At 39.0% G+C, this 72,089-nt stretch overlaps 3 protein-coding genes across 8 annotated transcripts; 1 reads left to right on the top strand and 2 right to left on the bottom strand.

Annotated features, from left to right (window-relative positions):
- The first annotated feature begins 13,982 nt into the window (after positions 1–13,982).
- LOC110918054 (laccase-14) lies at positions 13,983–16,350 on the top strand. The gene is made up of 5 exons (XM_022162445.2): positions 13,983–14,152; positions 14,253–14,404; positions 14,502–14,746; positions 14,834–15,916; positions 16,015–16,350. The coding sequence occupies exons 1-5, from the start codon at positions 14,051–14,053 to the stop codon at positions 16,143–16,145; spliced, it is 1,713 nt and encodes a 570-aa protein (XP_022018137.1). The 5' UTR covers positions 13,983–14,050; the 3' UTR covers positions 16,146–16,350.
- A 12,956-nt stretch (positions 16,351–29,306) lies between these two features.
- Positions 29,307–30,272, bottom strand: LOC110893071. Its single transcript, XM_022140194.1, has one exon. It carries the CDS (start codon positions 30,270–30,272, stop codon positions 29,307–29,309), a length of 966 nt encoding a protein of 321 aa, XP_021995886.1.
- Positions 30,273–33,821: 3,549 nt separating this feature from the next.
- On the bottom strand, positions 33,822–37,186 carry LOC110918066 (protein WHAT'S THIS FACTOR 1 homolog, chloroplastic). Of its 6 annotated transcripts, none has more exons than XR_002581063.2 (3): positions 36,222–37,130; positions 35,331–36,143; positions 33,822–34,783 (listed from the first exon to the last, which is right to left on the bottom strand). XR_002581063.2 is itself a non-coding variant. In XM_022162465.2 (3 exons), exons 2-3 carry the CDS (start codon positions 36,767–36,769, stop codon positions 35,531–35,533), a joined length of 1,161 nt encoding a protein of 386 aa, XP_022018157.1. In that variant the 5' UTR covers positions 36,770–36,817; positions 37,053–37,186; the 3' UTR covers positions 35,150–35,530. The 6 variants fall into 6 exon arrangements, 5 of the variants coding, with proteins under 5 accessions (XP_022018157.1, XP_022018164.1, XP_022018172.1 ...); XM_022162465.2 differs by lacking the exon at positions 33,822–34,783 and having other exon boundaries at positions 35,150–36,143; positions 36,222–36,817; positions 37,053–37,186; XM_022162472.2 differs by lacking the exon at positions 33,822–34,783 and having other exon boundaries at positions 35,150–36,143; positions 36,222–36,817; positions 37,035–37,181.
- Between the last annotated feature and the right edge of the window lie 34,903 nt (positions 37,187–72,089).

Consider the following 72,089-nt stretch of genomic DNA (forward strand, 5'->3'; position numbering starts at 1 on the left):
TACCTAAGGCATATAAACTACCTATCATACAACTACTTAAACGAAGTGACCATAAGGTATAACCTCGGAAGATTATTCCCTATGCAACTATGGTCAAATAATATGCTTGGTCGGATCCTAAAGATCGACCAGACGGGTCTAGTTCGAAAGTCTAAGCGGTTGTTTAGACCGCTTGACTTACGACTCTATACAAGCACTAAACTAAAAGTGACGAGCTAAACATGTTAAAATATGCTTAACTAAGTTAGAAAACAGGTTTGATATCAAAACAAAGGGTCTTGATACCCAAGAATAGTTTGGTTGCAAAATACCCAAGAATACGCATTTTGACCGAAACTACGACTCGTCACTACGCCTAAATAACGTGGTAATCAGTAGGTATAGTCACAAGGGACTATGACCATCATGATTACGCTCACGTTGCGAAGTTCAAACGAACTTCGTGTTGACCATAGACTGGTCAAAGCAGAAAGTCAAACACTGTTTGACTTTCATGCTTAAAAACGCATAAAAGAACGAAAGAAGCTTACAAAGGGTCCATGCTGGGAAGATATGATCTATAAATTCTCAGGTATGAAGCATTTGAGCTTCAACTTAGAGAATTCAATCAGATCAAGTGAGTTGCAAACGAATGGGGTTGGGTATATATAGGATTCGGACAACTGTTAAGATCGTTTATCGAAAACCGTGCTTCGATCTAAGCCCTCCATGTGGGCACATGGTTTTCAAAACCATGGGAATGTTAAAAACCATCAAATAACAGCCCATAGCATCCAAAATCAGCCATTAAAACCCATCAAAACTACAAAAATGGACCAGATTCAATGAATCTGAACTGAGTTTCCAGAAATGTCAAAAATGGTCCCTGCATGTTAAAAAGTCAGTTTTCGGCACGTTTAAGCCCCGTTAACCCCATTTCAAGGCTCTAAAATGAAGTTATGGTATAGGGAACATGAAATGTGCTAAAAAATATCTCGGATGCCGGCGTATGGTCGTACGGTTGCGTTGTTCGGTTAATTACGACGAAACACGAATGGACGCGAAAAAACGATCCAAATTACGCGACGAATGGAATTTTATCATGCCAATCACTAAAATAAAATATTTTAATGATTACATAAATTTTTGGGTGTCCGGATATATTCAGAACGTAAGATATGAGCGAAAATGCAAACTTATGCACTTTTTGACGCTTTTAGTCCCTATTGATCAAGAAAGTTTATTTTTGCGCACCAAACACCTCAAAGCCTATTTCTAAGATATGTAAAGGATATTTAGGGCATATTTAACTTATGATCAAGTTCCGGAATGTTCTTCACAGTACAAGTCGGCATACTTTCGCAGTTTGTCGAAATTAGTCTCTGTGATCGAATAAACCTGATTTCGGCATACCAAACCATCCAAAACTTATTTCTAAGTTATGTAAAGGTTATTTAAGGTATGTTAAGCTGTCACTTTTCCGGAGTGTTTGTTGCATTAAACTGGTTATATTTACGCATCAGATCGCGTATAACCTTCAAGAAAGCGATTTAAAGCTCGAAACCGAACAAGAATTGATATGTGCACATGATACACATATTTATACAAATCCCAAGTATGAAACACAATATTTCATCAATTTGGTGTTTGATGGTCGCAGAGGCACAGGTGTCACATAGCTGATATGTGAAAGTTAGCTAATCTCCTATTGAGTATATCTTGAGTTTGGGCATTCATTTCTCTATTTGCTGCTACTAAGGCCCGTTGCTGCTGCAACTTCCTCATTCTTTTCCTACGCTCGTGTGCTCCCCGACTGAACCATCCTCTCTTTTTGGTAGGGAATGGTTCTTTGGATTGTGCCTTAAATATGAAAATCTCCTATTCTGTGTCAGCTGAATACCCCGAGGGGGTAGGCTGGGAAGAAGTTCCTTCATTCTTAGGAGAACTAGACAGTTGACGATAGGCGTCCGATGGTCCTTGATCACTCATACTGTAAACTAACAAATTGTCAAATAATAGATATGCACGTAATCCCATAGATTATTTCATAACATAATGGATAAGATTTTGGTGTCAGCAGAACACTTCTGTGTCTGAAATTAGTCCCTATTGATCAAACATGTTTATAGGGTTAAACCCTAATTTATTGAAATAAAACTTCTTCTTTATTTAGGTAACTTTTATAAGCCTTCAGTGTTGTCCAGTTGGCTTCTAATTGGCTTTCACATTTTGTTACCTGAAACGCGTTTAAAAACATTTTATCAGCAAGAAATACTGGCGAGTGAATTCCAGTTTAATCAAAACAGGTTTTATCATTTTACAGCATTGAGGGCAATCCAGCAATTACATTTGTTTACATCTACTTTAATTACAACCCACGGTACTGTCAATCCTGACTGGTGGTAATGTTACTACTCATAGTGTAGTAACAAATTTTGTATACAAAACCCCAACATACCGACGATAATTGTAGAATTACAAATACTCGATCACTGTTAAATATAAATTAAAACAATTGAGGTTTTGTAAAAGCACTTTGTGAAAAGAGGAATCACTCACTGTGCTATTTTAGGTATTTCCCTTGTGACTTCCTGGTTATAATCTAATAAATTAAACAATGCACACGCGTTAGTATAATAACCCAAATTTTACATTAGTTATACTGTAACAACCCGCATTTTCGTGCGTTGTTACTATCGATACACTCGTTACGCCTAGCACCAGAGATTCAGATCATAATGTAACTATATCAGATATGTCGCTAAATCGAAGTATAATCGAATAATTACGCATATTCTATCGCTATTACAAGCCTATTTTCATAAATTATAACACTCACGATGATGTTGAGCGAGGGCTTAATCTACCCTCCTCGATAACCGTGAGGTGTCAAAAACGTAAACAAACAACGCTAACAAAGACTATCGGGTGAGTACCATGTCTCCAGCCATCATGTCGATGACGGCAACACGAGCAAGTAGTGCCCCGATAATCATTGTGGCACATCACATCGAAGAACGCACTCGAAGGCACGCGTAACTCGATCATCACACTGAATATTGGATATATAGATATGTATATACGACCCTTTTGTGATTAATTATAATAAATAATTAAATAATTATGTAAATATATGAAATTATGGCTCAAACTGTCGAAATCGCACCAAAAACGAGGATCAAGGGCTTCCGTACGGACGGGCCAGCCAAACGGCTGGGCCAGTCGATCGGACGGGCCAGCCGATCGGCTGGGCCGCCCGATCGAACGGGCCAGCCGATCGGCTGGGCCGGCCGATCGGACAGAACAGCCATCCGGCTGGACCATCCAATTGAACGGGCCAGCCGATCGGCTGGGCCGTCCGATCGGACAGGCCAGCCGATCGGTTGGGCCATCCGATCCAGGCCACCTTTTTCCCCTTTTTCCTCCTTCCTTGCCTATAAATACCCCTCTTCACCCTCCAAGCACTTGTTGTTGCTGCTGCCACTCGACCAAGACATTCCAGCCCCTTAATCTTCCGATTTCTCGCGACTCTTGTAAGTTTTTAACTCAAATCTTGTACTACTTCGATCTATATGCAATCCTTCATCTTTCTATCTTTCAGAATCCGACTTTTAACCGTGAAATCAACGGATTCGGAGTGTTCTAGGGTGATGTCACCATGGAGTTCTTCAAAGGTGATGTCATCCCATGAAGAACAACTCAGATCCGAATGGTTTCCATGCGATTCTTCATGAATCTCGTCCAAATCCATGTTTTCTAATCAAGAAGCCATGGATTTGAGATGTTTAGAGTGATGTCATCACAAAGTTCTTATGAACATCAAATGTTGGCCTCATTCCACTAAGAACAACTCAGATCTAAGAAATTCCATAAGGATAATCAAGGTTTTCATATCTGATCTATACACAAAAATGGTAGAAACAGAGCTTAGACCGACCTTCTACTCATTCTTAGTGTCGTGTTGGTCAGGGATCTGATTCCTACCGAAGAGGCGACCAATTTCGGGTTAAACACGGAAAAACCGCCAAGAACGGCCAGTTCTTATGGAACGGGGTGATTCCCGGCCGATGGAACAGGTCGGAATTGATGGAATTTCAGTTGTTCAACGTGTCACAACAACGTCTCGACCAAAAACACCGAAGAACACTCGAAAATCATCGAAAACAGCTGGACAGGCTGGCCGATCGAGCGGCCCAGTCGATCGAGCGGCCCAGTCGATCGAGCGGCCCAGTCGATCGAGCGGCCCAGCCGATCGGCTGGACCAGCCGATCGAACGGCCCACTCGATCGAGCAGCCCGGCCGATCGAGCGGTCCATCCGAATGGGCCAGCTCAATCCAACTTTTCGTCCAATTTCACGTAATTCGATACCGTTTAACGCGTAATCCAATACTTATGCAATTAGTCTGAAATCAGGACATTCTCAGGCACCATCCCCTTTTATCGAATTTTGGGTGTAACATACGTTCCTTATAAATCGAACTTATCAAACGAATGATTCAAATTGTTAATCTATCACTTGCGAATAACTGTTTGAATAGATATACGTGATGCTAGTTGCATGTATGCTAGGACTTATACTCGTGACGTCCCACCCAAACTAGTATAGTACTATTGCGCCCGACGGGGTCTAGTTATACCATCGAAGAGTCGAGCATCGAGGACTTAGCTGGTAGTATCAGTTTTGTGAGTATATATGTCGTGTATTACGTTTATGCATATGGAAATTCGCAGAACTTTTAACCTATTATTCTATTACATATCAAACCTGTATACTCGCCAATACTTTTGTATTGACATTATTTTAACATATGTTGCAGGATTAGTCGAAGTCTACATCAAATCAAGCTAGGAAGTCTAGAAACCCACCTAAATTCTAGGTTGACGGATTTGAATTGTTCGAGAGGACAAGAAATCTGTAATAACTTATGTGAATGTACTGTTTGTTAGTATGGGATGACAAATGTAATGAATAATTATCGCAAAATAGTTGTTATAGATTCTCTTGAGCAATCTGATTCGCCTAGTGCCGCGCCCCGATGATTCCGCCATCGGTTGGGGTGTGACAGATTGGTATCAGAGCCATAACTATAGGGAATTAGGCAAGACTCGACCTAGTTCGGGTCGACGTCTTAGAGAATGACCTAGTCTATAGTCTAAGCACCCACAGGCTGCCTCGTACGAACCCAGTAGGGTTTGTATTGCGCCTACCTGACGGTTCTGATCGAAATTGCAAAAACTATGACTTTGTGTGAACCCCGCATACTACAACTTCACACGGAGAAGCCTTTCCTAAGGCTGGAATACTACTAGCCTTTCCTAAGGCAGACATAATACACATGTTTTCGAAAATACTCGCATCTCACAACCGAGCAATCCAGTCGAGACCAGGTGTGAAAACCAGTAACTCTCGACAGGATTGCTCACTCAGCGCATTTTTCTAGCACGAGAATCTTTCGTTGAGTCAGGAGTGACATCCATACCTCGACGAAAGCCTCCCTTTCGAACTTCTAGTGGAGCTCTCGGATTCATTCGATGAGTGTAACCACAAATTGGGAACGAAACCGTTAAGTCAGGGGTGAAACCCGTACCTTAATAAACCGTTCCACTCCCTAAAAGATTTCTAAAAAAACTCGCACCAAGGACTCGACCATCACAATGACTCGAGCCTCGCGATGACTTGGAGGATGAATGCCATGAGCTGCATCCCAGTGGAAGCATAAACCCCCAGAGTCAACGCGTGTGCACGAACTTGTTGGGTGTGATTGGGTTACCTTGGGTAGTCGACGCCTAAACACACGAGGCACTCCGAGTAACTTAATAAGCCTACAACTCACCGGATTTTACGATTTGATGAACTCAGTTACGTTTTATGTGTTTAATTGCGATTATCAATTTTCGCTCCCTGTTTTACAAAGCGCACAACTCGCACAGCCATCGCAATCCAAAATAAAGACCGAATGATCGCAACAAAACTAATGTCCAATTGTCCGATTTCTCTCGCAATCCCTCTCTTAACGCGTCCTCGCGCATTCTAAACCGTAATATATGAGTGTGTAAGTATGAACTACAACTATCTATACCTAAGTACAATCAAGGCATTGTGTGAAAATCTAGGAAGTTGGTGTCTCCTATGTGGCTCCTATATGAAGTCTATTTATATTGCACATTACAAGTTTCGACCGCGCTCAATCGCATCGTAAACTCGAAATCATTATGATCGAATCTCATTCCAAATCTCTCTCTGTCTAGATGCCTTCCAACAACTCTACCTCGAAACGAATAGCTAGGAGAAGAGCCAGACGAAGCGCCGATAAGAGGATTGCCTCGACTGTGACCAAGGAAGTGGTCAAGCTCATTCCTCAAATTGTCGCTCAAGTGCACTCTCTCAGCAACGCTCGAGCCGCGAAGGACTCTAAAACGGAAGAGCCGCAAACTACCTTCCTCTACAAACACTTCAAAGCCTGTGACCCGATGGAATTCACGGGTGAAGGAGGTGTGACCCAACTGTTCCAGTGGTTCGATTCTATCGAAGTCACCCTTCGACAAAGTGGGTGTCCCGATAGTTTCCGTACTACTTGTGCTACCGGGGTATTTCAATCACGAGCACTCGACTGGTGGACCGTCAAACGCAACAAACGTGGGATCTCCGCAGCTTACGCCCTTTCTTGGGACGAGCTGAAGGAACTCATGAAGGAAGAATATTGTCCCCCTCACGAAGTCCAGAAGCTAGAAAACGAATTTTGGGAAATTAAGCAAACCGAAGGTGACAATGCTGGCTATACAGCAAGGTTCAAGCAGCTTAGTGCTATCTGCCCAAGTCAAGTTGACACTCCAAGGAAAGCCATCGCGAAGTACCTCCGCGGCTTACCTGAGAGTGTGGGCGATTTTGTAGAAGCTGCAAGACCTGCTACCATTGAAGAAGCCTACCGTTTAGCCGCAGAGATCAACAACAAACGAGTCTTGGACGGGTTCTTCTCCAAGAAGCCTATCAAACAAGCTTATCAAGCAATCATCATCAACTCATCCGACGATTCCTCTGGCGAATCGGACGAGGAATCATCCGACTACTCTTCTGAAGATTCCTCTAAGGATCGCTCCAACAATGTCTCTGTCAAATCATCAGGCGAATCCGACAACGACACTGCATCATCTCAGGAAGCGCAACCTAGCCGCAAACGAAAGACCGTGAGCCCAGACTCTTCAACAACTGGACTGCCGCAACCCGAACCTCTCCAATCAGTCCCAGTTCAACCGAGACGTGCTTACAATGGGCCCCATCCCCTGTGTTTCACGTGCACGTATCATCACCCGCCAGAAGCAAATTGTCGCTATTGCACAAATTGCAACTGGTATGGTCATCGTACACAGCACTGCCGCGCAGGACCACAACTCTGAAGGAAGTCAACAACAACCGCAGTCTCCGCTAGTGTTCTCCACAGCAACGTTATTTTGCTTCTAATGATTGTTGTAATAATACGACTTATCGCTATCGTTTTCTTTTATGTGTGGAGCTTATTTCATCTATCGTCGCATGTGGACTCTGTTTCTCTTATACTCGAGCACCGTCTAAACGCTAGCACTATGTACTATGTAACGTATCTTACCCTTACAACACTCTTAGAATGAAGTACGATAGACGTGCAAGGAACAACTAATCGCGGGTGCACACGGGATTACCTTGGTCAGTGCACGGAGATCGTAGTGAAGTTCTAATGGTGTCATAACGTTTAAAAGCATGATCAAGGGTCTTGGCCATGTCAACAAAGCGTGACACCAAGGCACGGGGCATAAGTAGTAGGGGTAACGCAAGGTGTGCTTTACCATACTACCGGAGCTTCGTGAACAAAGTGCCATGTGGAGTTGGACGTTATTAGACCTATTATATTATAATAGTTATTTTCGACACAATACAAATCAATCCCAAGGCGTAACAAAACTAAAATCGCATCACTGCGAGACTTCTCGTAAGTCTGCGTACGCAACACAATTGCCACATCGATGGACTTGGGTAAGTTCATCCCGAAGAGCAATTGGAGCAACGCAAGACTGGTCGTAAGTCTACATCGTAACTCAATCGCAGTTTTGCTAGATCTATCTCGCAATCAAAATCACTCGATATGTGGCTCGAAATCGCAAACGCATCGTGTGTTATCTCGCAATCTCTAACGCTGGTTATTAAGCTATTGTGCGAACTTCTACCGCCGGGTGTGGATCGCTTATTACGGATCGCTAGACGAGTACCGAAAATCACTCATCGCTTTTCGCTTTAACGCATTTCGCGCCTATTTCATCGACTCGATACTCTCATCGCGTGTCGCTATCACTCATCGATACTCGTGTTATTTGTGTTATCTTAGCAGGCATGACCTCGCCTCACGAGACAAAACTAATAAGGTCGAAACATGGTGGTGTTTTAACCATATTAGCAGGCTTTCGTGGGAAGAGGCGATGCGGGCTAGCAATGGTTACTGTTTGTGGTGTATTCAACTCTATCGAATCGCACATCGTTCACAACACAACGATCATCGCTTATCATCTATCAGGGTCTATTGCCTATCGATATTCGGTTATCGCTTGAAATTCATCGCAGTTGTGTAGAATTAGGGTACATGACATCGCTTCACGGGACAAAACTAACATGGGAAACGTGGTGTTTTCTATATTAGCAACTCTCGTGGAAACATGCCATGTAGGTTTGTGTGGAACAAATCGAAATCGCAACTAGTCGAATCAAAATCGCGTCATTCGCTATCGCTTATCAATCGTTGACCAACCCAGTGTGCCACTCGATCGAACGGCCCACTCGATCGAGCAGCCCGGCCGATCGAGCGGTCCATCCGAATGGGCCAGCTCAATCCAACTTTTCGTCCAATTTCACGTAATTCGATACCGTTTAACGCGTAATCCAATACTTATGTAATTAGTCTGAAATCAGGACATTCTCAGGCACCATCCCGTCAATCCAACCGAATACGCACTGTGAGTATACTTGACCCCCTTTTATCGAATTTTGGGTGTAACATACGTTCCTTATAAATCGAACTTATCAAACGAATGATTCAAATTGTTAATCTATCACTTGCGAATAACTGTTTGCATAGATATATGTGATGCTAGTTGCATGTATGCTAGGACTTATACTCGTGACGTCCCACCCAAACTAGTATAGTACTATTGCGCCCGACGGGGTCTAGTTATGCCATCGAAGAGTCGAGTATCGAGGACTTAGCTGGTAGTATCAGTTTTGTGAGTATATATATCGTGTATTACGTTTATGCATATGGAAATTCGCAGCACTTTTAACCTATTATTCTATTACATATCAAACCTGTATACTCGCCAATACTTTTGTATTGACATTATTTTAACGTATGTTGCAGGATTAGTCGAAGTCTACATCAAATCAAGCTAGGAAGTCTAGAAACCCACCTAAATTCTAGGTTGACGGATTTGAATTGTTCGAAAGGACAAGAAATCTGTAACAACTTATGTGAATGTATTGTTTGTTAGTATGGGATGACAAATGTAATGAATAATTATCGCAAAGTAGTTGTTATGGATTCTCTTGAGCAATCTGATTCGCCTAGTGCCGCGCCCCGATAATTCCGCCATCGGTTGGGGTGTGACATATACCATCCCCGAGACAGAACTCCAACGACTGAGTCAGGCAGAGCCTCGACATGCGTTACGGAGCACTAGATCAATCGGGCAGCGTATCTAATACGTAACCAGGGGTTATATTACTTACAACGAGGAAGAGCTTCGCTAATTAGGGAGGGTACAATACCCGATATTAATTCTAATATTCAGAATTTTGAGAAAGAGAATCGATTGTGAGCGAATTCGAGTTGAATGCCGATGCCCTCTATTTATAGGGTCTGATCGACCCTTTCTCGCGCCCCGCGAAAGAGACACAAGGGGCTTTCGCGCCCCGCGAGCTAGGTGTAGTAGGGTTTAGGTTTGATCAGTCGTGGGGGTAGGTTCGACGAATGTTATGCCACGTGGCGGGCTAGGGTTTCGCCACCCGTCACTCGCTCGCGCCCCGCGACGGACCAAAGGGGGTCTGTCGCGCCCCGCCAGAGATCCTTAAATCTTATTTTTATTTAAGTTTTATTAAAATAAAGTATTTGGTGTCCACTTTTCGTATACTGGATGTATTTTAGGGCGTATATGGATTTTATAAATATTTTAGGAGGGTTGTTATATTTTTCAAGGGACAAATGTGGTTTAAGGGATAGATCATCCCATTCATTTGCATCGATAAAGGTCTCTGTTGTCGGGTGTGGATTTCAAATCTTCGATTGCCAACCAACCAGATCCATGAGTTAAAATCTTGTCCGCCTACCATTTCAAATAAACATTGTTGTTCCTTAAAGCGATCAGACAACCATCATATTCAGAGCAAATAACCCTAGTAAGTCCATTTCCTTGCATATAATCAGGGGCGGCTTTGATGGTTTGCGGGGAGGACCTCGGCACAAGGCCCGTAATTTCGAGGGGCACGCGATTTTAAAAAAAATCCAATATATATATGTTATTTTTTTTAAATAGTAAACACATACCAATTCCAATATAGACCCATTTACAAATCATTTTTTATGGTTTATAATTTAGCTCACTTGCATTAGATTTATTAGCTCAATACTAATTTTATTTTTTTAAATAATAATAGAACATTACGGAAAGACACATTTTTCAAACTCGAACAGGGTACATGAATTCTTAGAGACGTCTCTCGATATAATCTCTACTTTTATTACTATTTATTAATATATTTATCACCTTACTAAATATATGGTTCATGCATGTCTAAGTTTGGTACTTCATTTTTTGGAATAACGATGTTGCACTGTCATTTTGAGTGTCATGTGAAATGAGGGAGTTAGAAACCATTAGCTTTACCTTGGTAATTCGTTGTCTTTGTCTTTTGGGAACGCATAAGAGTACGTCATAAGACCGTCATGCTGAAAAAGTAAAACTAAACAAAGAAAAGACTAACTAATGTTCAAACTTAGGGGCGAGGGAAACCGAAACATAACTGAAACCAAACCATTAACTGAAAAAATTAGTCAAAATTAACTATAACCGTCAAAATCGGTCGGTTATGTTTAAGTGAATCTAATTAACCGAGCATTCGGTTATTGTTACAGTAAATGTGTCTTCGTTAACCACTTTAACCGAAATTGAACCGAACCGAACTGTATTATTGTGATTTTCTAGCTAGGAACTTGCATAACGTGCTTGGAGCACCATAACAGAACCATTTTCAGCTTAAACAAAGCAAAATAAAAAAAAATACATTCGATAACTAACCGAACTTAACTGAAACCGATCCATAACCTACGGTTAACCCACCCAAGTTTAATCAACTATCAGTTATAGTTATGGTTAATTAAGCAATCTTCCATAATTGAAGCTTAGTTATTGATCATGGTTAAGCTAAGCTTCCATAAGTAAATCGAACCGACGTTACGCACCTCCAACCAAACTCGCCACATAATTTATGTCGTTGCTAGCCTTGCGCCAATGAGAGGCGTTCAAGTGTGTCACAACATTTTCGTAATATTTTTATTTATGTTTGGTAGTTATTGGTGGTAAACAAAAGAAAATTTTTAATTTTGGTTTCATTTGGGTTTCTTATATATGTTGATCACTTTCGTACTTATTATAATACTTTAAGTCCAAAACGTTAAAATACAGAAAAATTAATTTGTAACCCTAATAACCCAAGGAAGACTATATAACCTTTTAGCCCAATAAAGAAACCGTTTATTTGATTGTAATACTTAAACATTAATAGTGTACGTTAAGCCCAAGTTAGTTTTTTTTTTGTTTGAGTGTACTAAATTATGTTACACAACATGACTCGAAATGTTAATGTCGGGTTGTTAGAAATTATATGGCCATTGAAAAATAGCGAGCCAACTTGACTGACGGTCTATCCGTTAGTATGGTGGTTCATTTCATAATGTTTTAAAGGATCCTTTCATGAGTTATCATTCCCTGTATATAATAAAAAGCAATAATGATCTATTTGCATATACCTATGTTGTAACTAGGAATGGATTTATCTGTTGACAAATGATAGACTAGGTGCTTAGACTATCTCCAATCCTAAACGCATCCTTAGACGTCTTTAGCTGCCACATCATCTACCACATAATATCCTTACAAATTCTTAAAATCTCAATTTCATTTCCAACCATACAAATATCCTTACCCTTCTTAATTTCCACATCATCACCTATCCATTACACACAATATTTAAATAAAATATTTCTTCTTTTACTTTGGGCCCACCTCATCGCATGAACCGAGGCAAACCCATGCCCTTGTGCAAGGACATCTAACCTAAGAGAATGTTAGAACATCCCTCCAATGGATGCATTAGAGATAGTCTTATACTCATCAAACTAACACATGTTCCCGTCCTACAAAATAACCATTAAGTAGTTTTACAAAGATTTTACTAGGGATGTGTTTACCGTAAAAATATAAAGTATGAAATAACTTAATATTATTAATTCATAAGCATGCATGATATTTTTAATTTTTTAATAGAGTTAAATGTAATTTTAGTTCCTATTGTTTGACCTATTTTAATAGTTTAATCCAAATGTTTTATTTTTTGTTTGTGTGTCTAAAAAGGTTTCACCGTTGTCATTTTACTCTACTGGGTTAACTTCATCCATTTTTCTGTTAATGAGAAGGATAATTCGGTCATTTTATATGGCTGGATTGTCATTCTAGTTAACAAAGTTACATATAAAATGACCGAATTGCCCTTCTCGTTAACAGAAAAAATGGATGAATTTAACCCAGTAGACTAAAATGACAACGGTGAAATCTTTTTGAGCCCACAGAAATAAAATGAAACCTTTGAACTAAACTGACAAAATAGCTCAAACCATAGGGACTAAAATGACATTTAACTCTTTTTAATAAATAACTAGTAGTTAGGACCCGCGTGTTGCGGTGAGAGAATAAAAAATAAATGTAAAAACGTTGAACAGTAAAATTTATACCAAAACATAAAATGAAAAAGAATTTACACGTGTTATAGCAAAGACGTTAACAATACTTGAAATCTTATGTAAAAAAGTGAAGCCCGTTGCGCCGTTACCGACAAACCGAAAAAAAATTAGATGTAAAAACGTTGAACAATGCATGTGCGTTGAGGCATGTTAACTCGCAAGTCAATCAGATTTGAATTTATAAAATAATAATACTACTAATAAATTTATAAAGTATAGGATTTATTAAAACTAAAAATAAACTACAAGGGTTATGTAGTACTTATAGTAATACTCTAAGGGAACATTTTGATCTTTAGAAATAGTCCAAAGAAAGGAAACATAAATATTTATATAGAATAGACGCTTGTACACATGACTTTAAGAATTATATATAGACAAAAAAAACAAAAACAAAAACAAAATAATGGTTGCTAAATGGCATCAACCCAATAACCTACAAATTTCACCAACTAATCAAAACGGTTAAATAATAAAACCTCCTCAAATTTTTGATAAACAATAGAGAGAAAATATAGAAGGATATATCCTAATAAAGTAACACCATTTGAATATATTATTATAATCTAGGAATTATGCTTTCCATATATTGACCGAATAAGATACATGTATAAGAAACTATAGAACGAAACAAGTGTACGTAGCGAATGTTCCCTGGATTGAAAAGAGGAAAATGACAATCTAAAGAAAGCTACAAGAGTATAGTGGTGGAATTTTGAAAAGCTTGAATATATGTAATTTAACTTGAGAAATGTCAAACGGTGTAGAGTCAAAAGAATAAAATGTTGGAATATTCAATAATGGGGTACTGGGTCCAAATCGATTTGCATGCAGGTACAGTAAACAAAACGAGTTATTTTTGGTATGTTTTTGATGACCAGCCACCATAAGCCAGGTTTTTAACCAGCTGCTATATATATTATGTTGCACCCATCCATTCAAGAACACATTAATTAAAATACAACTAAACAACATTGAGGCATATATAGTACCAGAAGATAGATATATCTTATTAAGTTTCATCGATCATATATATATGAAGACTGACATGAACACACATGTTCTTGTTTTAGGGCTCTTGGTGCTTCTTCTAGGTTTGCTGCAATCAGAAGCAGCTGTGGTTAGATATAAGTTCGTGGTACGTATTATTTATATGGTTTTTTATATTAAGGAGTTGCATTCTAATTAATTATGGAATGGAGGGTTGAAAAAACGTATGTTTTTGTTTTAATTTGCAGGTTCAAGAAAGTAACTACACAAGGCTATGCAGCAGCAAGAACATCTTGACAGTTAATGGACAATACCCTGGTCCAACTATTTCTGCTCACAGAGGAGACACCCTTATTGTTGATGTTATCAACCAAGCAACCCAAAATATCACAATTCATTGGTACGTAAATATATATATTTACTCAAAAAGTTAGATGGTTAATTGCTATATTGTATTGAAATGAAAAACTTGTGTATATCTAATTGATTACCTGCAGGCATGGAGTGAAACTACCAAGATATCCATGGTCCGACGGGCCTGAGTTTATCACTCAGTGCCCGATTCAACCTGGAACTCGTTTTAGCCAGAAGGTTATCCTCTCCGATGAGGAAGGCACATTATGGTGGCATGCACACAGCGACTGGTCTCGAGCCACTGTGCATGGTTTACTAGTCGTCTCACCCAAGATTGGAACTACTTTCCCATTTCCTAAGCCCCATGCGGAGGTTCCAGTCATCTTAGGTGCTTAATCTATTTTGCCCTTGCTAACTACTTTCCACATCATGAATAAATTGTGTGTTCTAAGTTTCCATTTATGTTCTTTATTAGGTGACTGGTGGAAAAATGATATACAGGCAGTGATGGAAGACTTCATGCGTAGAGGAGGTGATCCGGTTCCCTCTGATGCTCTAACAATCAATGGTCAACCAGGCGATTGCTACAACTGCTCTCGTCCATACACAACCAAAGTATATGTAGATAAGGGAAAGACTTACATGCTCCGAATGGTGAATGCGGCCATGAACAACATCATGTTCTTTGCAATTGCGGACCATGAGCTTGTCGTCGTAGGAACTGATGGTGCCTACACAAAGCCACTGAAAACCAACTATCTGGCAATATCTCCCGGGCAAACCATAGACGTCTTGTTAGTGGCGAACCAACCTCGCAATCGCTACTATATGGCAGCAAAGTTCTATAGCAGCAATCCTCGCAGCCTATTCGATAACTCCACCACCACGGCCATCATCGAATACAATGGAAAATACACCCCATCTCCTAACTCACCTGTTCTCCCTCCTCTTCCTGCTTTCAATGACCGAAACGCATCTGCTAACTTCACAAGCAGCTTACGAAGTTTGGCAAGCAATGATCATCCTATTGACGTGCCGATGACCATTACAAGGAAGTTGTTATACACCCTCTCTATTAACTCGATACCTTGCGCTAGTAACACTACATGTGCGGGACCAAGAGGTACCAGCAGGTTCGCTGCAAGCATAAACAATATCACCTTTGATGCTCCCAGGACTTCCATTCTTGGAGCTTACTACCGCGGAGTGAACGGTGTTTATGGTGACGACTTTCCTGACAATCCCCCATTCGTCTTCGACTACACAGCAGCGAATTTGAGTACTTCGCTACAGACTCCGAAGAATGGGACAGAGGTTAAAATCCTAAAGTATAATGACACGGTGGAGCTTGTTTTCCAAGGAACAAACGTGGTCTCAGGGATAGATCACCCCATGCATTTGCATGGATACAGTTTCTATGTTGTTGGGTCTGGATTTGGAAACTTCGATCGACAACGAGATCCTTTGAACTATAATCTTGTTGACCCTCCGCTTCAACAGACCATTGCTGTTCCTCAAAACGGCTGGACAGCCATCAGATTCAGAGCAAATAATCCTGGTAAGCAAGCAGCCTGTTTCCATGCCATGCATGTAATCTCGATTCTTATTGATAAAATCATACATTTTAATCTGGTATACTTCACTTTATGTTTTCAGGAGTATGGTTCATGCATTGTCATTTCGAGCGTCACGTAAGTTGGGGGATGGAGATGGTATTCATTGTAAGAAACGGGAAAGGTGCTAACGAGAAAATCTTGCCTCCACCAAAAGATATGCCAAAGTGTTAGAAGATTTGTTCATTTAATTTAATTTAATTTGTTCGTCAAAAGTTAATTTGTTTGCCAAAAGTAACTTATGTCCTTATACTTGTTTTTATTTTCTTCTAATTCCTTGTATTGTTTCTTCCGCTTACACATCATTGCTTTTATTATTTGATTGATTTTCAAATGTAATAAGTTGATTGTTTAAATGCATTATGTAATTGTGACGAACATGAATAAAGAAAGTTGTTGATTGGTATTGCTATGATATGTACCCTGTAAAATTCATTATTGTATACATCGCAATGCTTCTACATCAAAAATTACGGATTCAACGTTGTACAAGTACTTGAAGAAGTTGCATTTGGTGCGAGTATCTATTCTTTATTTACCTTTACTAGTGTAAGAACAATATGATAAAAAAGCAACTTATATATGACCCATCATTTCATATCGTTAGTAATTAAGAAAAAAACATCAAAAATAATAACAATATTGTTCTAATATAATTACAAGGAGTATGGCTCTTTTTAGAAAGGAACAAGACTTCATGCATTTCTAAGAAAAAAAACAAACAAAACTAAAATGATCAAAGTATAAAAATCAAAAGCAAGGATCAAACTTGTAAATGCCACCGACATTCAACTTTAATATATAGATATACCATTTATTTATATATACTATAATCATCAATATGTTTAGGCATCTTGGTGTTGTACATTGTGTTTACTTGGTGTATTTTGTTTCTTTTTGCCGTACGTTTTGTTTTGGTGGTTGTACATGTTCGTTTGATAAGTTGAGTGATTTGCCATGCACCCTTCCTTTAACCTGGCAATTCTCCTCTCCCACCTAGCGACCACCGCCAGCATCATCATCATCATCATGGATCTCTAGGATGCTCAAACGAGAAACATTTCACCCCCATTTTCCCAGTGTGTGTGTTTGGGATTTTGTTTTATTTTGTATAAACTCTTTCAATTTGTACAACTTTAGTCCCTCTATTATGGAAATTGTGTTTTAAGGTTAAAAATATATCCTTACTTGTTTAACTAAGTAAATAACTAGGTTAAATAGCCTAGTTATTTTTATTTTATGCTATAATATGAAAACATACTAGCGAATATGAAAATTCGGATTTTGGGGTGTTACATGCATTTCATAAATAACGTTTCAATAAATTTACGTTCAACGGAAGCAATTGTGACTGTTATAATCATACAAAACCAGATTGTTTAAAAAGTATAACATTAATTATTCATCAAGCAACACGCCCCATGACACTCTTCGCTCCTCAGACTGCAAGTTCCAAAGCATAATGTATCTAACGACCTGCAAGCATGCAGAAAAAGTGTGTCAATATAAAGTTGGCGAGTTCACAGTTTTGTTTAACGAAAATCATGTAAGTGTTTAGTTTAAAGACATGTTACGAATAATAAACTCGGTACCGATTGACTGTTCTGTTTTTGGTGCCCTCGTCAATGTCTATCATCATTGATCAACATGTTTAAGGTCATTAGTTCACGCCCGGCTCCTAGCACGGTGTGAGGTTTGTCAGCCCTAATAGCACAATCAACTAATACCTCGTTGCCTCCCAGGCAACTAGCTCGGTATGTAAGTAGAGACTTTCGTGATAAAGTTTGAGCATATTAACCAACATCGAATTTAAACTACAATATAGAAAAAGTATTCCTCCCAGGAATAGTAGTTTGTTTGTCCCCCTGGGACGCATGCTTGTAAAAGAGTAGTAAACTCACCTTAGTTTGCTCGGTATATGTTACATACTTCTATGTGTTAATTAAGTGTTAGGTCCGTTGCACGCGACCTAAGGTACAATATCATGTATTATGTAAGTAAGTATACAAGTAGGGTTTTACAATACACTGAGCCCAAACAACCCGGTGTTTAATGTGGTCAATTTATCATACAGTAACACACAATAATTCGGATATCCTGCTTATTAAATGTCTAGTTCGGAATTGCATAAGTAAATTCGGAGTTGTTGATAACATATATTTATCACATAAATCTCTTATCACATAACAAACTTTGCATGTTTTCTATTTACATACGGAACATGATGCGCATTATATAAACATCGGACTCCTTTATTTTTTACAAGTTCGGACATATCATATGTATATATATATATATATATATATATATATATATATATATATATATATATATATATATATATATATATATATATATATATATATATAGGGTCAGGATTTATAGAAAACGGTAGAAAGTGTGAGAACGGTGAGAACGCTTATGGATCGTCAGATCAAAACAATCTATGGACTAGATTGACGCGGTGGCGTTTTCGTAAATAACATCAATTTTATTACATGGACGTGTTTCATTAAGGGTAAAAGGGTCTTTTGACTTCTCCACACAAAACGCCATCTCATAAAAATAAAACGCCAAACAAAAATCACACACCATTCTAACTAAAATCGCCATTAGATATAAAACGCCAAACTTAATTATAATAAAATCCCGCCTAAAAATACCGCCAAAAAAATCCTATATATACAACATCTCAGACCTTCAATTAAAAACACACACAAAACCCCAAACGCCATATTTAATATATACCGTTCCTCTTAGAAACGCAAAAAAAAAACCCAAACATCAAATATCTTCTAAACCAAAACGTTTTTTGAAATTCAGTTTGTTTGTCTGTAAGCTTTCGCTCAATGTAATGGACAAAATCCTTAAGTGAGGATATTGTCCATTTCATTGAGTAAAATCTTATTGACTTATCCCCAACTTCCATCCAATTTATAACGCTAAAACATACAAAAACATTGTTGAGGTTTGTTGTCAATGAAGTTTAGCTATATGGGGTGGACAACATTGTCAGTTAACTTTCTTAACCGAGGATTAACAATGTTGTCCATCACCATACAGCAAAACGTTATTGATTTTAGCATGATCAAATTTAGAGTTTTAAGATGGTTTATTTACTGGCGTTCTTTTTCTCGGTAAAACGCCAAAAAAGTTAAAAAAATCAAACATCATTCAATGGAAATTCAAGGATCGTTGGCTAAAAAGGGTGCAAACTCAATAACATTTTGCTGCATGGGATGGACACATATTATAGAAAAAAAGGCTGATTTCAGACTTTGTGCTTCCACACGGCGACAAAAAAAAACTACTTTGAAAAACAAAAATAAAAAAAAATCGTACGAAAGTCGAAACAGCCAGTGAAGATGCTTCAAAACAAGAAAGAAACTGGTGACAGTGAAGATTTGGAAGATCAATATATATTTTTTTAATTTTCTTTTTTAGTATATTGTTATATAATAACAACGTCATATGTAATAAAAACGCCACAAAGCCAAATGCTTGTCAAAACGCCAACATGCCATAAAACGCCCCAAAAACTACCAAACAATAATAAAATTACTTTGGACAAGAATTATAAAAAACCAAAAAAAATAAAATAAAATAAATAAAAAACAAACTTGAAAATGTAACTAGAAACAGTAACTACAAATCAGTAATACTGAAGATAGGGAAAATTTATTATATTAGAATCTAAAACGTCAAACTTGAAAGATGGGACGTGTTACAGACTTCAGAGATAAAGCTTATTAAAAACAATAATTACAAACAGTAATTGAAAAGACGAATAGTTTATTATAATAATGCACCGCCTAACTTACGCGCCAAAAAGAAATCCTGTAAAATGATACGCCTCAGAAACTTCCATTTGATCAAACCAAAAAAACAAATGTCAATACTACTAAATACCACTCACTGTAAAACACCAAAAAAATAAAAAATCAAAGATGGCTAGTATGCTTTTTTGGATATTCAGTATTGTTCTTCGTGAAGTTTCACTGAATGAATTGTTAGCAGGGGGAGTAACTCAGTAAGATTTTGCTGCATGAGATGGTCAAAAATTCAAGAAAAAGATATTGTTGACAGTTATATGGCATTTTGTATTTTTTTGTTCTTGAAGAAGGCTTGGATGAGGAGAAGAGATCAATGACACTGAAGAGTGGGATGATTATAAAGATGAAGATCAAGATGAAGAAAAAGCGAAAAACTCGCCCACACGTCATAGATCTATGTCCTCAAACATCCACAAAAAACCACTTCAACAGACGAGCAGGCAAAAATAATCAAACCGATGGTTTTGTTAAGTTTTACATAAAACGCCATATATTTGGTGACAGTTCTTGTACTATTAAAGAAGAGAGAGACTGATGACAGTGAAGATTGTGAAGAGAGATCCAATTAGGATTTTTAATTTGTTTTCTTCGCATGTATTTTTTTCCTGTGGTTGAAATATAATCTAACAATTATAAAAACCCAAGATACCACAAACGCCAAAATGTATATAAAAAATAATAGAACAATGGGCCATCTTGTTTAAAACGCTATTCAGATAGATTTCCTGAGCCCCTGGGTTCCAATGGCATACGATTTGAATAAACGCCATAAACGCCAAAATGTTAATACAATGAAACCATTAAACTCCAATAATTATTGAATTTGGTTAACGCCAAAAATCTTAAACCTCGAAAATTAAAACAATATTGGAAAAAATGGAACTGGAAAAGCAGAAGATGAAAGGACAAAAAAGCCCCTCTGCCCTTCTCTAAGCCGCGTGACACGTGTTGGGCCAGGATGCGTTCTCACCGTTCTCACACTTTTGAGTGTTTTCTCCTGATCCCGTTTCTATATATATATATATATATATATATATATATATATATATATATATATATATATATATATAGGGGGCTGCTAGAATGAGAACCACCTCGAGTTGTAAGAACCGCGAGAACTACTTGATCCGGGGCGATGTGGACCAATTTTTTTTTCAAACGTAGATGCATGTATTATAAACACATTCGTAAAAAAAAATTTAAAAAATGCCGTGCGTGTAGTTTTTTACACCACAAGTTTGTGGTTTACGAGTTCCGTAAATTTACGGGACTCGTAAACCACAAACTTATGGTGTAAAAAACTACACGCACGACATTTAAAAAAAAAATTTACGAATGTGTTTATAATACATGCATCTACGTTTTTGAAAAAAAATTTGGTCCACCTCGCCCCGTACGGTGTGGTTCTCGCGGTTCTTACAACTCGAGATGATTCTCATTCTAGCGGTCCCCTATATATATATAAATCCTCGGAATATAATTCACGTATTTACAAAGTCTGACCATTACTTTGGTTAAATAAGTTTGGGGCAGTGTTAGTTGATTTTGTCGGCCCATGCTTAAAATACTGTCGGCCCACATGTAAGAAGGACATCGGCCTACTTATGAAATTCGTACAAATTCGGAACAATATCAAGCATACATTCAATAAGTTTTGAATCATTATCATTCAGAATTTAGATTATATAGATGTGAAACTCGGACACCTGCCAATTGATTAATATTATAGCTCTACAACTAATACATCATCGGCCCACATATACACATAAACCCCAGGCCCAATAATTTTATTAGTTCGGACATTGAAGAACCAAAAAACCAAGTCTAGGCCGGAGCCTGTAAATGAGGATTTGGATCTTGTTAAGGATTGAGAAAGGTTCCTGTAAAACAGAAAACCGTTAGGCTCGCCACAGAGATGGGAGGGCCCCTCTGCGACCACCCTCCGGCGTGAGGATAAGTATTGGTAGAGAGAGAAAGTAGAGAGAGAAAATAGGGACGAAGGTTCAGAGAAATCGTACTTGGATTTGTACTTGAAGGGGTATTTATAATAGTCAACTGAGATGACGTCATCCGTCTGGACGCACTTGAACGGGGGCTCGTCTTCGGAGCTTTTTGATACGGGGCGGACATGCTTTGGATGTCCGCCCAAGTGGAGTCCGGTTCGTCTCAGGGATTACGTCCGGCTTCGGACATGTGTCTTCAAGTCCCCTAGTTTGGGGAGTCTTTTGTAAAGACTTGGCAAACTATTACTTCAAGCTTTTTTGTCTTGCTCAGATGACGTGTCACTGCGGGAGTGGTTTTGAACTGATTACGTGGCGTGTACTGAATGGTGTGGGTGACCTTCATTATTTGGACCGTTAGTCACCTACGAGTGACGGTAACGAAACCCCTGTTGGGAATCGTGGGAAGCGACGGTTGATGTGACTGGTCCCCACCGACTTACAATTTCTATAAATTCGATTTTCACCATTTCATTTTTACCTTTTCTCTTCTCTTTTTCCATCTTCTCTGCTGTTATCTTCTCTAGTGTTTTCTTCTTCTTCAAAGAAAAAGGTGCGTCTTTGTTCCTTTTTACTTTTTATAGTTATGGCTCCGGGTAAGGAAAACCTTTCGGAGAGTGTGAGCGTGCTTACCCAACGTCAGTTGGATAAGTTTATTAGAGAATATAGGATTCCCCTAGATCTCCATCCGGTCCTCCCTTCCAGTACGGAAGCCATATATCCATTCCGTCAAGGGAAGTTCCCTTTTTACACTCGCGTCTGCAACTTCGCCAACTATAGGGTTCCTTTTTCTCGTTTCTTTATTAGGGTTTTACAATTTTTTAGGGTTCACGTTTGTCAGGTTAATCCATTTGGCCTTAGCCGTATTAACCATTTTGAAATTTCTTGCCGAGCCCTTGATCAGAAACCGGATTTAAATGTTTTTCGATACTTTTATGAGTTCATCTCGGCCGGAGACTGGTACACTTTTGCGCACCGGAAGAACGTCCCTTATCCGTCCTCCAACGAACGGTCTAGCTTAAAAAACTGGAAAGATAATTTCTTTTGGTTAGATGACCGTTGTCTTCCGGAGGACATGAGGTGGCGCTTCAAGGACCAGTCTATGTCTTTTGATCTTGACGAAAACTTTGTTTTTAACGAGAGTTTAGGCCGCACTTTGATTGAGCATCAGTCCCCTATTCGTCCTCTTCCCGAGCATTTCCTTTGGCTAGGTCGAGTTAGTTTTTCATGGGCCCGGGGGGATAAGGATTGGCCGATTATACGCCGGAAGAGTGACCGTAAGTTTCGGTTCTTTATGCCCCCTTCGGCTCCTTTACTTAATTGCTTTGCTAACTCTTTATTTGTTTTGGAAATGCAGGTGCTGCAATGTCGCTTCTTGATGCTTTGAAGGTTCCGAGCATGGACGCCTTTGACTTTGATTTCGAGCAGCAGGAGGATGTTCCGTTCATGAAACAGGTGGCACCCTCTGCTCATCCCGTCCGTGGTCAGGCTGATCCGAACATACCCGCATCATCTGCTGCTGAGACGACTTCTTCTGTTCCGAAGGATTCATCTGAACAAGCCGCTGCTGAAACGGTTTCCCATATTCCGGCATCTTCTAAGGAGGCTGGGGGTTCGTCTGAATCTCATGCTGGGCGGAAGTCTGTTCTCGATGATGTGGATGATGATCCAGAGATCCGTAGTCTGGATGAGGCCCTCCTGCATCGGCCTTCATCTTTGAAGAGCAAGAGCGTCGGGGCGGATACTGACCTGGTAATCCGATCCCGCAAGAGGAAGGGTGAGTCGGTTCAGATACGTTCTTTCGATTCTCTCCCAATGCCAAAATTGAAGAAAACGAAAGGGAGTTCTTATTCCGAAGGCACTGTGATGGAGGAGCTTGACGAACATCTTTCTGGGGGTAAGAGTTCAAGGGAGGAGGCAGCCTTAGCTCGTAGTAAACCGACTCCAGTTTATTCAGGCGGCTTTGTCCCTGATAGCGAAGTGGAGAGCATGGAGATGGAGAATCCGGTGGGTGTGGATAAGGGCAAAGCCCATAGTGAGCCGAAGGTGGTCACTTTTTCAGGTACGCACTTGGGCTCATCTTTGGGTCCGGACTATTTTATGGATGATGAGGAAGATCAAGTGTCTTCGCTTCCCTCATCTTGGTTCGGACCTGAGTTGATGTCCTTTTTTCGATATGCAGATCTGTTCTCGGATGACATGGAGATTGACCCATCGACTGCTGAGGAGAAATTTACTCCTGAATGGGACATCCGGAACAAAGATACAGTGATGGACGTTCTGACCGCTAGGACGATGCTCTTTAATATAAACACTCCGATGGATCATGTTCGAAGCCGAAAGATGAAGAATCCGGATCTGGGGGCCGCAGTTTTGACTAACCAGGCTCAATCTAACATCTTCGTGACAGAACTTTACCGTAGGTGGGTTGAAGCGGAATCCGTGCGGGAGAATTTGGAGAAGGAGGTTCGTTCGCTGAAACGTAAAATTCTCAAGAGCCCGGAGGTGGAAAAGAAAGTAGCTCAGCTCACCCAAGACCTTCGTACTCAGCAAGAAAAGGTCACTTCTTTGATGGCTCTGAATCAATCGTCGCAGGCGGCTGCTGCGGCCGCTGCTGAGGATAGGGATAAAATTTCTTCGGAGTTCAAAGTATTTTCTGAATCCATGAAACAAAAGGACGAAGAGCATAAGGCGGTTTTGGCGAAAATGGAGGAATCTCTCAACGGTGCTCGTCTCGCGTACGAGAGTATGATGGCTGGTACGTTCGTCTTTCCGTTTTACTAAATTCTCATTTCTTCTGTTTTTTTTTTCTAACTTTTTCCCCAGAGCGTGATGCGCTTAAAATAGGGGAAGCTGATTTGAAAGATCGTCTGGGGGAGATGGAGGCCGAGAATGCTTCTCTGAGAACAGAAGTGGATGATCTCCGCGAGACAAAAGTTTGGATGCTTACGGAAGGAACCCAGCTTCTAGCAAAGAATATTCACAAGGGCAAGGAGATGACTGCTGTCGTGGCTGGAGTAAATAATGCAATGAGCGCGGTGGGCATTAATTCGGGCTTGCATTCCGGCTACGTCCATGCTTTGCAGAAAAAGACTCCTTTCAAGGAGGTTCCCTTGTTGAATCGTAATGCTACGGAGGAGCTTAAGGTGGCGGTCGCTTGCTTTGATACTCTCAAGTTTCCGGTGATAGAAGACCTTCCGAAGCTTAGCGACGCACCCCTTCCTGAAATTAAGAAGGCCCTTCGTTTCGCTAGTGATGATTCTGCGAATGAATGAGGTGGACATGCCCGGCTTCTTGGGGTATGCACCTTGGGTGTTTTTAGTTAGTCCGGATGAACGAAAAGTACGTTCGGTACCTTGACAGATGTCCTGTTTTTTTTGGACTTGTAATGATGTTTTTACTTTTGTTTATTATCCTTTTGTGAATGATATTAATACTTATTCCGGTTGTTTATGTCCGGTTTATATTTGATGTAACTACTCTACACATGCGTCCATGTTAGTGGTGTACATTTTGAATTTTCTAGAACGTTCTTTTGTTAAATGCGGATCCGTTTTGTTTTATTAAGGATAATTTGAAGGAAATACGAACGATGCCAGTTCGTCTTTTCCTTTTAGGGTTGGATCCCTGGATTCGGCCGATGAGTATTCATAAGTTGCAACTTTTATTAGAGAAATCTAATATTTTATTTACTAGGTTCGGAGTTTAAATTTCTCCGACAGATGCAAAGTAAAAAACATTTTTAATCAATCCGCAGGTACGACCCTCTGCGGTTCTTGTAATTTAACTTGTGCGGGAAAAAACATCCGCTTTACAGGAAAACTAAAGAGATGACGGAGCTCATAGCTTCCGTTTTACAATTATTTGTTTCAAAATAACCCTCTAAAGATAACACTTTTTTAGGTGCACTCCGTTCCAAGTACGTGGAACGGAGGTTCCATCCATCTTGCTTAAAGTGTACGCGCCGTCTTTTCCTGCTGTTTTGATCTGGTAAGGTCCTTCCCATTTGGGAGCTAACTTCCCCGTTCCTTCAGTTAAGCTCGCTTCATTGTTCCGCATAACATATTCTCCGACTTTGAACCGGGCTTCTTTAATTTTGGAGTTGTAGTGTTTTTCCAACTCTTTTTTATACTTGGCTTCCCGGATTGCCGCAAGTTCTCTCCTCTCTTCAATTAAATCGAGGTTTAGACGGAGTTCACGTTCATTCTCTTGCTAGCTCAATTGTATGCGGGGCGTGGGGATCCCTACTTCTGCGGGTATGACAGCTTCGGTGCCGTATGTCAAGCTGAAAGGAGTTTCTTTGTTGCTTGTTTTAGGCATGGTTCGGTGTGCCCATAGGACATGCGGAAGCTCGTCTGCCCATGAGACGCCTTCCTTCCCCAACCGCTTTTTAATGCCTTCCACAATACTCCGGTTGGCTCTTTCCACTTGTCCGTTGGCTTGGGGATGGGCCACCGAAGCGAAGCTCTGTTCGATGTTCATTCTTTGGCACCATGTTTTAAACGGCTTCTCCGCAAATTGTTTTCCGTTGTCGCTCACTATGCAAAGAGGCATTCCGAACCTGCACACTATGTTTTCCCACGCGAACCTCAGCACTTGGTCTCCTGTGATCGTCCGGAGGGGTTTAGCTTCGACCCATTTAGTGAAATAGTCGATGGCAACCAGCAGGAATCTTACCCCTCCGGTGGAGACAGGGAAAGGACCTACGATGTCAATTCCCCATTTCTGAAACGGCCAGGCCGAGGTTACGGGAACGAGATTGTTTTTGGCACGATGGCTTATGGGAGCGTGGCGTTGGCAATCTTCACATGATTGGAGCTCATTTACCGCGCTTTGGTGCATTCCTGGCCAGAAATAACCGGCATTCATGACTTTTGCTATAACCATCCTCGGTCCCGCGTGGATGCCGCATATTCCCCAATGGATCTCCCTTATAACGTAACTTGCTTCCTCTGGGGTTAGGCATTTTAGGAGCGGACCTAAAAAGGTTTTCCTGTAGAGTTGACCATCGTGCATCTGATATTGCAGCGCTTTCACTTTTAACTTCCGTGCCTGAGCCTTGTCTTCTGGAAGCGTCCCATTTTTCAAGTAATCTACGATCGGAGTCATCCAAGACTTTTCGGACATGGAAACTGACATGACTGACTTCGTCTGTTGGATGGCCGGAATCTGCAGGGTCTCGACTAGAACCTCTTTTGATAAATGACAGAATGCTACGGATGCCAGTTTGCTCAAAGCATCGGCTTTTTTGTTTTTGCTCCTCGGTATGTGCACTATTTTGCAGGAATCGAAAGAGGAGATTAAACTATTGACCTGCTGAAGATACCGAACCATATTATCCTCTCGTGCCTCGTACTCACCGCTGACTTGATTGGCTACCAATAATGAATCGACATGAGCTAACACGGAGGTTGCACCTGCTTTGGCTGCGGTTTGCAGGACTGCAAGGAGAGCCTCATACTCTGCTTCATTGTTGGACGTCTTAAATTCGAAACGCAATGCGTAAGTATACTCTATTCCCTCCGGATCTATTAGGATTAACCCTGCTCCCGACCCTTCTTTACTGGAGGCCCCGTCCGTGTACAGGTTCCATACTTTTGGTAAGATGGGTTTTTCTTTGGTGCTTTCTCCGGTTGGGACCTCGGTAAGGAAATCTGCCACTGCCTGTCCTTTTACTGGACCTCTGGTACGATAGGTGATATCGAAGGCACTGAGCTCTATTGCCCATTTGGTGAGACGTCCGGAGACCTCTGGCTTCCTGAGGATTTGCTGGATCTGGAGATCAGTCTGTACTTCTATATTGAAAGCTTGGAAGTACCTTCGGAGGCGTCTGGAAGCATGCACCAAGGCGAGTGCCAATTTTTCGATCATCGGGTACCGAGTTTCATAGTCTTTCAGGATACGGTTCACGTAATAGACCGGGATTTGTGCCTGGTTCCGGTGTACTACGAGTACTGCACTTATCGCGAAGTGAGAAGTAGAGAGATATACCGTGACAGTTTCTCCGGTAGCTGGTGCGGTTAAAGTGCGTAAGGATCCGAGGCATACCTTTAACTCCTGAAATGCCGAATCCGCTTCTGACGTCCACTCTATTTGGCCTTTTGCCGTTCGTTTTTTCAATACATTCATGAAAGGGATAGAGCGGTCTGCCGCTTTTGAAACAAAGCGGTGAAGGGCGACGAGTTTTCCATTTAGAGATTGGATCTCTTTGATAGTTTTAGGAGGCTGCATGGAGACTACCGCTTTGATTTTATCAGGATGCGCCTGGATTCCGGATCGTGTAACCCACACCCCGAGGAATTTTCCTTCTTCTAAGCCGAAAGAGCATTTTTTGGGATTGAGTTTTAGGTTGATACTCCGAAGCCTTGTAAAGGTTTCGAGTATGTCATCTATCATGTCGTCTTCGGCCCGGCTTTTTATGACCAAGTCATCGACATAGATCTCCAAGTTTCTTCCGATCTGATCTTTGAACGCTTTATCCATTAATCTCTGGTACGTGGCTCCGGCGTTTTTTAAACCGAATGGCATTTTAGTATAACAAAACAGACCCTCATTTGTTACAAACGCGGTCTTATCTTCGTCTTCCGAAGCCATTTGGATTTGATGATAACCCTTATACGCATCTAGGAAGCACTTAAGACGGAAACTTGAGAGGGAGTCTATTTTTAAATCAATCTCCGGCAAAGGATAGCAGTCCTTTGGGCACGCATTGTTTAGATCGGAGAAATCAACGCACATTCTCCAGGTTTTGTCTTTCTTGGTTACCATCACTGGGTTGGAGACCCAAGTTTGGTAACGTACCTCTCTGATAATACCGGCGCTCAGCAACTTTCGTACGTCTTCAGAGATGGCCTTGTTACGAGCCGGAGCCATGTTTCTTTTTCTCTGGGCTACTGGTTTTATTGAGTGCGACACTTTTAACTTATGTTCGGCCAAACACCGGGGAACTCCAACCATGTCGGAGGTTTGCCAGGCGAATACGTCGAGTGAATTGGACAGTAGTTTCCATAACTTCTTCTTGGTTTGCTTGGGAAGTTGAGCCCCGATTGCAATTTTTGTTCAGGAAAGTGTGGGTGTATAGCCCATTCTTCCGTGAGAGTATTAGGAGGCTCGGCATTACCATCGCTCTGTCGTATTTCGGCTACACCGATCGTTGATTCGGAGTACAGTGTTGCTATCCCTGCTTCGGTGGGGAATTTTAACGCTCCATGTATGGTAGAACTGATAATTCCGAAGGCGCACATACCAGGTCTTCCGAGTATGACATTGTGGACGGACCTTGCTTCAACCACTAGATATGTCAAGTTGACAGTTCGAATCAAACTTCCTTCCCCCATCGTCGTTGGCAGAGTGATTTGGCCTAAAGGCTGGACCACCTCTCCGGAGAAACTGACCAAAGGCATTGATACTCGGAGCAATTTCGCCTTTGTCTGTGGGGCTAACTGTTGAAAGCATTGCTTGTACATAATCTCGGTGGCGCTTCCGCTGTCCACGTATACTCTTCAAACCTTGTGTCCTGCAATGATAGCGGACACTATGACCGGTCCGTCCTTGATATCTTCCAGACTGACGGGCGGGAAACCAATGGGTTGCTGCATCCAGACGGCCAAGTGCTGATTGGACCGCTTGATGCCTTGGTTGTTTACCCTACGGATCATGCAAATTGCTGGTTGATTGTTCGGATTATCTCCCGAATTCCCTGAAGATTTTCCTTCCTTTACTTCTTTAACTAGATGCGATAGCTTTCCGGACCGTACTGCCTTTTCTATTTCTTGCTTCAAAGACCAACAGTCATCTGTATTGTGACCCCGAGCATGATGGTAGTCACAATATTTCTTGGAATTTTTGTCTCCTGGGTTTCGAAGTTTTGGTGGAGCGGGGAAATTTGCCCCTTCCGCACTGAGAATTTCACTGGGAGTTTTGGAGAGATCCGATAAATTGTAAAATCTTGACCCGGAGCTTTTCCCGCGTGGAGGTCTGTCATTTCTACTGTAAGGGTGTGATCGTCCCCTGCTTCCCGGTGGGGTCTTATCAAACACCGACCCACCATTTTTCTTCCATGAAGACATCTTGTGATCTGACTCTGGAGCAGGATTACATGCGTTCTTGCCTTGAGCGAAAGCTCTGGCCCGTTCCATAAGTACCTCCATCGTCTTTGGGAGATTTTCGTGCAATTTTTCGACTAGTTGATTATTCCGAACGCCGTGACAGAATCCGGAGATACGTAGTTGGTCAACTACCCCACTGATCTGCATGCTTTCCCGGTTAAACCGGTCAATGAAACTGTCTAAAGATTCTCCGTCCTTTCTTCGAATGTTGTGGACTTCGGTAATTTCTTTAGAGTAGTGCCTTTGCTGGCTGAAATTTTGGAGGAATAGCCTCCGGAACTCCTCAAAGTCGTTGATCTCACCTTCGTTCAACGCATCAAACCATACTCGTGCGGCTCCAGTTAGAGTTTGTGCGAACATAAAGCACTATGCTGGCATCGGCCATTGTTCAACTCGTGCAGCTCCGTCAAAATCGAACATATGATCATCCGGATCAGTTGTGCCATCATACTTTTTCACCGTAGTTGGCATTTTGAGCTTCGGGGGAAGTTTAGCATGTGTTATACGAGCACTAAACTTTGACTTGGCTGTCATAGAAACTGGGTGGTACGGCTTGGTAAGTTCCGGATCGCTAATTACATCCATCTGTGTTTCATTTCGCATAGTCATTGCTGGTGAAGGCCCGGAGGAACCTTGTACATATCCAGTATAAGTTTCCGAAGTGACGACTGTGGAAAATGTAGGAGGGGTGATCATTGTGGGACCCATAGTCCCCGTTGGAGCTTCTTCATGAAAGAGCCTGGTTCGCAAACCGAGGATCTGTTCATCTCTGGCCTGTTGTGCTTTTAATCTTCGTAGAAGACTTGCATTTTTGGCGAGAAATTCTGCATCGAACTCTGATGTTTGCGAAGTAGGAAGTAAGATAAATGGCAAGGTTGTTCCTGGACCTGAGCTTAAAGTAGCTGAGGTCGTAGAGACAATACTTGCTGGTGCAGTAACTTGTGTACTAACAGCCGTGGATCCCAGATTCAAAGAACCTGGGGCCGCCATTTGTCAGTTCTTTGCTCAAGAAGTTCACTAAAGTGAAGGACTAAGAGCTTTAAGATCGGATGGCGCCAATTGAAGAACCAAAAAACCAAGTCTAGGCCGGAGCCTGTAAATGAGGATTTGGATCTTGTTAAGGATTGAGAAAGGTTCCTGCAAAACAGAAAACCGTTAGGCTCGCCGCAGAGATGGGAGGGCCCCTCTGCGACCACCCTCCGGCGTGAGGATAAGTATTGGTAGAGAGAGAAAGTAGAGAGAGAAAATAGGGACGAAGGTTCAGAGAAATCGTACTTGGATTTGTACTTGAAGGGGTATTTATAATAGTCAACTGAGATGACGTCATCCGTCTGGACGCACTTGAACGGGGGCTCGTCTTCGGAGCTTTTTGATACGGGGCGGACATGCTTTGGATGTCCGCCCAAGTGGAGTCCGGTTCGTCTCAGGGATTACGTCCGGCTTCGGACATGTGTCTTCAGACATGTATACTGTATACTTAATAACTCGAACCCCATAAAGTTTACAAACCCTGACCAACTATTTGCTCAGAAATCCTGACCTTATCCCCCCGTAAACTTGGACCCATCTCTGTGTCATCCCAAACTCAGAAAGAAGAAAAAAACAAGTGGTAAGTTCGGACTAGTCTAACAAATACGGACCTTTTGTACACAAATAAACCCGGTCCCCTTTATTCATAACAACAAAGCCGGACACCCCAAAGCTCGGACTCCATGTACCTAAAAGCTCACACCTCAACTTATTAAATTCTGATCCTTTCATCATTTGTAATCTCTGAACTTATACCTTGTACATAAGAACTCAGACTCTAGAGAGGAATAAATCCTCTCACATAAATCTCCCTAAATTCGGACCATATAACCTAGTTGAGTCCAAAGTAAACTCGGACCCTAATGACACACCAACCCGGCCATCTTAAACCTATAAACAATGACAGTATGCAATGCTGATTCAAAAACTCGGACTCAAAGTGGCAAGTCCTGAACATCAATAAACTCGGTCTTTGTGACTCTACAAAGTCTGACAAACCCTAATCACAGTACCAATGTAACAGTTTGCAGTTTCTACGATCAAAACCCTACCAAGTCACGAATCAATTCATAGATTAACAGCTCCAGCATATCAATTAGCATACCAATAGCATTCATATTCTTGATAAAGGTTTGCACATTCACATAACACAAGAATTTATATGTTAATCGTCCAAGTGGGTGGAGTGACGAAAGCGTTTTTGAAGAGGCGATGCGTAGATACGAAGAGGAGCATCGGCAGGTTTCCCCCACGTCCAGGCATGGGAGATTATGCGAACCAGTAAGAAGTGGGCGTCGGTTCCAAACGAGGTTGCAAGCGCTAAACGGACGAAAACCTCGGAGACTGGATGTTACAGTGCGGGGGGTTCGGACGCACGATGTCAGATAAATATAAACGATGAGCCGAAATTTGACGATGAAGAGGCCTTAGTTCGAGAGGAGGTACGTCCCCCTGGAAGGGACAAAGACAAAAGGGGGCGGCTGCAAAAAAAAAAAAAAAAACAAGCCTCATCGGGGGGCAGTTCGAGAATGCCGACTTGATGGCCCAGTTCAAAGCATACACTGAGATCACAACCCAAAAGGTACAAGCGAAGCAACGTGAAGTAGACGAACGAGTTCGGTTGAAGCAAGAGGCGGTAAAAATACAAGAATGGAAGATAATGACAACCGATGTCAACACGTATCACGAAGAAGACCGTTACGTTTTGCGTAAAATGAAAAAAAAAAGATCGCCAAAAAAAGGAATTCTTAGGATTTTTAATTTTTAGTAATCTAATATTTATTTAAGTTAAAGATTTTCTTTTTTTAAGTTATGTAATTTTTTTTTAATATGTAATGATTTTATTTTATAAGTTATTTAATGTTTAAAAATATGTTGAATGAAAAAAAAATAAAAAAAGGGGAAGGCCCATCCTCCACACCCTTGGTCCATCCTTGGAGGGGCATCCTTCTTGGGTGTTGACGTGGCGGGTGACGTGGAGGGTCATCCTCAAAGGATGGGGCTCCTCTACACCCTATAGTTAAGGTGTAAACGAGCCGGGCCGAGCCCGACTAGGCTCGAACTCGGCTCGTCATGTTTTTATGAAGGTCAAGCTCGGCTCGGTTTGAGCCTACTCATTTGAGCTCGAGCTCGTCTCGAGATATTTTGAGAACAACCTTAAACAAGCTAAAAGTTCGGCTCGTGCTCGCTTCAATATCGCTTAAGCAAGCCAAAGTTCGGCTTGAGCTTGACTCGCCAATGTCATCTTCATTATTATATATAAAAAAAAGTAAAATTTTGTTTGGGCTCGTTTAGGCTTGCGAACCTAAATGAGCTTTGTATTTCAGGCTCGAGCTCGGGCTCGTTAAAGCACGCCTCGTTCGAGCTTTTAACCGAGCCTATAACGAGTAGCCCTCGAGCCTATGGGCTTGTTTACACCTGTCTAAGAATCACTGCTAACAAAAGCCAAGAAATTTAAGCATAACACGAGAGTCAATGAATAAGCTCAATGCAACATCATCACCCCCTTGCTTCCTTACCATCAGCCTTTTATAAATTGCCTTTGGCTCTCTTATTTTATGTACTTTAAACAAAAATGTTAACTTCGAACACAATTGACATGCAAATATTTTTGTACAAACTTAGTTTTGAAAATATGAAGAACTAAAATTGACTTTGGTTATATGAAACTGAAGCACTCTTGTTCATTCTAAAGGTAAACGAGTGTGGTAAAGTTGAGCATAACCAGTCCTTCAATGTGCAGGCCTTTTGAATATCTGTCAGTTGCCAATACTCCTTTTCTTTTTCCGTAATGATTTGAGGCAGCACGGGTTAGACGTTTACCGTCTAGCAGCAGAAAAACTCAAGATCATTGTTTCAAAAGTAATTCTCATAATCATATTCATGCATTACAGTTTATTAAACTTCAAAAATGAACCCAAAATTCTTGGTGTTTGGGTCAGCTTAAAGTCCCACAATCATGACCCGCTACTTAATTAGATGAGTTGATCTGGGTAAAAAGAAATATACATTTGGTTACATATGGGTCGACTTAAATTAAACAGGTCAAAATGGGACGCTCATCGTAATATTGCTCACAACATGCAACAACCATCATCATCTGGACCAGTTCCGTGGTGGACTATCCGACTCCATTAGCAACGCCAGACTTACGACTCTACCAAACAAGTTGATATTTCCCCGTGTTAACCCAAGCAATGAACGCGACCACTCTATGGTTTATTACTCTCTGGCAGTCTTTTGGTTCCAGTTTATTGTGACAAAAATTACAAACGATTGTTTCGTGGACTCTACCAACCAAATCAGACTTATAGCTCTGACGCACTAGTCTATCAGAAGCAGCGTCCAGCCGTCCACCTAGACGAGTAAACACGATCAACTAGCCTTCCAAATTGACTCTAGCAATCGGCTTGAGTGTAGCACACATGCAAGCTCGTGTCATATGTAACACTCCCAGGAATAAAGATCTATACTCTCTAGTAGGTCCTCAAACACCTCCGACGTTCAACATTTCAACAAGTAGGGATGTTCACGGTTCTGTTTTAAACCCTGAAACTGTCCAAACCGGTCATATGTTTGGTTTCGCGGTCGGCTTTTACAAATGTTTTCAGTCGGTCGGTTTCAAATTTTCAAAATGTGCAGAACGGATTGGTTTACAGTTTATACTAAAAACCGGCTGTATAAAACCAGACAGGACCGTAAGAACTAAATTAAAAAAAAATATATACATATAATTTTTTAATATTTCATACAATGCTATACATATAATACAATATTCACAATAGAATAATCATTAAACAAGGCTAGTATTGCGGTTGGCTGGCAACGTCGCTTAAGAATAACTGCAAACATCAATAAATCACTCGGTAACATCAAGCTTAATGCAATATCATCACACCCTTGCTTCCTTACCACCAGCCTATTATAAACTGCCTTCGGTTCTCTTATTTTATGTATTTTATACAAAAATGTAACACAATTAACATGCGAATATTTTTGTAAAAACTTACTTTTGAAAATATAAATGATTCTTTTACTTTTGAAAATATAAATGATTCTTTTACTTTTGAAAATATAAATACTCATGCACTACCGTTTATTGAACTTCAAAAATGAACCCAAAATTGTTGGTGCGTGGGTCGACTTAAAGCCCCACATTCTTGACCCGCTACTTAATTAGTTGAGTTTATCTGGGTAAAAAAAATACATTTGGGTTCATATGGGTCGACTTAAATTAAACGGATCTAAATGAGCCGACTCAAACTAAACCAGTGACCCTCGGCCCCAAGTACAAACATTACTAAAAGTATAAAAACAGAAGCTACCAATAATAGAACAGGTGGTGAGAAGTAACATATTAAACAAGAAACAACGGGTCAAAAAAGGTACCTCTTAAAACATTTGATAACTTAAAAGGGTCCAAATGGGCAAGCAACACCACGGCCACTGTTTGTCGCTTTACTGTTGAACCCGAACCCGGTGTGAGCCGGACCTGTTCTGACCCAACACCCAACCCCACCCACCCGTTTTGCCAAGCAAAGGGTCAACCAAACTCGAGATATAACCTGTTAACAACAGCCCATCAGAAGTTATTCGATTTCCAGTTTTTGCTTGTCTGCAAATTCACACAACTTCTCGTTAAAAACAACCAGGGGATCTTTATGAATCAAGACCCCATCTTCCCCATAAGCATCCTTCAAAAACACAACCCAGTTCATCTCCGTCCCCGCCAAATAAAAACTCCTCTGCTGCTTCAACAACATCGCATAAGTATGTTTCGTGAGACTCAACTCCTCTTTGAACTCCACTATATGGTGAATCGAAGCTCGTTTCTCCAACGTCAAGCTCAAGAACTCATGAATCACACCCACCCTATACTTCTCGGCCTCCAACGTCCAAAGATCCAAACGCGATCCATCCGAATAAGGCGAAACAAGCGGAAGCGTGTTCAACAAATTCAACTTCCTCTCGTCTTGTTCACCCAAATCCAAAAACTTTCCGTGTTTTACCTTAAACTGGAACGCTTTCTTCGCTCGATCCTCGTCAACCATAAACTCCCGCTCCAACGCACTCACCGCAAGCTTCTGATCCCATTTCACGAGTTCGAGAATTCTCTTCCCATCCTCCTCCACAACCGTGTTGAAAAACTCCGGATAATTCCTCACACGGTCCCTAAAATCTTCAGGAATCCCAAACAATGACCTGCAATTAATCAAATCGAATTCAATTTTTTTTAAAGCCGAAAATTCGAGCTTGATTCGAATACTGAACACCCCGTACCTGCAATGATAAATCTTACTCAACGGAATCCGTTTATTCGCAGACATCATCAACAACTTCCTAACAACATCTATCCTCTCTTTCTCCATCTCATCCATAATCCTCTCCTCCTCTTCCAAAAACCTCTCCATAAAATCGGTAAACCCGAACCATATCTTATCGTTCGAGTGGCGGTAAGTCTGAAACACGAGCGGGTGCCGCTGTATGTATTTCAAAACTTTGCGTCCGCGAGGAAACCCGAGCTCACGGTACAGTTTTCCGGCGTCATCAAGACGGAGGACCTGTTGCGGTTGTTTGGAGAGGAAGTCCTTGGTTTTGAGAAAGAATCGGAAGCGGTTGTCGCAGTGGAGGATGTTCTCGAAGTGTTGGATTCGTTCTGATTCGTGTTGCACTTGCTTTGTTCGTGCGGATTCTTTCTTTTTTCGCTTTTTTGTTTGTGATTTGGGGGTTTTGGTGATGAGGAATGATGTGGAGAATGTACGGATGAAACATAGGGTGGAGTTAGGGTTAGGGTTGTTTTTGGTGGAGACCAGACGCCAAAACGCCATTGATGAATTGAAAAGATTCAGAACGGATGTTCGTATGAAGATATCCTCCTGTTAATTGTCAATTGACAATCATAAACCCTAACATCATCCCCAATAACATCAGCAAACACCACCACACAGCAGCGCAGGGGGGGTTCTTATTTGCAGAAGGTGTTTGATTACATAGAAATTAATCAGAAATAAAAACGCAGTCTATAAGAAAACCTAATTCGATTCTTCCTACGAACAAATTTATTTATAAATGCAATAGCAGAAGAGCACTTACAATAGAGCAAATTTTTACCTTGTGTTGCAATGGCAGCTTGAAATTCTCTAGTTCGGATGGTAACGGGGAAGGAGATGTTTGTTCGGAATTGGGGACTTAAGCCACCAAAGGCTTGAGAACTCGCTAGTCGTTAGTCGATCAAAGTGGGGACTAGCGACTCGGGAATACTCGAGATTAATCGTGATTAATCGGATTGGATTTGTTATATATAATTTTCAGTTTTATGTATACGTATACATATTTTTACAGGTAAATATTTTAAGTAGCTAGGTTTTAACTTTTACTCAACTCATTTTTTAAAGTTTACAAGATTAATTGTTGGAATTCATATGGTTTGGTTAGAAATTTGCTGGAATTTAGAGGTTTTTTGCCGGAATCTGGCCAGAATCGTCGATTTTTGGCTGGTGTCTAGGTCCGACTAAGCCCGACTCGGCGCGAGTAGCGATTAATGGAGTGATTAACGAAACATTACTCAGTTACTAGCCGACTAGCGATTAATCGCTGACTAGTCGCCACCTAATCGCGATTTTTGTAACACTGCTCAAAATACAAATACAAATACAAAAACACAAGCATAGGTTGTACAAGATGCATATGCACATAATTTGCAATCTCGTTAATATATATATATTTTTTATATTTATTAATATATAAACTACATAAAGAAATAATAACAATAATAACAATAATTATTGTTTACCAACCAAGCCCCTGTCATTACACAATTCATTGGCATTTCTTGATGAGAAAAAATTGCGCCTACATGTCACCTACCTGACAGCATTTTTTTCTCACCCAAGGCCCCCATAACATATGACCTTAGGGTTAAAGGGACCGGTTGTAGAGAAAGTTTTAAGAGAGCCTAGAGATAATCAGGGCCTTGTTTTTCATTCGGTAGAACCTAACCAGGTTTCACCAACCATTATTATTTTAGTCAACCAAACAAAGATAACTTTGATAACATTTTAGTGATTTTTTTTATAGCCTCTTAATGATTTTATTAAAAAAACTACCTTTGAACTTGTCTGTTTGATTTACTTAAAAGTCATTTTTTAATGGTTCATTAAGTCTCTTAACAGGTTAGGTTTTAAAAATATAGTGACCTATTAAGAGGCTAGTTCAATGACTCAGCACAAGGTTATCAAACAGCATCTAAGATAATTTGCCTAGGCTTAAAAACCGAAGACATCTTTTTATTATTGAATCACCAGGGAAAAAGTGTACACAAATGTTAGTGCCCGGGATTAAATCGAAGACATTTTGTGTGTAAAGCCAACGTAATAACCTCTACACCATAGTCTGTGGCAGAGCTAGAAATTTTAAACTGGGGTCGTAGTAGAATTTTTTTACCTTCGTCAATGTACTTTAATAATTCATTTAAGCATAGTTGACCACTTAAAATCTTATCTTCTAACTAGTATAAATGTCTGTGCGTTGTCATGGGTATTTATATTTTTTTGGCGCACGTTGTGTGGCAGGTTTTACCTAATTGATTTCTAGCTAATAAAAGTGAAGAGACAATCTATTGTGTAGCGTAAAAATATAAAATTGTCACTATATATACCACAAAAAATTACATTAAAACTTATTCAAAAATTTACATTAAAACTTATTTCATTGCTACATGTAAGTCTTTGGGCTACCCGGTTTCCTTATTACAATTGTGGTTTAAGTCTGGGACATTCCGATTTAGGACTGATAATCACCCATGGTGAACACGACATGTATATCTATATCTATACTATATTATAAAGCATATCCGAAGGATAGCTTAAAGTAATTTGCCACTTTACTTAAAAAAACTTTAAAGCATGATGTACAAGTGTTTCAAGTACATGAATATAAAAAGTAAATTAACTTTCCAATATTACCCTTGGGCGGCCAAAATACAAAATCTGATTTAGGGTTTCTCATATGCTTATCTGCCCCATCTCCCTACTTTCTCTCTGTCTCCCAGGCGAATTCAAAATCTAGGGTTTCTCTCCCACGCGTATGAAACCAAATCGATGATTCTCTCTATGTTCGACACCAGATCTACACTAAATGAAGGAGATTCTCTCTCTATCCGACACTAGATCTACACTAAACGAAGGAGATTCAACCAGGTGTGTGTTGTTTATGGCTTGAAGGAAGCAGATCTGAAGGGGGAAGGTAATCACTATATGATAGCTGATTTGGACTGTCTTTTGTTGTTTTAAATTAATGATTGTTTTATAATCATCCTCCTCCGATCGAGACCGTCGCTCACGCCACCGTAAAGATAAACACAAAAAAGACTCTCTTAAGATCTCTAAGAAAAGCCATTCGCACACCAAACGTCGTCGTAGGCGCAGTCCTTCATCTTCCTCTTCCGATGACTACATGTATCCTTAAATAATATCGTCATCTTTTAAATAAATAAACAAATTGATTCCATTGAGGTTTTTTTTTATGTTTTGCTATTCTACTATGGATCTGGATGTAAAAATTTGGTTCTGTTATGTTGTAATAGGTTGCTTAGTATCGCAACCCCCGACCCCTGCCCCGGGAGGCGGGCGGCCGCGGCACGCAGAGCGGTGGTATCGGTGTTTAATAGTTTGGCAACGGAAATGAGACATCAGGACCGTAGTTAGGAAATATTTTATCAGAGTTAAAACACCAAACTTTTTATAACAATAAATAGGATAAAACTCAAGTTTTCATTACAATATATTTATAGGGATAAACCCTAGTTTATGGTAAACAAAACTTCAATTTATTTAGGTAACTTTTATAGCCACTTTTCCAAGCCTTCAGTGCTCTCCAGCTGGCGTCTATTAGCTTCACATTAAGTTACCTGAAACGCGTTTTAAAAATGTTTTATCAGCAAGAAATACTGGCGAGTGCATCCTAATTTAATCAAAACAGTTTTATCACTTTACAGTATTGAGGGCATCGGCAATTACATTTGTTTATATCTATCCAATTACCCCATTGGTACTGTCAATCCTGACTTGTGGTCATGCTACTATTCCAATAGCAACGAGTTTCAAGTAATGTATACAAAACCCCAACATACCGACAGTAACGGTAGAATTACAAATACTCAATTACTGTTAAGTGTAATTTAAAACATTTGAGGTTTTGGTAAAACAATTTGACTCACAAAAATATACTTACAGAAAGGTGACAAAAAGAGAATGTACTCACATTGTTTACTTAGGTAAAACTAAAGCTTCCTGGTGCATCTCCTGGTTATTATCTATTAAAATTAAACAACGCACACGTGTTAGTAAAATAACCCAAATCACATTAACCGTACAATTCGAGACAGAACTCCAATGACTGAGTCAGGCAGAGCCTTGACATGCATTACGGAGTCCTAGATCAATCGGGTGCAACACAAGACAGAACTCCAACGACTGAGTCAGGCAGAGCCTTGACATGCGTTACGGAGCCCTAAATCGATCGTGTAGGGTAACAAATAGGGTTATAATACTTACAACGAGGTAGAGCTTCGCTTTTTAGGGGTTTACCCGAGTATTATAATTGCCTAGAGAATTTGAGAGAGAATTCAGATTTTGAATGATGAACAAATGAGCTCTCGACTCCTATTTATAGGTTGATCCGGCAGCGAGTCGCGGCCCGCGACTCCTTTGGCTTCGGCCTTCGCAGCCCGCGAGGTAGACTGGCTAGGGCCTAGCCTTGGCCAGTCATTGGCCTAGCTTTGTTGAGTCACCGGACACGTGGCGCAATGCAGTGTTGAGCAAGCAAAGGTCCTCGCGCCCCGTGACAGACTCCGGTGTCTGGGTCGCGGCCCGCGAGCGAAGGTATTTTTGTTCTAATTTGTTTTTTTAATAATATTAAGGTATTATAGGCCCGTTTCTCGCATACGGGGTATATTTTAGGACGTTTAGGGTCACGTTAAGGGTTTAGGAGGGTTGTTATATCCTCCCCACCTTGTTTTAGATCTCGTCCTCGAGGTCTACTGGAACAGGTGTGGGTATTTCCTTTGCACCTTTGACTTGAGCTCCCAAGTGTATGTGGTCCTCTCTTGGAATCCCATTTCACTTTGACTAGAACTAGTCTCTTGTGTTTGAGATTCTTAATCTTTCTATTTCAATCTGAATGGGTTTCTCTACAAGCTAAAGTTTCTCATTTACCTCTATGTCATCAAGAGGTATCACTAATGATTCGTCTGCTAAGCATTTCTTGAGATTACATACATGAAACACATCATGTATTCCTGCCATTTCCTCTAGCAGTTGTAGCTTATAAGCTACGGGTGGTATCCTTTTAATAATCTCAAAAGGTCCAACATACCTGGGGCTTAGCTACCTGGGGCTTAGCTTTCCTCTTTTAACGAATCTGACTATTCCTTTCCATTGAGAAACTTTTAACAATACCTTATCTCCAACTTGAAATTCCAAAGGTTTTCGTTGGTTATCTGCATAACTCTTTTGACGATCTCGTGCTGCTTTTAGTCTTTCTTTGACTTGAATTATCTTATCTATGGTTTCTTGCACTATTTCTGTTCCAGATAGTTGCTTTTCTCCAATTTCTGCCCAACAGACTGGAGTTCGGCACTTTCGTCCATAAAGTGCTTCAAATGGTGCAGCATTAATGCTTGTATGATAGCTGTTATTGTAGGAAAATTCTATTAACGGTAAATGATCGTCCCAATTTCCTCTGAAATCAATTACACAGGCTCTAAGCATATCTTCCATAGTCTGAATTATCCTTTCGCTTTGTCCGTCCGTTTGTGGATGATAAGCGGTGCTTAGATTTAACCTGGTTCCCATTGCTTTTTGGAAACTTGTCCAAAAATAAGAAGTAAAAATGGCTATCTCTATGAAATACAAAAGATAAAGGAATTCCATGTAATGAAACTATTTCATTTACATATAGCTTGGCTAACTGTTCCATACTGAAAGTTTCCTTCATTGGTAAGAAATGAGCAGATTTTGTTAATCTGTCAATAATCACCCAGATTGTATCATTACCTTTTCGTGTTTTAGGTAATTTGGTAACAAAGTCCATTGTTATTAATTCCCATTTCCATATTGGCATTTCTAATTGTTGCAATAATCCTGAGGGTTTCTGATGCTCAGCTTTAACCTGTGAACAGGTCAGACATTTAGCAACAAAGTTTGCTATATCCTTTTTCATTCCCATCCACCAGAAATTCTTTCTTAGATCTTGATGCATTTTATCACTTCCGGGATGTATCTTATATTTAGACTTATGGGCTTCTTCTAGAATTATGTGGCGTAGGTTTCCTTGTTTAGGCATCCACATCCTTTTCTTATGGAACTTCCAAATTCCATCTGATCCTTGTTCTAATTCCTTAATCATTCCCTTTAAACTTTCAGCAGCGTCCTTGATTGTTGTTTCATGCATCTCTCAAATTTGTCCATTTAAATCTACTTGTAGATTTAACCTGAGAGAACGTACTCGTTTTGGCTTTTCATGATACTTTCGACTTAAGGCATCAGCTACTACATTAGCTTTTCCAGCATGATACTCGATATCACAATCATAATCACTAAGAATTTCCATCAAGCGTCTCTATCTCATATTTAATTCTTTTTACCCAAAAATATACCTTAAACTCTTATGATATGTGAAGACAACAAATTTACTTCCATATGAATAGTGTCTCCAAATCTTAAGGGAAAAAATTATGGCTCCTAACTCTAGATCATGGGTTGTGTAATTCTCTTCATGTTTCTTAAGTTGTCTAGAGGGAGGCATAAGCTATAACCTTATGACGTTGCATCAACACACATCCGTATCCTAACTTAGACGCATCACAATAGACTATAAAGTCCTCAGTTCCTTCTGGTAATGCGAGTATAGGTGCGTTGGTTAACTTTTGCTTAAGAATTCTAAAGGCTTCTTCCTGTTTTGGTCCCCATTCAAACTTAACTGATTTGCAGGTCAGTTTGGTTAATGGAATGGCTATCCTAGAGAAATCTTGGATAAATCGTCTATAATATCCGGCCAATCCAAGAAAACTTCTTACTTCTGTTGGCGATTCAGGTGTGACAACTGTCACTTTTCCGTATATTCCGTACACTAAATGAACAGTAATATGTGCTTTAATAACTGTGCATGATCTAGTTTACAAGACAAATGAATTTCTGATTACTGGCATATACATACAATGGCATTTCATGTTACAAGACTTTATTCGTTGCTACATGCAACACGATATAGTTCTAATAATGCACAGAACAGAATTGGCACCATTACCAGACAAACTAAAAATGTTGACGATGTTCAGTACATAGACATATAATATTTTGAGGCCCAGTATGAGCCAGAGACAAAGTGATACACTAGTATGGTGTGTAAGGAAGTAAGGACCCCAAAACTGCATGCCTAAGTGATAGATAAAGTGCCGGGAAGTGCCTAAAACCCACTCAAAGTGCAGAATTCTGTATATTTCAGCAAAATTCAGCTTTTTAACAAGCTAGTAATGTGCAAAAGTATGGCAAAATGGTCATGTATGCTTTCCTAAGTGTCGGGAATTAAAAGTGTCACAAAAAGTTACATAAAAGACACTATACGATATAACTTAGCACTTTAACGAACCGGTATCTAACCGAACAACCGGACATTACCCGGAACACCAAAATATTGCTAGAAGCATTGTTTTATTATTTTTGAGCTAGTTATGATCCCTGAACACCCTAACACACTACATAATGCCTCATACACTTAAAATACTAGACTTTACACTTAACCTCCAATTAATTACCTACTTACCATCTAAAGTTACACATGGACCCCCTCCCCCTCCATATTTACGGCCCAAGGGAGGGCCCCAAACTCAAGATTTCTCTTGATCTTCTAAATCCCTCATGATCTTGCTTAGATTGTGATAGGATCTTGTATGTACTGTGTGAGACACTAGAACCAATGGATGATAGGATTATGAGATTATAAGAAGACATGATCCTTCACACTTATCACCAACACTTCCTTCTTCTTCCTCTCCTTCAAAGCTCACGGCCAACATACCCATTCTTCACCTCCATTTTTCTAGCTCATTTCCAAGCAATCTAAGGGTGTCCTAAGGTGAAACAAGCATACTTATGAAGGTTGGAAGCAAACGAACTTGAAGGACCTCACCCGTTTGCTTTTATCCACTCCATATTCATCATTGTTCTACCCTAGCTTGAAGCTAGTAGTAAGATCCTTAATAACTCTTGTTACTTCATATTTTAGTGGTTAAAAGATATGTTATGTTGAAAATCATAAGAACACTAAAAGACTTGAACTTGAATCTTGAACATAAAGCTTACATATGATGATATATGGATAAAATGACATTGTTTAATGCATGAATGATATTTGCTTGTTGATTACTAGAGATGATGATGTTAATCATCACATGGAACTTGCTAGATGGTGATTAGATACATAATCTAGCAAGTGTGAGGATGATCATGTAACAACATATGATGGTCATCTTCTTGTGAAGACATGAACTTGATGAATAAGAATGATTTCTTGTAAAATAATAAACAAAGTAAGCTAGTAAACTTGTCGATTCAAGATTTACAAATGATTTTCCAAGAAAACCAAGTTTAAAAAGATGATTTTTGAAAGATCATGGTTTTTATTAAACCTACACTATTTTTAGTGACAAAATAAGTGTAGAAATACTTTTGAAACAAGAAGATCCAATAAATAAACATTTTTGTAAAATATGTTTACAAGTTGTAAACATCTAAAACTTCCAAGAATGAAGTTTACCAAGAAGTAAATATATTTTAGAGGGTAACTAAGGCTACTAAACGCTTTACCAAGTTACTACGCATAATATTGTTCAAGGTTGATTGATTGAATATTGTGTGTTGATTTTTGAAAAGAAAATGATATGCTAAATAGCATGGACACCTTCATTTTCAAAGGAAACTATGGCAAAATTTTCTAAAAATACAAACACTTAGAAATATTTCCTAACAAATATTTACTAGTGAATTTTAACTATGGTTTACAATAAAAACTTTGCCATAAATTTTGTTACAAAAATACAAGTATTGGAGGTTGGTTTTTGTAAATAAAAATGAGTAAATATATATTTAGAATATATATTATATTAAATACACTTGTGTGAATATGTGTATACTTTGTGTATAGTTATATTATTTTTGGATTTAAAGTAATATGACTTAACAAAATACCAAGAATTTACAATCTAAAATAATACCAAAAATCACAAGAAATAAAGTATATAAGTTACACACTTAAATATTGGCAAACCGAACAGGAACGTAACTTATAAAACATTCCGGAAAATACCATTACAAATATATTTTTGGCAAATATTGTTTTGGATACAAGAAATGAAAATACGATTTTTGAAAATATTACAAGAGTAGTATTGTATTTTCGACCAAGAGAAAATATATTATTTTTGGAAGTAAGAAGTATATTTTCTTAGAATATTTAGAAGATATATGTTTTTCGAGAAAAATATATATTTTTTTGGCAATACATTATTTTTGGACAAAACAAGTCTATATATATATTTTCTAAGTGAAACTTGAAAATATATTATTTCGGAAACTACAAATACAAGAATACAAATACGCATGTATGAAATACTCTCATCCTTGGAAAGGAAATGCGAAAATAAATACTTAAGAAGTATTATAACTTCGGATAATACATAAAGGAAACGTAACTCAAAACATGAATACTAAGGCAAGGCACGGCCCGCTCGTCTAATAGACCCTAGCACATTGTAGGTAGTCGTGTTTGCTGATGAGATTTGAGTTACGAGTACAGAAGACGCAAAACAGTGAGTTCATGCCCCCATTTTTTCTTTAACTGTTTTTGGTTTTATAACTATCGGGGGTGAAATACATGTTACGAATGATTGAAACGGTATGAAATGCCTATGAAATACTAGATCATGTGAGCATAGACAAGATATTGAAATGCCATTAATACTTAATTAGGGACGAGGGTTAGATCTAACGGGTACGGTCGAACCCCACTCATGGTCACAACTAGTACCAAGTAGTGCTTCGGAGTCCCAGTCGAGGGTAATCGACACAGTCGAGGTTAATCGACACAGTCGAGTTTAATCGACACAGTCGAGGAAAATCGACACATTCGAGGTAAATCGACACAGTCAAGGGAAAATTGACACAGTCAAGGTAAATTGACACAGTCGAGGTAAATCGACACAGTCGAGGTAAATCGACAAGGGTATATGCCTACTCATTACGAGTGCTCCCTATGTCCTCACGTGCCTTAAAGTCGTTGTAAAACATTCATGTTCATACACGCTTTTCATACCTGTTTACAAAGGAGTCTCTCAAAGATTTACAAGATTATAGTACTCACACAAAACGCATGAACTCGCTCAACTTTTTGTTGATGTTTTCCAAAATTACATGTATTTTAGGTGACAGGATGGATCTTGGGCGCGAGTGTCGTAACTAGAAGTAGACTTCAAGTTTAGATGTCATCCACTTTGTTGGTTTGTAACCTAGTCGAATGTTGTGTTTTTAAAACTTAAATAACCAGTGTTTGTAATACTCAAATTTTATGAATAGATGAACATCGTTTTGATCATGTAGTTGTTTATTACGATTGAATGCAATGATATTAAACAAGTCACACATCATACGCTTCCGCAAAAGCCAGGGTATGACAGTTTGGTATCAGAGCTTCGATTGTAGTGAACTAGGATTCCTTCTCGAGTCTAGACTACAATCACTAGAGTTCTCTTACAAAAACATTTTACAAAAAAGTTTTTCATTGCATTCACATAAGTGTCAAGATCCATAAGTCAAACATTTTTCAAAGAAGAGACAAGGCAAGGACATTAGTAGGGAATACCCTCAAGATAAGGTGCCTACTAAGGCATTGTCTACACGAGTTAGACTTGCCAAAGACAAAATGACCCCCCCAAAAAAACGAGAGTTATACGTGATATGATGCATCAAATTGTCTGCTTATGCTAAGTAACATACTTGTCTATTGATATATATGCATACGAATAAGTGTACGAAATGATTATTGACATGAATAAGATACTTTCGACTCCGACTCCTATTATTGTACTTGTGACAACCCTCGTAATTCCATGTATCCGTACAATTTATTAATGACAATTAAAGTGCTTAACTGCTCTCTGATTTCTGTGTTATACTTACATGTGCTTGTTAACATACTAGTAGTGTACAGAAAAGTTACTAAATAGTCCGTTATGATTTCCTAAGTGTTGAGAATTAAAAGTGTTACAAAAATATATATATAGGACACTTTATGGATTAATTTAGCACTTTAACGGACAACACCCAACCGAACAACCGGACTTTACCCGGAACACAAAAATATTGCCAAACACATTGTTTTTACTTTTCTGAGCTAGTTAGGGTCCCCGAACACCCTAACACACTAAATATTATATAACACACCATAGCCACTAACTAAACACTTTAATCCTAACTAGTTAGTAACTAGATCATTAGAAACCAACCCCATACCCCCCTTCGAACCGGTTATGTGGGTGGGGACACCCCCACAATTCTTTTCAATATTTTATTTAGGTTGTTAGTGGTTAATGGAACATAATACACTATGGTTAAAGGTGAAACATGGTTTATATATGAGCACAAGGGTCATGTATCTTCTCACTTCACAACTCAACATTAGCAAACACTCTCTCCCTCTTCCTTCTCCTTGTTCGGCCGCCACCATACCACCACCTTCAAGCTTCTTTCAAGCAATCCAAGAACATCCAAAGGTGTAAGAGACCCTACAAGTAAGCTTGGTGTATTCGAAAGCTCAAGGACCGCTCTCGTTTTCTTTTATCCATCACTTTTACGCTCTTGAACTCCCCTAGCCTTGTGCTAGTAGTAAGTGTTTTAGATCTTCATACTCTTCATATTTTTTTGTTGGTTAATAGTAAAAAGAATGGTGAAATATTAAGAAATTCTAAGAACATAAACAAGTCTTTGAACATAAACTAACAAAGTGTTGAAGTAGTGTTATAATGATGAAGAAATCATGATATATTTGTGTTGTTATGCTTGTTGAATGTTGTTTGTTAGTTAAAATGACATAGTTCATCATATGGACTTGCTAGATCATGTTTAAAGACATGAACTAGCAAGATGAGAAAGTAAAAATGTGTAGGATGATGGAATCATCCACACATAAACTATGAACTTGAATGAATGAAAATTTTCTTGAAAAATAAAGATCAAAGTAGGTTATAATCACGTAGATCTAAAGATCTACGAGTTGTTTTTCGAAAGAACCAAGTGAAAAATATAAGTTTCATTAAAACTTGGATCTTACATAAACTAATCACATTTTTAGTGGTTAACAAAGTTAAGAAACACATGTGTAACAAGAAAAATACATGAAGAAACATTTTTAGAAAATATGAACATAAGTTGCAAAGATCCATATTCTTTAAAAATAAAGTTTTTAAAGAACTAATCACATTTTAAAAGGTAACAAGACTTACTAAGGACACTAGTAAGTTACTACATGTTTTTATAAATCTTCAAGTTCATAAGTTTATAGTTTATGCTTGTTTTTGACAAGTTTGGTAAATAGAGATTGTATATTGTTGAATGAGAATTGTTTGAATAAATTTTTGAAAAGAAAATGATATGCTAGTAAGCATGGATACCTCCATTTACAAAGGAAACTCTGGCGAAATTTTTCTAAAAATTCAACACTTAGGAATATTTTTCTAGCAAGTGTTTACAAACGTATTTTAACCTTATTTTCAGAATAAACTTCGCCATGATTTTTATTACAAAATACCAACTGCCGGAGGTTGATTTTCGTAAATAAAATTTGATAAATATTTATTTAGAATATATATCTTATGCTAGAACACTTGCGTGGATACTTGTTTATTTTGTGAGATAGTTATATCATATTAGGGTAAAATAATATAACTTGACAATATGTCTTGACATTTGAATTGTGTGGTTTGAGGTAGAAAGTAATGAGTAAATTAACAGTACGTAGGATACGTGTTATGCATGAGAAACTGATTGTTATGTGTACCTTATTAGGACGTGCTTGATTTCCTGATTTACTTGAGTAATTAATCTTACCGAGCAAACCAAGGTGAGTTCACACACTTTCTAAAGCATGGGATTCCCGGTGGTTGGGAATGGGTTAAAGAATTAAAAAGAAACCTACATATCCTCCTTGGGTAGGATACGTACGGCCATCCTCCATAGGTAGGATGCCAATATTAATCCTGCGTATTCTCCTTGGGTAGAATACGTACGTTCGTCCTCCTTGGGTAGGACAACACCCTTAAAACTTACTAGACAAAACTTTATCATGAAGTCCCTTATTTTATATCGACTTAATCGCCGAGGCCAATGGCGAGCGGGTCATTAGTTAATAGCGCTATTAGGTTTAACAAACCTCACACCGTGCCAGTCGGACGGGCGTGTACTAATGGACTATGGCAAACTGTCAGTGATGATAGACACTGATGTAGGGCACAACTTATTTGCGTTAGTAGTCGATATGGTACGGTCTAGTGGTTCACATGGGGAAGCCCCCACTGATCATGGATATGGTTTGGGTAATAAAGAATGAACTGGTTAATCATACTTTCAACTACGGGGTAACCCCCACGGCAATTACGCCAACAAAAGACAAACCACGTTTTCCGAAACAACTTAAAACTAATCAACCACCCGTGAACTCACTCAACTTTGTTGTTGACTCGTTGTTACATGCCTTACAAGTCGTTAAATGCTTGGAGCTTGCACGAGGAAGGAGTCGATGTGGGATACGGACGGTTATGTTCCGTGCTTAATATTTAAATCCTTATGAACTTATTAAACTTACGCTTTGGACTTTAAACTTATGAACTATGGACTTATGTTTTTGGAATTACATTTATGCTTCCGCTGTTTAAATTGAACTTAGTTAATTAGCTTTGGTCACCAATTGTATTGTGGTTGGTCTTACTTACTTAATTACGTTGTTCAATATGATTGGTGGCTCGATCCTGGTCACGTCACGCCTCCAAGCGGTGGTACTCCGTATGGTGAATTTTGGGGGTGTGACAGTACTTACTCGCACGATGAAGCTATCGACCTCGCGTTCTTTGCAAAGCTCATGGCTGGAGTGATTTCCAAACGAGATTCTGAGCTTGCTTCCGTAGGAAATGGCTGCTCTTCTCTCTCGATCGTGAAGATGCCTGACTACGATAGTGACGGCGAGGCAGAGGCGGCAACCTTGAACAACTTCTTAATCAGCGGGACGAGATCCCTGCGGCTTTTGTGAAGCAAGATTGACGACATACTTGACCAAAAAAAAGAAGATGAAGTATTCATCTTGAAGGTGCCCCTCCAACTACTAGGAATTCTCTTTATTCCTGCTTCATTTAATCACCGTGTCTATTCGCGCGTGATGATAACGAGTGTTAGCGCGTGGACCACTACAATGGTCATGGAGATATAAGGATAGTAGTGTCCCCTCCTTGATTGATCATCTGCTTGGACGAGAGAAAATTGGGGTAACTGTGCAAGACAATTTATTATTACGGGGCCCACGTAATAACAACTTGTAGTGCATGGAAATCCTGGTGGACTCTGCGGGCCAAGCTAACGGTCACTACACAAAAATAAACTCTAGGTGTTCACACCTTCAAATGGTAGAACAATACCTAGATCAGTGCTTTAGCACTTTATAAAGTAGGAAACCTATCTTGCCTACTTCGTGTCCGATACTTCTACCCATGTATGAGACATTTGAGAAACGACATTTAATCAAGAGAAGATGGATAACATTCAGAAAGATTCAGTGACGTTACACTCTACCACTTTATGAAACTTGTATGACCAGGGCGATGTAGCCTCGAATACATTATTACCAATAATAAGCCAAGTTGCCCAGCCTATGTGAAGGCTCAGTAATTGTTTCCTCGCTTGTACATTGTTGATTATATAAGCATGTGATATTGGGGGATTACATGATTGCTTAAGGTACAATGTACCTCATAGACAATTATGGAATGTTGTCTAACTTACCTCATACCTTTTGACAGAAGGGAATGCCGCCCAAACGTGACACAAACACCAGTACGTTACCAAGGACAGAAGCTGAGCTTCAAGAACGAATCTCACAGGCAATTGCACGACATGAAGCCCTCCGCTCCGAACACAGCGGTGGCACTTCCGGAAATAACCCTCCAACTTGCTGCACCTATAAACAGTTCCTGGACTGCAAGCCATTAAACTTTGACGGCACAGGAGGTGCCGTTACATTTGTCCGTTGGGCAGAAAAAACTGACTCTGTTCTAAGAATGAGTAATTGTTCGCCCCAGCAGAGAGTTACCTTTATCTCAGGGTTATTTTTAGATGGCGCACTCTCCTGGTAAAACCTTCAGGTTCAGACCCTTGGTGCAGATGCTGCTTATGCACTGAGCTGGGACGAGCTCAAGGAGATGATAGAAAAGAAATACTGTTCTAGGGCTGAAATTCAGAAGCTTGAGGTGGAGTTCTGGAATTTGAAAATGGAAGGGCCAAAAATTCCTGAATATATCCAGCGATTTCACGACTTGTCTAGGGTCGTCCCCTACTTTTTCAAGCCAGAATTCAAGAGGGTTGAGCGATTCATTTGGGGACTTGCACCTCAGATCAGGAGCATGGTTACTACCTCAAAGCCCTCAACCATTGCAGAGGCTATCGATTTGAGTGTCACTCTTACTGAAGAAGCTCTACGCATGGGGAAATTTTCGGAACCTGAGGATAACAAGAAAGAGACTCATGTGGAGTCACCAGGCAACAAGAAGAGGAAGTCTTCAAACCTAAAGTCAAGCACCCAAGTCGGCTATGGAAGCTCTAAAGCTAACAAAAGAAAGGAAGTGAACCCGCCGCATGGCAGGAAAGCTTATGGAGCCACCCATAAGGCTGGTAGTAAGGTTTACTTGGGGACTAAGCCGAGGTGCGGGGAATGCACTTTTCACCATGAAGGTCGATGTCTGAGGCCTAAGTGTGGAAAGTGTGGAAAAGAAGGGCACAGCAAGGACGCCTGTTGGGCGAAGGATCCAGATGGAGGCAATAATAGAGTACCAGGTTGCTACAGATGTGGTGAAGCAGGGCACTTAGGAAAGATTGCCCTAGGGAGAACCAAGCAAGGAAGGGTCTCCACGACCGGAGCTCGTGAAGCACGCCAGGATCCAGATGTGGTTAAGGGTGCGTTCCCTATTAACCTACCTTATGCATCTATTTCTGATTTATATTGGCATCAACTTTAACCTTGCATGCTTAGAACTTAAGAAACTGCTTGGCCTAATTTCAAGTAAAATAGACGTCTCGTATTCTTTAGAAATGGGCATACAGAAGGCTAGTTTAAGTAGACAAAGCGATTTAGGATTATATTTTGGGGATTCAGAAGGCCGGAACCTTCTGTTACCATTGGCTTAGGAAGTCATGATATGATATTCAGCATGGATCGGAAATCCAAGTATACAGCTGAAGTCGTTCGATATGAGAAAATCAGTCGCATCCCTCTTGCGAATGATGAAACACAACCTTCCTGCAATAGGTGCAAGGATGCTAGACCCCATAAGGCAGTGGATCTGCGACATCCCTCATCGGTCGAAGAGGCATAAAAACGCCTCCGAGTAGACTGCAGAGCCTGAGAACATCTCCGTGACGGAAGAAGTTCCAGTAGCCTTTCTGAAGACTTGCCAGGAATACCTCCACAACGACAAGAGAAGTTTAAGATGAACCTCGTGCCGGAAGCGGCATCAGCGCCGAATGACGCCTTACCGACTAGCTTCGTCCGCGAAGCATGAGCCTCCGAAATAACTGCAAGGGCTGCTAGACCGAGGAAATCAAGGACATGACACCCTTAGTTAAGGACACAAAGAGAAAGTTGACAGTTTCCATTTTGCATAAATTTCAGAGAATTGGATATCAAGGATTGGTATTCTTTGCCAAGGATTGATGACATGAACAGACCAATCGTCAGGTTATAGTTACCATTCGAAGATCGACTTGAGGACAGGATGTCCTCAACTGTGAATACAAGAAGGAAATATCCCTAAAACGACCTTTAGGACTCGCTTCGAGCATTACGAGTTCCTTGTCGTACCATTTGGCTTAACACATGCATCGACAATATTCATGGACCTCATGAATCGAACGTGTAAGGCATACATGGATAGATCATGATTATATCTATTGACTACATTCTTATATGGCCAACGAACAAGGAAGGTCGTGAGCAACAGTTGCAATTTACCTTGCAACTCTTAGAGAAAGAACAGTTATGTGCTATGATGACGAAAAGCGGATTTCGAATTCGCAAAGTGAGAATTTTAAGATACATGGTGGATAAGAACGAGATTCATGACAACCCTGCAATCAAGAGCTAAGGAGTTAGAGTTGCAATTATGTAACGCTTCACGACAAAGTCTCGATTGCACGTCGATGCAACGAGACCACAACATTGCATACGCGGCACATTGATTAAGGAATCATAAGAAGAAACCTTGATCTAGATACAGTAATTGTGCGCCGCAAATTTGACGTCATTACCTAAAAAAAGAACACTGCACGATCTTTACTGATCACAAGGGTTGCAGCACACCGTTGATCGTAAGAACTTAAATACTAATGTAGATGGACTAAGCTACCGAACGATGCAGACTGTATGGACATGATACGTGCTTGTGTGATAAACTTTGATGAAAAGTTGGAACACTCACTTGCCCTTAGTGGAGCTTTCCTACAACAGTATTTATCACACCGCCGTTTAAACCGCTTCGTATGAAGCTTTAGATGGAACATAATAAGTCGATTCCCGAGACCGGAGATAAACAATCTGCTGGCCCGAGTTGGTCCAGGAAAAACTAGAGGCAAGATCGTTCAGATATGTGGTCATATCGAGACAGCCGCGGAATACAGAAAGATTGCGCCCATGAGCGGCAGAAATCGTAAGAATTTGAGATAAGAAGTATGACTTAAATGGGAGCCTCTCCTAGAGAAGGTGTGGTGTGATTTGGAAAACGTAAAGGTTGGACCCCGGTGTAGGGATCGGAACCATTGTTCACAAGATGAAACTTCCAGAAATAGATCAGTAGTGATCGCGACACATTCCATGTGTCTAGAGGAGTCTGACTCAAGGAACAGTCGTTGTTCCCACAAATAAGATTCACGTCAATGACAAACGATAAAATTACTATAGAACCTGTTAAGGTTACAGACCAAGAGTCCACAAGACATAGAAAAGACGTAATTGAATTACTTGAGTACAATTGAATTCATATCATGACCCAGAGTTACATGGGAACATGAAGGTAAATTTTAAATCTAAGTGACCACATTTGATACACAACTCCCCTGCGACCGATGGCATCGCTTGAATTTCGGGAGAAAATTCTTTTAACGGGGGGAGACTGTGACAACTGTCACTTTTCCGTACATTCCGTACACTAAATGAACAGTAATCTGTGCTTTAATAACTGTGCATGATCTAGTTTACAAGACAAATGAATTTCTGATTACTATAATATACATACAATGGCATTTCATATTACAAGACTTTATTCGTTGCTACATGCAATACAATATAGTTCTAATAATGCACAGAACAGAATTGGCACCATTACCAGACAAACTAAAAATGCTGACGCTGTTCAGTACATAGACAGACAATATTTTGAGGCCCAGTATGAGCCAGAGACCAAGTGATACACTAGTATAGTGTGTAAGGAAGTAAGGACCCCAAAACTGCATGCCTAAGTGATAGATAAAGTGCCGGGAAGTGCCTAAAACCCACTCAAAGTGCAGAATTCTGCATATTTCAGCAAAATTCAGCTTTTTAACAAGCTAGTAATGTGCAAAAGTATGGCAAAATGGTCCTGTATGCTTTCCTAAGTGTCGGGAATTAAAAGTGTCACAAAAAGTTACATAAAAGACACTATACGGTATAACTTAGCACTTTAACGAACCGGTATCTAACCGAACAACCGGACATTACGCAGAAGACCAAAATATTGCTAGAAGCATTGTTTTATTATTTTTGAGCTAGTTATGATCCCCGAACACCCTAACACACTACATAATGCCTCACACACTTAAAATACTAGACTTTACACTTAACCTCCAATTAATTACCTACTTACCATCTAAAGTAACACCTGGACCCCCTCCCCCTCCGTATTTACGGCCCAAGGGAGGGCCCCACACTCAAGATTTTTCTTGATCTTCTAAATCACTCATGATCTTGCTTAGAATTTGATAGGATCTTGTATGTACTATGTGAGACACTAGAACCAATGGATAATAGAATTATAAGATTATAAGAAGACATGATCCTTCACACTTATCACAAACACTTCCTTCTTCTTCCTCTCCTTCAAAGCTCACGGCCAACATACCCATTCTTCACCTCCATTTTTCTAGCTCATTTCCAAGCAATCTAAGGGTATCCTAAGGTGAAACAAGCATACTTATGAAGGTTGGAAGCAAAGGAACTTGAAGAACCTCACCCGTTTGCTTTTATCCACTCCATATTCATCATTGTTCTTCCCTAGCTTGAAGTGTAGGATCGTTTTCTGCGCTGAATGAGTCGATCAGAAGAATTCCTGTCCAAAACAAGAGGCGGAAACTAATGTTTTGGTGCAATCTCAGTCGTATTCACTATTAACTGTTGTTTTATTGCTCAATTGATCGATTACAAGCTCTAACAACACTTCGGCAGCACTTCTTGGCTTACCGGAAGACAATGATCTAGACAACTAACTAATTTCGCTCTAAACACAACTATATATAGGTCCTCTGATTTCGCCCCAACATGTCATGCTACCAGGAGCGAAATCAGGATCTTATATTTCAGGTGAAATCAAGACTTAAGGCACTTCGGGCGAAATTAACAAAATAGGGTTTCGCTCCAAATGACCACATGTCATTTGGGGCAAAATCACCTCCTAATACATTTCTCTAGGATTTCGTGCCCTGTTCTATCCTATACGACGCAAGACTCGATACAAGACGTAGGCGACAGACGGATGCACCAACAAACTCCCCCTCGGATGTTGACGGAGTCTTCAGTGTCGAGTCTTCAATTGTCAACCTTTAGTCTTTATCAGTCTTCATTCTTCCTCTAAAGTATTTGTCATTGCAAGAATCCTCATTCTCTATCTCTCTCTCTCTAACGCAGCTCCAGGATCAATACTGGCTCTTACTGCTTTAACAACATTGTCTTCAGACTCCCCCTCTCAATCTGCTGGGATCGTAGTCTGGAATTCTCTCATTCATTCTAAGATCGTGATCAGACTCTTATCTGGTTCAGGATCGTCACCTGGCTCAAATTTACCTGCACAATCTCTACCCAACACATAAGTTTCTCAAAAACTAAAAAAACTTTTAAAATTTAGAAACTGTGTCAGAAAATAATGATTTGATCTTTACACATCACTTGTAAATACAACACTTTCATTCATTCTTTCCCAAACCTGTTCTTCATGTTTAGCACTTGGAATTTTGAAAATCAGCTTTTCAACACCAGCTGTCAAAAATCTTTTTGGATTTTACAAAATTTATGCTAAAACACACTAAAATCTTTTTGGATTTTCTTGAAAGAACGTAAATGCAGTAACGAAATATTTAGAGACAATATTTTTGTGAGTTCATGCAAGAGGATCATATCAGTTTTTGAGACATATCACTAACACCGTTAAGCTCGATTTCATTTTAAGCTCTAAACAATTCACCTAGATTGTCAGTATGTTGGTCCACTTAAATTTTCACACAAAGTTCAATTGATCCAAGATATGATATTAATGTCTTAATCACTTAAACTTATTCGTGTGTCCCACTTCTTGAATATACTCCCGTATCCAGATCCCAATATTCAGTCTTACAGGTGAGTATACCACAGATGATATCTGTAAAGGGGTAAAATTGCGAGGGTCGTGAGAGCTCAGGTCAATACTTCCGTATACGCAAAGAGATGACGGCTTCGACTTTTCGGTGTGTCCCCTTTAGAGGATCTTTTGATTACAACAGCAGCGACTATCAATTTTATCGTTTCATCAGCTTGCTGAGGGCGTAGCTATGTTTCAAGCTTTTTGCGGAAAGCATTATCCGGGGACTAGGTCAGTACTTCCATACAGTAAAAGTCCCGGGATAATACCCCAGATATCACTGAGCATAAAGACCTAGTATCTCAGAATACGGGACCTTTCAAACAAGATTTCAGGGGTTACCTATATATTCAAGAAGTTGTTACCCACAGAATAAGCAAGTTTGAATTTAGGTTTATATCTCGTTACAGTTTACTAAATGTGTGAAAATCTACTGACACATCCACAGTGAGATTGTTTATCACATTTTTAACTTTACAATTCTTTAGCGTGTTGTGATAGTCCACTGATGTACTATCATTTCCTCTTTTATACAACAAAAACTCATTTTTCAATTTTTTATGTTTTTGGCTTTTTCAAATTTCTAATGTTTTTGGATTTTTCTGAACAAAATTCTTACTCCCCCTAAAATTCAAAAACATTTAACGAAATTTGAAAACAAACTATACAGAACATGACAACTGATATTGAATTGCCTCAATTCTCCATCCACTTGGCATAAACAATCAGAACTCCCCCTCTCAACAAACTATTTTCCGATTAAGATTTCAAAACACTTAAGTTTGTTTTAATCAGAATGGTTTTTCCGAAAAATAAGTTCGTTTATCAACCATTTGTAGGTTTGGGGGTCATTTCATCACATTATTTACCAGTCTTATGAATGATAGTTATTTCAAGTTCAAATTAATGACCTTGAATAACCACTTGTAGAATAAATGATTGGACCATCTGAAGGAACAAAACCCAAACATTTCAAACCTGTTTTTCAACCAATTATCATCTGTTGGTTGAATTCTCAAGGTGCCGATTCATACTCCACGCTTACAAACCTGGGAGTTCCGGCAATTCCTGCTTTTCAACATAACTTTTATAAGCATTTTAAAGAATGATGCCGATTCATGCTCCGCGATTACCAACTTGGGAGCTCCGGCATGTCAGGTTTTTACTCTTTGAAAAATATGTCCACCCAAGCCTGACCTTCCTTGGGTGTAACAACATCTTCTTCTTCATCTTTTCTTTCGACAAACTTGTGAACATGTCGTTTAGAAGCATAAAAATCTTTGACACTTTTGGCCTTACCATTGACCATTTGTCCAAAAATGTGTTTCACATTTCCGTTGAAAGTCTTTTCAACATCAAATTTCTTCTTGTCATAATAAAATTGATTTGAAATTTCTACTTTTCCAACTTTCTTCATAAAATTTTCAGCACGCAAAGGTGTAAAATTTTCATTATTCATAGTTGGAACTGGTCTTTCAACCTTTCTGTCAACACGTGGCTCCTCTGATTTTGTGGAATCAGATTCATCACCAGAACAGTTACCTGAACCTTTCACAACCCATTTTTGATTTTTTACATTTTCTTTTCTCTTTAAAACATTCTTTGAACATTCTCCCACCTCAAAGGTTGAATTTTCAAAGCCTGTAAATTTTCGGGTTGAAAGTTCAGTTTTCTCGACTACTCTCTCTTTCAGTTTACCAGAGACTTCCTGTTTTGGTTTGAATGTCTTCGGACAATTCCTAGCAACATGACCAACAGTTTTACACTGAAAACATGTTCTCTTTTCAAACTTCTTCTGAACAACATTCTTCTTCAGCTCGTCTTGCTTCTTGGCAAGGAATTCCTGATTTGTTTGCTTCCTGAATGATTGTTCCTTCTCAGCTTCTGAAGTTTTTCCTGAAACAAACACAGTTTTTGGTTTATACATTTTTTCATTTTTATAGTTTTTCGGTGGAACAAAACCTAATCCTTTCTTTTTGAAATTACGATTATGGGTTGGTTTCTTTTGGAAACTATAACCACAATTGTAACCCATTTTCTTGTTAATTCTTTGTTGATCTCTTGAAGTGTATTGTTTAGGTTTTTCAGTAAGATTTAAATCTTTTATTTCAGAAATATTAATTTCTGCGATTTTGAAAACCTGTTTAATCATTTCAAATTTAACACTTCTTATTGGAAAAGTTTCATCAGAATATAATTTGTCAGAATCTTTCAAAGTATATGCTACTTTGACTGGTTCATCATCCAAATTAGATTTTGATAGCAAAAATTTCGTATCATAAACCCGTTTGTCCTTTTTGATTGTCGGCTTTGACGTATCAAACTCAGACTTTGACTCGGATTCGGACTTCATATTTGAATCTTCACAGTCATCTTTATCTAACACCTGATCGACCACACTTTTTATCAACTTTGACTCATGAGCAGTGTCGGATGACGTGTACGTGACATCAATATTTTCTGGCAAGTTATCTGATGGCCCAGACTCCCATTGTAAGTTTATTGCCTTTTTGACTCTTTCGGAATTTGGATTTCGAGGTGAATATCCATTTTCGACCGGGGGCGAGCATTTATTGTAGACCACACTTGGTTTCTTACCAGAAATTTTCACTTCATCTTCGTCTTTTGTCATGGATTTCTCTTCTTCTGAAGTCTTTACTTCTTTAAAAGTCTTCAAATTCTCCATAATCGGATAAATCCTGTCAACAACAAAAGTAGAACATGAGTAACTTTCTAATAACTTGTTGATTCTTTCAGTTTCGATTCTTTGTGTTTCCAGCTTTAATTCCAGCTCAGCACACTTCTTTATGTGAAAATTGACATCATCAAACTGTCTTATGTAAGCTCTCTTCAGTGTATTCATTGCCACGGCTTGTTCACAGTTTGAATCAGTATACTTGTTGATTTCTCTGTTCATTGTATCATAGGATTCTTTCAATCTGTTTATATTGTGCAGCAACTCATTGTTCTGCTTGATTAAAGAATCACAGTTCATGCACTTTTCAGGATCTTTGACAGGTTCTGCATCAACTTTGACTTCAAATTCAGGAACAACTTTGACTGTTCTGTTTGATCGTAAAAATTCAGCTCTTCTCTTTTTCTCGGCTTCAGCTTCAGCTTTTAATCTCTCTTCCTCTTCTTCCTCTTCTTCAATCTTTCTCTGTCTTTCTTCAGCAGCTTCTCTGACTTTTCTGTATTTTTCTGCCCATTTCAGATCGTAGGCATTTGCAATGAAAGCTTTAACATTTGAAGTGTCTTTGGACATCTCTTTGGCCATGAATTCTTGATCTGGGCAAAAATTGTCCCAACAGAAACCTTCAGCCAATTTTTCATCATCTTGTTCTGCCAAACACACTTTGCTGTTCGTTGGAAGATATTTATCCCAGCTAAACTTATCATATTTTCCCAGACACGCTCTTTTTGAATCTTCAATCACACCTCTCCCATGTGCAGTTTGTGCCTGATGCGATGCTTGTGGTGTGATTTGATGATAAATCGCCTTTTTGTGATAATCGTTGTTTCCAAAAGGGTTCTGAGCTCCACTCGCTTCTCGATTTGTGCACTCTCTCTTGAAATGCCCTTTTTCCCTGCAACGAAAACAAGTAACTTTAGACTTATCAAAACCTAAAGGTGAAACATGAGCCTCACGAAAATCATCTCGGCCTGTAATTTGTTTAAACTTTTCGGCCCGTCTCAACACACTGGCCATGCACCATTTAATATCCATAAGTTCCATTTCCTCGGCATCGATTTGATCGTAATCCTCTTTCGTGAGCATTGGATTACCGATCTTTCCGGCCACAAAACTACTATAGGATTCCAACACCATTCCCAATAAAGACATTTGATTTTTAGCAACTTCTTCAGAATAATCTTGATCACTCTCAAGATTTAATACAATATTGCATTGAAGTTTTCTTCTGTTCTTTGTTGCAGAAATGTTTGGAATGATGAAAATCTTGTGCTGCTTGATCCCTGGGATTTCTTTTCAGAAGAGTCTTTCGCACTGTAAGCAGTTTCAACTTTTGGAGAAAAATTTGTCTTTTCATTGACACCACCTTTGTAATACAAGCTGATATCCTATTCTCCATCGTAGTTCTTCATCCTGGCGATCTTCCTCTGCTCCATCTCTTGAGCTTCCAGGTGTTTGATGAAATCTCCCAGTGTCATACTTTTATAATCTTTTCTGTTGGATCTCAGCATCATCAGAAACGTTCCCCAGATTTCATGAGGTAGCGCAACTGCAAGTTTTTCAATCAATTCATCAGTCTCCTTTTTAATACCAAGTTTTGACATATTTCTCACCAAGTTACAATATCTCTCGATAATTTGCTTGGTGTTCTCAGATTTCAAACCACAAAATAGATCAAATTCTTTCTTCATGAGAGACATTTTGTTTTTGAGCATATCATCACTTCCAACAAATTTTGTTTCCAATTCAGTCCAAATTGAATAAGCATTTCCATCATGTTGAAGCAGTATCAAAATATCTTCTTTTATCGCTTGCTGAAGGAGACTCACCATCAATTTCTCATCCCTATATTTCTTTTTATCTTCAGTACTCATTTCTCTAATTGTTAACTGAGTATTATTCCTTGTGGGCCTTACATACGGCTCTTCAGTGTGTTCCCAAGCATCCAAATGATATGCCTCAACCCAATTTCCAAAGCGTTCGGACCACGCATTGTAATCATCAATATCCATGAGTTTAGGCGGTTTTTGAGACGTCCCTGTTTCATTTTCAAGTAAAGCATTCTGCGTGATTGTAATCGGACTAGCAAAGGCATTATAGAATTCGTTGTCGATTGTTCAATTTTCCAGAAATTCACTAATTTCCAAGTTTAGGCAAAATCAGGTTAGGAGCGAAATTAATCAGAATATGCAGCTGAAATGGCAAGAACTCTTCCTCCTGAGCTCTGATACCACTTGTAGGATCGTTTTCTGCCCTGAATGAGTCGATCAGAAGAATTTCTGTCCAAAACAAGAGGCGGAAACTAATGTTTTGGTGCAATCTCAGCCGTATTCACTATTAGCTGTTGTTTTATTGCTCAATTGATCGATTACAAGCTCTGACAACACTTCGGCAGCACTTCGTGGCTTACCGGAAGACAATGACCTAGACAACTAACTGATTTCGCTCTAAACACAACTATATATAGGTCCTCTGATTTCGCCCCAACATGTCATGCTACCAGGAGCGAAATCAGGATCTTATATTTCAGGCGAAATCAAGACTTAAGGCACTTCGGGCGAAATTAACATAATAGGGTTTCGCTTAAAATGACCACATGTCATTTGGGGTGAAATCACCTCCTAATACATTTCTCTAGGATTTCGTGCCCTGTTCTATCCTATACGACGCAAGACTCGATACAAGACGTAGGCGACAGACGGACCAACATGAAGCTAGTAGTAAGATCCTTAATAACTCTTGTTACTTCATATTTTTAGTGGTTAAAAGATATGTTATGTTGAAAATCACAAGAACACTAAAAGACTTGAACTTGATTCTTGAACATAAAGCTTACATATGATGATATATGGATAAAATGACATTGTTTAATGCATGAATGATATTTGCTTGTTGATTACTAGAGATGATGATGTTAATCATCACATGGAACTTGCTAGATGGTGATTAGATACATAATCTAGCAAGTGGGAGGATGATTATGTAACAACATATGAGGTTCATCTTCTTGTGAAGACATGAACTTGATGAATAAGAATGATTTCTTGTAAAATAATAAACAAAGTAAGCTAGTAAACTTGTAGATTCAAGATTTACAAATGATTTTCCAAGAAAACCAAGTTTAAAAAGATGATTTTTGAAAGATCATGGTTTTTATTAAACCTACACTATTTTTAGTGACAAAATAAGTGTAGAAATACTTTTGAAACAAGAAGATCCAATAAATAAACATTTTTGTAAAATATGTTTACAAGTTGTAAACATCTAAAACTTCCAAGAATGAAGTTTACCAAGAAGTAAATATATTTTGGAGGGTAACTAAGGCTACTAAACGCTTTGCCAAGTTACTACGCATTTTTGTGAAAGATCAAGTTCATGTTGTTATGTAAAGTGTATAGTTTTAGCACTTGGTAAGTATAATATTGTTTAAGGTTGATTGATTGAATATTGTGTGTTGATTTTTGAAAAGAAAATGATATGCTAAATAGCATGGACACCTCCATTTTCAAAGGAAACTATGGCAAAATTTTCTAAAAATACAAACACTTAGAAATATTTCCTAACAAATATTTACTAGTGAATTTTAACTATGGTTTCCAATAAAAACTTTGCCATAAATTTTGTTACAAAAATAAAAGTATTGGAGGTTGGTTTTTGTAAATAAAAATGAGTAAATATATATTTAGAATATATATTATATTAAAGACACTTGTGTGAATATGTGTATACTTTGTGTATAGTTATATTATTTTTGGATTTAAAGTAATATGACTTAACAAAATACCAAGAATTTACAATCTAAAATAATACCAAAAATCACAAGGAATAAAGTATATAAGTTACACACTTAAATATTGGCAAACCGAACAGGAACGTAACTTATAAAACATTCCGAAAAATACCATTACAAATATATTTTTGGCAAATATTGTTTTGGATACAAGAAATGAAAATACGATTTTTGAAAATATTACAGGAGTAATATTGTACTTTCTACCAAGAGAAAATATATTATTTTTGGAAGTAAGAAATATATTTTCTTAGAATATTTAGAAGATATATGATTTTTGAGAAAAATATATATTTTCTTGGCAATACATTATTTTTGGACAAAACAAGTCTATATATATATTTTCTAAGTGAAACTTGAAAATATATTATTTCGGAAACTACAAATACAAGAATACAAATACGCATGTATGAAATACTCCCATCCTTGGGAAGGAAATACGAAAATAAATACTTAAGAATTATTATAACTTCGGATAATACATAAAGGAAACGTAACTCAAACATGAATACTAAGGCAAGGCACGGCCCGCTCGTCAAATAGACCCTAGCACATTTTAGGTAGTCGTGTTTGCTGACGAGATTTGAGTTACGAGTACTGAAGACGCAAAACAGTGAGTTCATGCCCCCCCTTTTTTTCTTTAACTGTTTTTGGTTTTATAACTCTCGGGGGTGAAATACATGTTACGAATGATTGAAACGGTATGAAATGCCTATGAAATACTAGGTCATGTGAGCATAGAAAAGATATTGAAATGCCACTAATACTTAATTAGGGACGAGTATCTAACGGGTACGGCCGAACCCCACTCATGGTCACAACTAGTACCAAGTAGTGCTTCGAAGTCCCAGTCGAGGAATCGACACAGTCGAGGTTAATCGAAACAGTCGAGGTTAATCGACACAGTCGAGGAAAATCGACACAGTCAAGGGAAAATCGACACAGTCAAGGTAAATTGACACAGTCGAGGTAAATCGATACAGTCGAGGTAAATCGACAAGGGTATATGCCTACTCATTACGAGTGCTCCCTATGTCCTCACATGCCTTAAAGTCCTTGTAAAACATTCATGTTCATACACGCTTTTCATACCTTTTTACAAAGGAGTCTCTCAAAGATTTACAAGATTACAGTACTCACACAAAATGCATGAACTCGCTCAACTTTTTGTTGATGTTTTCCAAAATTACATGTATTTCAGGTGACAGGATGGATCTTGGGCGCGGGTGTCGTAACTAGAAGTAGACTTCAAGTTTAGATGTCATCCACTTTTGTTGGTTTGTAACCTAGTCGAAGGTTGTGTTTTTAAAACTTAAATAACGAGTGTTTGCAATACTCAAATTTTATGAATGGATGAACATCGTTTTGATCATGTAGTTGTTTATTACGATTGAATGCAATGATATTAAACCAGTCACACATCATACGCTTCTGCAAAAGCCAGGGTGTGACAGTTTGGTATCAGAGCTTCGATTGTAGTGAACTAGGATTCCTTCTCGAGTCTAGACTACAATCACTAGAGTTCTCTCACAAAAACATTTTACAAAAAGGTTTTTCATTGTATTCATGTAAGCGTCAAGATCCATAAGTCAAACATTTTTCAAAGAAGAGACAAGGCAAGGACATTAGTAGGGAATACCCTCAAGATAAGGTGCCAACTAAGGCATAGTCTACACGAGTTAGACTTGCCAAAGACAAAATGACCCCCCAGAAAAAACGAGAGTTATACGTGATATAATGCATCAAATTGTCTGCCTATGCTAAGTAACATACTTGTCTGTTGATATATATGCATACGAATAAGTGTACGGAATGATTATTGACGTGAATAAGATACTTTCGACTCCGACTCCTATTATTGTTTACATATCCTTATGAATTTATCCAGGTATGGTTTACATATCCTGTTCATCATGTCTATAAATGCGGCTGGGGCATTGGTTAAACCAAATGGCATGACGGTAAATTCATAATGACCGTACCTTGTTCTAAAAGCAGTTTTAGGAATGTCCTCTTCGTGTACTTTCAATTGATGATATCCTAAGCGTAAATTGATCTTTGAAAAGAATCGAGCTCCTTGAAATTGATCGAACAGATCATCGATTCTTGGTAGTGGGTACCGATTCTTAATCGTAACCTTGTTTAATTCTCGGTAATCAATGCACATACGCATTGATCCATCTTTCTTCTTAACAAATAAAACCGGTGCTCCCCATGGTGATAAACTTGGTTGTATAAAACCTTTGTCAAGAAGTTCGTCCAATTATTTCTTCAGTTCCTTCATCTCCGTTGGTGCTAGTCGATATGGTGCTTTGGCAAGCGGTGTCGTCCCTGGTATTAGGTGAATTCTAAATTCAACTTCTCTATCAGGCGGTAATCCAGGTAAATCTTCTACAAAAATGTCTGAGAATTTAGATGCTACAGAAATATCTTTTAATTCTTTTCCTTTAGTATTAATGATTACAGAAATCATATATACTATTCCTCCTTTCCTTTCATAACTTGCAGCTTTCATCACAGAGATGAATTTTGTCGTTCTGGTTGGCTTATCTCCTTTGATTATGATCTTTTTACCACTTGGTGTACTTACTTGTACTGACTTTTGATCATATAAAATACTGGCACGATTGGCTACCAACCAATCCATTCCTAATATAACATCGAATCCGGCTAGATTCATTGGGTAAAGGTTAGCAAAGAAATGATTGTTCAGGATTTCTATTCTTGCTCCCTGCAAGATTTCACTAATCTTAATGGATTCTTCGTTTGCCGTTTCCACCAGACAGTCTTATCGAAGTTTGACTAAGGGTTGGTTGAGAAATTTGTAGAAAGAAGCATTGATAAAATTTTGGTTTGCACCAGAGTCAAATAATACTTTGGCAAATATATTATTAACTAAGAATATACCGGCAATAACATCTGGAATCGTCTTAGCTTCTTCAGCTGTCAGAACGAATGCTTTGGCATTCTTTTTGGGTCCTTCAGTTGTCTTAGCTTTGCTGGTTACTGCTAGAGCTAGTTTCCGATAGTTCGGTTTGATGTGCCCACTTTCTCCACAATTAAAGCATATCCTATTGTTAGGTTTCGATCGACACTCTTCTTCCTTATATCCAGGCTTCTTGCAAAAATTGCAATACCTTTCACATCTCCCATAATGCTTCTTTTTGCAAGTCTTGCAATAAGGTGCAGATTTCCCACTATTGGAATTACCGTAGCGGAATTCCTGGGTAAGCCTTTGAGCTAGGTTCTTTCTTTGGTTTCCTCTTGTGTGCGTACCAATTCATCAGTCAGGGTGTTGGCTAGTTCTCCTGCTTCTTCTATGGTTTGCGGCCTAGCTGCCTTGACTACGTGTCTAATCTCACTAATTAATCCCCAAACATAACGGGAGATTAATACCGGCTCAGATGAGGTTAAGGTTGGCACTATTCTAGCATATTCAAAGAATATGGTAGTGTAACCTTTACAGTCTATTCCAGTCATTTTATGATTTAGGAACTTATTGGTGATTTGTTCCTTTTCATGAGGAGGGCATAATTTTCTTTTGACTATCTCTTTAAAGTTAGTCCATTCCATACTATAAACTCTGTCACTTCTTCTAGACTGGAGAATAGTATTCCACCATTCTAAGGCTGCATTTTTGAAAAGATTAGAAGCAAACATAATCTTATCCTCATCTGCGCATTTACTTATTTTTATGACTGCTTCTGTCTTTTCTATCCAGCGCAAGGCTGAAATGGCTCCTTCATTGCCTGATAATTCTATTGGTTTGCAGGCCAAGAATTCTTTATAAGAACAACCGTAAGAGAAGATTATCCTTCTTTTTGGAATTGGAGCTTGGATTATTGGTCCGTTATTATCGTTCACACTGTGACTTGGTTCAATGTGTTGGCGTTTACTTCCATTTGCAGATTTATTATTTTCTGCTTCTTTAACAGTCTTGATAATATAAGGCATTGTTGGGATTGAACCCTACCAGAGGAACAGATAATGTAAAGCCAAAACCGGATCACATCAGTGGACTAACAATAAGCAGCAGTTTACACCTTGCTTTCCCCTTGAATGTGGCTCAAACATCTGATATGCTCCAAAGTACTGCTTCTATAAACATTTGCTGACCTACAACTGCTGATTCTACACATGGACTGATGAAGACTAAAAGCTCTGCTGCTCAATCTACTGCCTTGGTTCAAGCACTGCTGATCATGACAAGTACTGCTGGGTTCACAGCAGTGGAAGGATGCAGCAGCAATTTATGTTTATCTCATGTAATACAATATAATATCAGTAGTTAGCAAAGCAGTAGTTGTATAGATCAGTAGATAGAGTTGTTAGGTTGTTAGATGTCATTTTCATGGTGACGTCAGCTGAGATGCGTCAGTGGATTGGATTGCCTATAAATGGAGCAGTACCATGTACTGTTACATTGATGGACTGAGTAGATTCTTCTTCTTCAGTCCAATCCTTTCATCTTGTGCAACCAACCTTGGGGTATCAGGCTGAGGGGGAGCTTAGTATTGTAAGCATGCTGTAATCATTTTCTTTGTATTTCAATCATTCAACTTAATGAAAAGCATTTGTTTATCATACTATTTTCCTCTTTGATTGTGTTTACAAAGTTTGTATCCATTTCCGTTGCACTTTTCAATGTTTAATATTCTCTGAATGATCAGTTTATACAAACTAACACGATCATGACAGCCTCCGATCCTAACAATTGGTATCAGAGCCTGGACAGTTGTAACACCTCGTAAAATCGAGTCCAATGATGTGGTGACACGTATAATGAACCCTAATAAAGTCAAACATTGACTATGAGGGACTAATTTCGTCAAAATCGAAAACTATGAATATAGAAGGACTGAAATTGTCAACATGCCTAAGCTAGGCCTCTGAGTGACCTTATACGGTGTCCGTATTCTCAATTGAGCCACTTGTTGGACGAGAGGAGCCGTTTGCGTAATTATGTGAAAGTTTGCGCAATAAGGGTTAAAAGTGTCAACATGTTAATTCTTACCTCTGAGTGACCTTTTAACAAACTCGAAGCATCGTGTTGTATTATAATACTCTCAAGAATGCCTAACATGGACTAGATAAGGCTTCGACGCTATTAAATGATGATATGCGCAAGTTTGCGCATTAGAGGGACCAAAAGCGTCAACTTTTGAATCTACGCCTCTCGGGGGTCTTTTAAGCGAACCAGAGCGTTGTAATAATTGGACATACATTCGGGGATGCCCATTATGGGCTATGAAACTTTTAGTATGCAGACTAGGTCCTTACGGACCGTATACATAGGACCATACGGTCCGTATGTAGGTCTGATCAGCAGAAAAATGACAGTTGCCCTTCTCCTTCCTTGGTGACTACTCCATTCACTTCTAACCAATCAAAATCATTTCCTTGGGCTCCAAAACAAGTTGGCCAGCTGTTGTGACACCTGCCATGATCCTAGAGATCCATATAACACATGTCTTAATCCTAGAATCACCCCAAAAACTATAAATAGGCCAAGAACCCATCCAATTCATTTGCACATTTTCATTCCTTCTCTATCCCTCTCAAATCTGGAACTTCCAAAGCTAAAGTGGAACTTAATTCTTGTAGAAAAGATAGCATGGACTCTTTGTAAGTGCTATAACCCATTCTACAGTTCAGATTTATGTTTTAATACCCGAAAAGTCAAGTTATCGTATATTAGCTTTGACTATCGGTTTATACTCTCATGGTCCAGCCACTGATCGAATTGAAAGTGGGTATAAGACCATAGTTAGGTAGGTGATTAACCCCTGAAAGGGCACCTCCTAATTCCTTCGTTTGCTTAGTTAATTGTCGGGTCAAACCATTTAGGTAAAAAGTCAAACTTGACAGATTTGTTGGTTTTAATTAAAACCATGGATGCAGATGTTATAAATTATATTTTTACACTCTAATAACTTAGAAATGATTATTAGAACATGTCTAAGCTGGTCCAACTCGACAATTCTAAGATTAAGGTCGGTTCATAATCGAAAGTCGCAAAAGCTTGACTTTGCTTTGACTTTTCAGTTCTAACCCGATTAAGCTTGATTCTTCCATGATTTAAGCTTCCATTAGGACCATATTATTCAGTAGTATAACCCTCTGGAGTTATATTGCATGGTTCCTTGTGGTTTGAATTATACGCTAGTTTCCGTTAATATGCTTATAAACGCCCATTTTGCCCTTTTGACGTAAGAATGAGATTTTTAGAAATGTGAGAGGACAAAAACCTTTGTTACTGATATTTAAGCTTGTCCCGAAAGTTTGACATCAGTTCTTGGTCCCAAATAGGAGTTATGCTCGATATCGTAATTAGAAGCTTTTAACTAAGTAAATTGCGATATCTTGCATAAAGCATGTTTAAACTTGGTTTTTGACCCGAAAATCATTACCTACTGTTAAGATATTATTTTTAGGGATTGTTGGAGTTATTGATCAGATTATAAACTGATCATATCATAGAGTTCTTGTATTAATTCGATAAATGACGATAATACCCTTCTCACGCATAAAATGAGATTTACAAATGATTTGAATGCCAAATCTTTTCCTACTGATTTTACACATTAAATAAATTATTTTGAGCATTCAAAACTAATCAAAATCTCAGATTTCCATAAAACCCCTTAATTATCGTCAATTAGCGATTTTTACGCTATTTAGGTGCATAGTATGGTTTTAAACCATAATTAACACCTAAGACTTGTTACCTACTGAATTGTTAAACAAATTTTAATATTATTACAGTAGGTATAAGTCGAGAACTCAGACTTCCAAAAATGCCCGTAAAAGCATATGTGAAATGACCAAAATGCCCTTTCGGGACATAGTTTGGCCATAAATGGTAAACCTCACATATGTATGATATCTTACTGATGTAATGAGATAAAATAAATATTTTTACTGATTAGAAAGGACCAGAACTTCAGTTTGTTATAAATCTCTTTTATAAATATTAAAATGACCAAAATGCCATTACGGGACTTAAAATGGTTTTAAATACTTCTTGGGCATATATGTTAACATCCTACTGATGTATTGACATATTCTAAGCATAATAACACATGGAACTTGTATCTGATTCATTTGGTTACCCGTTACGCATTTTACGCGTTCGGATCGGTTTATGTAACTAGTTTACGTATGTTTGCCGAAATGGGTTTAACCTTATAGTTTTTGTCTCAAAATCCGGAAAGTGTTTAGTATACCCATACTATACAAGTATCCAAACTTATTGGGTCTAAATAACATTCTATTCCGGTTATCGCTTAATCTAGCGTGTCGTACCGCTTTAGATACTTCGAGCTAGCCGGTCTAAGTCTATGACTTAAATAAAGACCATTAGCATTCTGAATTTGGTTATATATTACCATCACTCCAGACTAGAGCCACCCGGTAAAAGCTACCTGCATTTAGATAGATTGGATACGACTGAGTTATTTTGCTGTGAATCAAGTATTAGCTCAGGTAAATACTTTTAACTTATTTTCCCTTATACGGGCTTGGGATACGGTAAATTAATACCGCTTGGTCGGGTGTGGATCAATCAAATGCCGGATTGTGGCTAGTAAATCCACAAAACTTGTTTTGATACTGTTCTGTTGATGACTTAAACATTGGGGGTTAACGACCGTGTCCTGGATATATCCTTGGCTCATTCATTTGTAAATGGCCACAACCTATGCGCACGGTGTAGGCATACACCGAAAAGATGCCAATAATAAATTATTAATTACCCACAAGTTGGGGATAACTCCTTTATGGGTTTTAAAAGTGGTGTGTCGTTTAATCATGTCTCAGTCTTTGTACTAGGCCCCAGATGTACGGTAAACATGTAATTCAGTATACAAGATTTTATTAAGAATTGTCCCAAGATATAAAAGGTTTTGTGCCTTGTGCACTTAAATCAATTTTTGTAAACTCTTTTCAAATGAGTCGGTTAAATTGTATTTACCAGTGAAAACCGGCGTATTTTCAAAAGGCTAAGTGGCAGGTACTACTCGTAATAGGCTGGGAGTTGCTCGGTGTCGAAAAAGAGGATCTTGCAAATCCTTAAAGATGCCATAAAGTCTGCTAAGCTTCATTTTAAACATTCTGTAATGATCCTCCTGTGGATTTGATATTACAGACTTGTCTTTAATAAATACTTTGATATTTTCAGACTTTGAGTTTGTTATAATATTTTGATTCCTAGACTTCCGTTGTGCTATTCTGTGTATGTTTGACTATGATGATATCAACTACGTCACGATACCCCACCGGGCCCACCGGTGATACGTGGAATTATCGGGGTGTGACAGGTTGGTATCAAAGCCAACATTGAGTGAATTAAACACTAGTCTTTTGTGTTTAATCTCAATGACACAGTAGCATATTCCTTAGACCTTTTGAGTCTAGACTTAACATAGGAATGTTCTCATCCCTATTAAGTAAACATTGTTTTCGATTTTATGTATTTTGAATATGTCGCCAAGCAAGGAAGCCGTTGATAGAGATTTTCCCCGTCCGAAGCCAATGAATGCCAAGCTTCACCATACGGCTAGAATAAGCGTGCGACCGGTTTGGAGGAAGACCTTTATGGATTCACTCCCACAACCAAACCCATTTGATTTGGAATCAGACTTCAGAGTCCATACCGGAGGTCCTTGAGGCTCAAATTTTAAAGTCTGTACCAGTGGAGTCCATACCAGGTGGTCCCTG

This window comes from Helianthus annuus, chromosome 2, assembly GCF_002127325.2.
Source record: "Helianthus annuus cultivar XRQ/B chromosome 2, HanXRQr2.0-SUNRISE, whole genome shotgun sequence".
Lineage (NCBI taxonomy): Eukaryota > Viridiplantae > Streptophyta > Magnoliopsida > Asterales > Asteraceae > Helianthus > Helianthus annuus.

Bases quoted from the DNA above. Each gene is read 5' to 3' on its own strand.
- LOC110918054 (XM_022162445.2), top strand. From the start codon at position 14,051: ATGAAGACTGACATGAACACACATGTTCTTGTTTTAGGGCTCTTGGTG. The intron at 14,747-14,833 runs GTGCTTAATCTA...GTTCTTTATTAG, and splicing joins GGAGGTTCCAGTCATCTTAG to GTGACTGGTGGAAAAATGAT. The intron at 15,917-16,014 runs GTAAGCAAGCAG...TTATGTTTTCAG, and splicing joins ATTCAGAGCAAATAATCCTG to GAGTATGGTTCATGCATTGT.
- LOC110918066 (XM_022162465.2), bottom strand. From the start codon at position 36,769: ATGGCGTTTTGGCGTCTGGTCTCCACCAAAAACAACCCTAACCCTAAC. The intron at 36,144-36,221 runs GTACGGGGTGTT...GATTAATTGCAG, and splicing joins AGTAAGATTTATCATTGCAG to GTCATTGTTTGGGATTCCTG.
- LOC110893071 (XM_022140194.1), bottom strand. From the start codon at position 30,272: ATGTTCGCACAAACTCTAACTGGAGCCGCACGAGTATGGTTTGATGCG.